The sequence below is a fragment of the Chenopodium album genome, chromosome 10 (assembly GCF_948465745.1).
Source record: "Chenopodium album chromosome 10, dcCheAlbu1.1, whole genome shotgun sequence".
Taxonomy (NCBI): Eukaryota; Viridiplantae; Streptophyta; class Magnoliopsida; order Caryophyllales; family Amaranthaceae; genus Chenopodium; species Chenopodium album.
The window spans coordinates 16,308,565-16,380,653 of NC_137843.1; the positions used below are offsets into that span (position 1 = coordinate 16,308,565).

The window sequence follows — 72,089 nt, forward strand, 5'->3', positions numbered from 1 at the left end:
GATCTCAGCTATGCAGAAAGAACTTACTGCTCTTGAACAGAACAACACTTGGGATATTGTTCAACTTCCCAAAGGAAAGAAAGCTATTGGCTGTAAATGGGTATACAGAATTAAGAAAAATGCAGATGGCAGTATTGAGAGATACAAGGCTAGACTGGTTGCTAAGGGTTTTACTCATAAGTATGGTGTTGATAATGAGGAGACTTTCTCCCCAGTTGTCAAAATGTCAACCATTAGATGCTTAATTTCTGTTGCAGCAAGGAACAATTGGAATTTGTTCCAACTTGACATTAACAATGCCTTTCTCCATGGCTCTCTAAATGAAGAAGTCTATATGAAAGTTCCAGAGGGAATTTTTGCTCCTAAGGGTTCTGTTTGCAAACTCAAGAAATCATTATATGGTCTAAAGCAAGCTTCAAGACAGTGGTTTGCAAGATTGGTTGAAGAGCTCAAAGTTCAAGGGTTTTGTCAATCAAAAAATGACTATTCTATCTTCTTAAGGAAGACTGATTCTGATATCACCATTATTGTTGTTTATGTTGATGATATCATCATCACAGGAACAAATGAAACTTTCATTTCTGCCTTGAAATCTCAATTACACAAGGTCTTTAGCATCAAGGATCTTGGTTTGCTTCATTACTTCTTTGGCATTGAAGTTAGTAAATGTGCCAATGGTTATGTTCTGTCTCAAAATAAGTTCACAAAAGAGTTGTTAGAGGAATGTGATTTTGATCTCTCAAAGCCTGCTAATGCCCCTTTTGCTTCAACAGTAAAGCTGCACTTAGATCAGGGTGACGTTTATGATAATCCAGCTCTTTACAGAAGTTTAGTTGGCAAGCTAAATTTCCTGACCAATACAAGGCCTGATATAGCTTTTGCAGTTCAAACATTAAGTCAGTTCATGCATTCTCCAAGGGTACCTCATGTGATTGCTCTGCAGCATACTCTAAGGTATATTGCAAGTACTGTTGGTCAATTCTTCTAAGGGCTACTGATGAGCTGATTCTTCAAGCTTACAGTGATTCAGATTGAATTACATGTCCTTTCTCAAGGAAATCTATTACTGGCTATGTCATGCTCCTTGGAAGATCTCCTATTTCTTGGAAATCGAAGAAACAAAGTACAACTTCCAAGAGCTCTACAGAGGCTGAGTACAGGGTTGTTTCTCATGCAACAAGTGAAGTTTGTTGGCTGGTCAGACTACTTGAGGAAATTGGTGTTTAGAATCTCAAGCCTGTAACTTTGTACTGTGATAATCAGTTAGCTATACACCTTGCTAAAAATCCAGTATTCCATGAAAGGACCAAGCACATAGAAGTGGATTGTCACTTCACAAGGGACAAGGTTTTAGAAGGTTTAATAGAGCTTTGTTATGTTCCTACATCAGACCAACTAGCTAATGTTTTAACTAAGCAACTTTCTATCCAGCAGCAGCAATTCTTGTTACCTAAACTTGGTTTGGTTCAATCACCAACCCCAAGTTTGAAGGGGGGTGTTGGAATACCAAGTCAGCAGCTTATGCAACCTCACGCAATCAGCATGATTAACAAATTCTGTTAGAGAATAATCAACTCTAACAAACTCTTATATATTCTATTTTTTTGCTTTGCTGTAATTTCTAGATTTGCATAATAAAAAATTATCTTCTCTTCTTCTCCAAGTTTCCTCTCTCTCTTTCTCTCTCTAGAATTCTCTGCAAATTATGCAGAATTGAATTATGCAGAAATGAAGTTCATATTATGAACTTCAACATCATGAGTTAATATAAAAACTGGGTATTCAACTTTCAACAAAGTTGCAAATTGGGTACTCAGGTTTGCAATGTTGCAGATTGAGTACTGAACTTTGGTACTGCCGGATTGTTCACCTGTAAGAACCGGTTACCATCATAGAAGAACTAAATTTAAAAAAAAAAAAAAACTTTAATTTCAGCAATGTCATAGCTTTGAAAAAGTAGTCGTTACACAATTAAGCAGCCGTGCATAAATATAAGAAATCTTGTAATGATTTTGATCTTCCAAAATTTTTCAAGATTTCTGGCATAGCTAAAGAAGATCGAAGCCAATTTGTGAATTTCTCTGTAAATAGTCTGCTCACCTAAAAAAAAAAATTGTTATCATCTCTAGATTGCATCTTTTTTTTGTCTTTGTAAAGTTTCTCTCTCTAATCTTAATTTACATGTATCCATATATCTTAGACCTTCTGACCTTGTTATTTCAGATTTTCAGATTGGTGGTAGTTTTGATTCTTCAATTGCTAGATGCTCACCAGACTGCCAGAATTACAGATTGGACAGAGGAGAGGAGAGATGAGGTGAGGATAGGAGACGAGAAACTAAAATCAGTAGATACAGAACATCAATATGAGATGGAGAGGAAAATGAAAAAAAAAAAGAAAAAAGATATCTATAGTTCTAGGATTTGATCTTGGCCAACAGTATAGCTAGCTCTGCCGCTGTACAACCCGCTGGGCCGCTGGACTGTCAAACAACCAAAGATTACTTGCTATCCTTCAGCAAATTTGCAGTTAAGCCACATTTAATTAATGGCGACCTTTGTTTCTTCTCTTTACTCTTTAGTGATGAAGTACAATTGATGAAGTACAATCGATGAAGTAGCTTTCCTTATTCGTTTACCCGCGCTATTAGCTCTGTTTGGGGAGAAGTGAAGCCTCGGGTGTTGTTATGCAGAATATTTCTTTTTTTTTTCAATTTAACTTGCTATTTACCTCTTGTAGCAAGTAAACCACCGGAAAAGTAGTCTCAAACCGGTTACAATACCCAATTTGCCACAAGCCAAACATGAGTACCCAATTTGCAGCATTGATGAAAGTTAACATGAGTATCCAATTTGCAACATTGATGAAAATTTACTACCCACTTTTTATATTAACTCGCATCATCATTTTTGTTACATCAGGAATCAATTGATTTTTAGTTTTGAGGACGTATTACTTCCTCCGTTTCTTATTACTGTAGTTTACATTACTTACGGCTCTTATAAAAAAATAAAATAAAATAAAATAAAATAAAATAAATTACATCACTTTCCTTAAATGAAAGTTTTAAATTAATTACATTACTTTCCTTTTTAGTTAATCTATTTTTCTCCTTCCAGAGGTTCAATTTTATTTTATTTTATTTTTTAATAAATCCAGAGGTTCAATTTATATTCTCTTTATCTCTCTTATTTCCAAAAATAGCTTCTGAGTTCGCAATTTGCAAAGTAATGCAATTAAAAAAACACGGAGAAAATATTATTTATTTAAAGTTCAATATGTTAGTATTATACAGAGTATTGTTTATTAAAAAAGAAAAAAAAAATATTAGACCTAAGTTGAGACTTCTAGATTGAAGAGAGATCTTGAATGTCTTATATATTCATAAAGTCCTAAGGCATATTAGTTGTTAAGCACTCTATCATTTAGAGTGTGTTTTATACACAATACATTCCACAAAAATTATTGATAGAACAATTTGTGAGCTCCGATCCTAATCCGATCAATTTGCAGTAATTAAGCTTAACATCACAATTTAGAAAGGTAAAGATTTAGCCAATGTTGATTTGTCAACAATTACTTCACAGGAATTCTTTTAATACCCACCGGTAGTCACCTAATGATGAAAAATAAAAAGTGAGTCCCCAAATGATGAAAAGTATGAAAGATGAGTCTCCATAAACGTATTTTAAAGCCTACTGTTTGTTAAAATGTATACTCTATAATTCCTTTATTTCAACACCTAGTTTTTGATAGCTCAAACCAAAATGCAAGCATCATAAATAAAATAAATTTCACTTTTTCTTTTATATCATCCTAGTTTTAAGACCTCCTAGTGCAGTGGTCCAAGGATCGCTTTGCATCCTCGGGGTGTGATGATCAAGCGTCACAATGAACATATCCGCTCCCCTTATCCCCCATACATTACCAGTCGGGTATTTTGTGATAGGAGCCTACAATTGGGGAAAAACTTTCATATACACCCGCTTTACACTAATATTATATATTGTACACCGAGCGGTATAAGGGTAACTTTTAGCTAATTTTAGGGTAATTTTTTTTCGTTTTTTAGATAATTTTAAGCATAATGCAATTTTTATATAAACAGACAACAAGAAAAGTTTTATAAAGATAATTTAATTACATTCAATCACTAATAATTGATTTTTAGTCATTTAAAATGTGATTTTTTATTAATAAAGCATACATAATATAATTTTTATTTATATTGGGTTACTTTTATGCATATTAAAGGTAACTTTTATTCATTTTAGGGATAATTTTTGATCAGTTTAGGCCATCTTTAAAATGGATGTACAATAATGATTGTACACCCGATTTTTTTAAAAGTTTGTGACGAATAAGGCTCAATAACCTTGTCATCCTAAAAAAATGTAAGTGATGTAACTAACAATTCTCCCAAACTAATAATTATTATTCCAATAAGAAAAACATACTTATGACGGATTATATTATACACGGTCCAAAAAGCTGAGTTGTCCTAATGACAAATCTTCTCCCCAATAAAATCCTACGGAAAACTCTTAACGCATAAGCCCTATGTATTAAAGATGCAAATAAGATGTCATTTTTGTAAATAATGGGAATCTGAGGGTGAAAAACATGATGGCAAAAAATATCATTACATGCATAATGGTACATAAAAAGTACTATTTAAACAACTTATACTTTAATGAAACATTATACATGTATACTATTATACAAAAATGTACTATTGTACCAAAACAAGAGAGAAAATGTACCACCAAATCCCAGAATGCATCCTATGTACATGTCAAATACATAGGCCCTATGCGCCTAGATGCACTCAAATCCTACACTATGACCTTAATTTCAACATTTATTACCTTACTAACCCAAATCTAATCCAACGTACAAGTAGTTGAAGTGTATTATGTGATGTAAGATCTTTTCCCAGCTTTTCAACTCTTGCAAAAGTTAAAAAGGGAGCAGGTAAACAATCTAACCTCCAATTAAAAATAGTACTACCAGTTTGTTTGCATAAAATCATCCAAAAGCAAAAGGATTGATCGATTTCTAAGTTTACACGTAAAATAGTGCAACTTTTTCCTAAGATTGTGAGATTTGATACTTCTACTATTCTACAGTACATAAAGTTCACTCTCATTTTTCAATTTTTAGTCTGCAAAAATATCAATACCAAATCTTGTTCATCAATGACACTAACAAATTCAATGTAGATAGAGAAACTTTAGAGAGAGAAGTAATATGCACATGCAACTGCAATAATTCAGTACAAAAAACAAAAAATTTAGCTTCTATACAAAAAACACCAAGATTTTTTTGTTTTATAATTTTGTCTATTTTTCTTGATGATCTTTGAGATCCAACAATTACATGTTTTTCATCTTCGGACCAAAATACCCTCGGTTTTCTCAAATAGAGTACCAAGAAAAACGTGGGTGTTTTGGATATTTCACCGTCGTCCATGTCCAAAAAATATACTAAAATTAAAATTACTCCCACCCTAAAAAAAAATCAGCAGGTCTATATACAACGAGTGTATTGCATACAACAACAATTATATTCACCCTTAGTTATAGATCGTGATTTAGGGTGACTGAACCTGTTGTATACAATAAACCCGTTGAATACAAGTTATCGAAAATATAAAAATCATGAGAACTAATAAATTTACTAATTAATTTACTTGTTGTGGAGAGGATCCGGGCAGCTTGGCACTTTTCTCTTGTACTCATCTAATGTACTCGAACTAGTATTGAATTGTAATGAAGTCATATTAAGCTTCACATATTTAGCAAACAAATCAGCGTTACTCTCCTCCTTAACATCGTTAGTGTTTACATTGTCGTCGTTGTTGTTGTTGTCGTCGTTGCCGGGAAATGAGCGTATACCTCGAACAGACTGAAGAACAAGCGTAAATACGATGAGAACCATAATTCCGGCCGCCATTGGTGGTGGTGATATTAACGGTCTTTTCTTGCCGCCGGCAAACCACATTTCCGGTTGACCCACATAAAGTTTAGCAGACTAAATTGGATATTCCTGCAAAAACATAGTTTATTTTATTTTATAAAAATTTGAGGGTTTTGATTTAGAGGAGACAAGTTAACTGTGGTCTGACTTATAGGAAGGGAAATGAAGGTGAAGGTGAAGGAGAAGGTGAGTTTGGAGGTTATAACGTGAAATTTAGGAGAGAGAAAGAGAAGAGGTGAAGGAGGGACGGATAAATGGGGTTTTCAACTTACATGCTATTGGGCCCACGTGATGAGGAGACAACCGTATCATTCATTCACTGGCTTTTTTCCATTCTATATTATGCTATTTTTGTTATTATTATCCTATCATTCATTAATTTAAGTTTTCCTAATTTGACTAACTAATTTTGTCATACTTTATTTGTAATATGATTATATTTTGTAATATGATTATATGTTACTATGTTAGAGATTGTTATGTCATATTGATCATACGTAACATTATTATCGATGCAAGTTATCATGACTAATGATTTATTATCACCATCTATATATTGTATGGATCATTCAGTATTCAAGTTGAATTTACCCCTATGGTGGTGCATGGACAACTTATATAATTATTTAAATTAAGCTATTTTGTAGACATGTAAAGGAAATACTACTGAGTTTATGTTTCATTGATAAATTAAACTATCAATCCCTCTCCTTTTCATTGGCAAATCATTAGTGATGAATTACAACCCCGGATCTTATAGGCCTTTTCGAAACTTTTTTCTTTCAATAATGATCATGTATTTACTCTGCTGACGACTCAAATCATCACTGTGTTCTAGCTTTTTTTTTAACCTAAGCTAATCTCTATTATGTACTAGTGACCACCTTAAGTGGATGATCCGATGATGTAAGAAAACAAATCATAACAAACACTTCATTCGTAATAAAACAATCCTTTAATTAAAGTTTAATATATAGATGTGACACTCAAGCTAATAAGCTAATTTGCTTAGGAATTCTTTGTCTACTACCTTATAAAGCATGCAAATTCAACTACATCCTGTTAAATTGGTCCTTTTTATCAAAATCCCGAGCTCCTCTCTTTTTTTAGAACAACCCTTACCAAAAGGGCTCGAGACAATTTATCATGGTTTGAATTGATAAAGACAACTCTAATCATGTTGATGTCTTACTCAAAAATATTACTCGTTCCGTCTCCAATTTAATTATATGTTAATTTTTGATTTTTTTTTTTTTTTTTTTTTGTAAGACAATCAGCTTTCAAATAAACGTCAAAACATTTAGAGATAAATGGAACATATACCGCCAAGGCACCAACACTTTAGGAGTACATGCATGAGTTGATGTTATTCTTCTAAAATACCACTATTTAACATGAATACATGATAGAGGAGGTATTATATAGGAAGGGTCCAAATAAATGGCATCCTTTGGTAAAGTATATTTCTGTATTATGGACCTGCAGAATACTGGACATTCATAGCTACAATGTCGCTGACTACATTTTCAGATCATATGCTTCGTTTTAAAATGTCGGTGGTCTTACTAACGAAATCCAGCATTTAACAGACATTCCAATCTCTCCTCTCCCAACAATTTTTCAGTTGCTCCACCTTTTTTAAGTGGAGTGACAGCTTGTATGTGTATTTCCACCTGATTCTACCGTACCGTCTACACAATATCCTATACTCCAATATACTTGTAGGAGTATTTACTAGAAAATAAATAAGGAGGACTAGTATGAATATCTTGAAGTTTTAATTGATTATTTTCTTAAATTAGTTGCATCTTTAAAAAATATTTAAATAATCCACGAAATTAACTGACATACTCTCATAATCTATAGTGATTTTGTGTAGGGTAACATTTAATAAAATCACATTAAAGATTGAGAGAAGAAGCAAATTAATACAAGTATAGATGCACCTAAGCTACATAGAAGAGTTTATAAAATGTCCTACATTTGCTATCAAATTTTTGCTTTATTTGCTTTTCTATAGAAATATATATGGAGTATATGATTAATATCCCACCAATCCAACTTTTATACTGTCTAGCTTTGAGATTGAGCTTTGAATTGAATCTTCCACAATAATAATATTCCATTTATTACTCATTATCAAGTTTACCACCAGTTATCACATTCTATTACCACCAAATGAGTGAATAAACTACCTTATAAGATAGAGGAATTACATTATATACAATTCTACTATCACCAATAATAGATTTTAATATAAGACCTATTTTAGACTTGTGATCGGACTTTCCTCCTTATTAACTTCTCTACATCCATTTTCTAATATTTCTAAGATAACATGTTGCATGAGACCGGACTCCCCGTGAGTCCAATGTATCTTACATTAATAATCTAATACTCTGTATAATAGTCTAATATTTGACATTAATCTAATACTTAACATGAATAATCTAACATCTGACATTAATAATCTAATCATCTAATGTCATGTATTAGATTATTAAGTATGATTTATTGGACTTATCGTGAGTCTGACTCACCCATTTTTTTGTATCTCTAAATTTAACATTAGGATATTAAATTCAATTACTAATTGGTCAACTATAATACAAGATACTCCTAGAAAATCGGCATCCCATATTACTCTTAAAATAAAGAACTACATTCCACTTGGTAAAGATATAAAGCATGCATAGCATGAACCTTGCAATTAGAGAATGTATAGGTCCAATGTCCATGATTCTTGTTACCCCAATGGTTAAAAGTATGGTACCTTTTAAGGATTATAGTAATCCCCAACTCTTTGTTTAATAATAATATGATAATTTGACATCCCCATATTAATAAAAACCACGAAAAATTGAAAGAAAACCACTCAAGCAATCACTTTTAGTAGGTGAGATTAGTGAAGATAATTGGTTAAGAAAACTAGAGGCGGTGAAGAAGTATAGGGGGCAAAAATGACCGGGAATCTCGCCGTGGTGCTAATAACTTTGGGTATGTAATAGGGTACGTGTGTCCTAAATCTATCATTTCGTACACTCCCGTGTTTCACACTTTCACCAATTTTAGAGCTTGTGAACCTAAATATTTCTAGAATTGAGTAATTTTTGTTTTAATGGAGGATGAATCAATTTGGTAAAGTCCTAGGTTTGTAATCACTCGACTCCAATGAGGCAATGATATATTTCCCCTTGTTATTCTATTGGTTTGTCATTCTTAATTTTTCTAAGAATAAGAAAAAGGCAATCGATCTAATTCAACTCCGATTTCTAATCAAATTTTGAGGACATGCGTTCTACTCGCTGATACTATCGAGCTTCATAAAAATACAACTAATGAAGAAAATTTTGTGTTGGCAGGATTGAGTTATTGTTTTCTGTCTGGCTTCTCCTTGAAATATTACCTAGAGACTGAATTCAATGCGTCTAAGCTACATACAAGAAAGAAACATGATGCTTAGTTTTTGTGTTGTTGTGCACCATTCTTCTTTTACTAAAAATGTTCTAACACCCATGGGCTAAGAGTTTGCTTCATATCTTTGCTTGCATGTTATTTTCGTGGTTACTCTGGTTAGCAAGTAGCTAATTAAAGTCTAATGAGCTTAATTGACTGAGCTTAACATGCATCATGTTGTGCATGCAAATCAATTAGACAAGTTTAAGGTTTCTTTGTTGTAGAAGCTAGCTAGGTCACTTGTTACTCAACTCACGAAAATATTACACCCGGAGAAAGCTAAGTACGTATCAAGTCTTATAAGAAAAAAAATTCTTGCAAAAGTATATTAATTATGTGAGATCAAAAGGTACTAACTTAAAAACCCATCTTTTATATTTGAATGGAACTTTCTCTCAATATTTTGCCATAGTGATATGATGTATGTCTAACTGCCTATATAATAACTAAAAATATAAAGGTAACAATCAAGTGAATTGTTTAGACAAGATTTTAATCACCGAATCAATTAAGGTCGATTTAATATGAGGTTGGGCAGAATTATATTAAAAGTCAATTAATTAATGATTATGTTATAAATATATCTCTTTAAATTCGCAAAAGGATTAGTTCGAGTCTATTATGATGATAATATGATTGATTTTCACTTCGAGTGTTTTAAATAAAGTAATACGGTATAACAAGCAATTTTTTTTTATTTTTATTTTATTTTATTTTTTTTAGGTTTTAGTAATTAAGTCCCTGTTCTTTTGAGTTTTTGGATAAGCAGAGTAAAGCATAAAAGATCAGATTTTAGGTGAGTAGGTATTAGTAGAGCAGAATAAATCAGCAGAGTAAAACAAATTTTAACAAATAAAATGAATTTTAACAGAATATAGCAGAGCAACTCAAAAAAACAGGCCTAAGCGTTGCTAAAAAACAGGCCTAAGCGTTGCTGTCATCGCAGTTTGCTAAGTTAACTCTACTTACCTAGAGCTGGGCATGGGCCGGGCCAGCACGCGGGCGGCCCGGGCACGGCACGAGGATGGCCCGGCACGGCCCGGCCCGACGGCAGGCCCGGCCCGGCACGATGGCACGCCCCTCGTGCCTCGTGCGGGCTGCGGTGAAAAAAACCCAAAAAGTGGCCCGGCACGGCACGAGCCCGGCCAATAGCCCGCAGGCACGGCCCGCAGGCACGGCCCGCGGGCTAACGGCTAACTGGCGCTGCTCTTGTTTTTTCCCTCCAACGGCCATAAACGGCTATAAACGGCTATAAACGGCTCTATTTTCACCTATAAATACCACCCTCAACTTCCAATTCTTTCCACAACTCAATACTCATCTTCTCATCTCATTCTCTTACTCTCTTACTCTCTTATTCTCATATATTATAATTTATAAATTATAATCTCTTAATATTTCTTAATCTCTTATTCTATTATAAATTTTACATTTTTAATATTATTAGTCTACTACCAAAAAAAAAAAAAAATTGTTATATTTACATTCGGGAGATTATAATTTCGGGAAATTATAAATTCGAGAAATTATAAATTTGGGAAAGCATTGAAGCGTCATTGTAAGATCTAACTCAACTTTATTTTAATTTGTTATTGTTATTGTTATTGTTATTATTATTGTTATTATTATTATTATTATTATTATTATTATTATTATTATTATTATTATTATTATTATTATTGTTGTTGTTGTATACTTGGAACTACTTAATTACATAAAAACTACTTTCTATTTTAATTGTGGGTTATTTGGATTGTTGAAATCTGTCTAAGGCGGGATTTGGGCTCTGGACAACGTCGATCCTAACCATAACCTACCTGGGATCTCATTGATTTAGATAATCTACTATTATTATAATTATTTTTGAAAATTTATTAACTTACTAATTAAGTAATAATTAAGAAAAAAAACTTACTTATACTTGTTAATTGTTATAATTTGTTATAATTTGTTACTTTGTTAGTGTTATAAACTTATAATTGTTAATTTGTTATAATTGTTAATATTGTTGTTAATTATTATTTATTAGTTAATAATCTTAATTAATCATGGCATCAAACCCGAACCAATCCTCCTCTAAAAAAGCCAAATCTAAACGACCATTGGAAGGCTCTTCTATGCCCCCCTACAATGCAAATCCCTACTATGCAAATCCCTACAATGGCCAATCCCACCCACCCCGGGTTTTCTACCGGTTTTCCCACCGGATTAGATCAACAAGGGACATTCCAACCATGGCAAAGCACCCAATCTCCACCTTATTATGCCTCCGCACATGATATGCCTTTTGAATTTAACTATCAGACAACTCAAGCAAGCAACACACAACCTGCCGGCTCTAGTGACCCATCCGTCCAAAATACTATTCCCCCATCTGATAACCCATTCATTGAATGGTACACCGAAGAAGAAATGACCCTTTTGAAAAACCGAAAGAGTAAATGTTGGCAATATTTCTTGTTAAGTAGAGATGGTGAAAAAGCCAAGTGTAAAACTTGTGGTAATATTTATTCGGCTCCAGCCAAAGGCGGTACGGGGCACCTAAACCGACACAGTGAAAAATGTGGTGCCCCTAGTACTGACCCAACTCAACCAAAAATTTCTCAATTCCATCCTTATGGCTTCACTTACAATTATGAGAGGGATAGGGATGAACTTGGGAGAATGATAGTCCAAGCCGAACAACCTTTTCTTTTTGCTGAAAGTGATCCGTTTAACAATTACATTAAACGAGCACTACAACCCCAACACAAAAAAATCTCCCGAAAAACCGTTAAAACAGCTGCCATGAAAACTTACTTAGAATACAAAATGAAATTAATTGAAGAACTTAAAACTCTTACTTCAAGAGTTTCTATAACTTCTGATGCATGGGATGGTGGTTATGGTTTACATTATTTGTGTGTTACTTGTCATTGGGTTGATAGTGAATGGTTATTGCAAAAACGTATTATTTATTTCAAATTGCTTGAATACCCCCATACGGCCTTTAATATTTCTAATTGTATTATGAGTGCTCTTGATGAATATTGTCTTAGGGACAAAATCATGTCCATGACGTTTGATAATGCAACATCCATGACAGCTAGTGCTAATCTAATTAAACCAAACTTGCATAATGTCATAATGGATGGAGATGCATTACATATTAGATGCATTTGTCATGTTTTAAACTTGTGTGTTAAGGATGGACAAGAAGCAATTGGTCCATACTATTCCAAAATTCGAAATGCTGTTTTGTCTATTATGTCTTCTAGCAGTAGGTATCAGGAATGGAGGCGATATCTTAAGCAAAATAAGATAAAGCCTATTAGAATTAAAACGGATTGTCCAACTAGGTGGAACTCCACCTATGACATGTTGAGTCAGGCACTTTCGTATAGAGTTCCATTTTCATTGTTTTACAATAATAAGTATCCACAATTCATGATAGCAGACTCCGATTGGGATAATTGTGAAAAATATATGCAATTTTTACAATTATTATATAGTATGACTCACTGTTTTTCTTCTGTTTATGTTCCTTGCATTCATTCTTTCCTTCAAAATGCATGTTTATTTGCTCAACTTCTTTATGAACATCGATCACAACAAGATTACAATGATTATGTTCCACAAATGGAGGCTAAATGGCGTAAATATTACACTAAGCTTCCTATGGTTTATATGTTTGCTTCTATTTTAGATCCTAGATCAAAGTATGATGGCACATTTATGCTAATTGATATTTACTATGAATGCATGCAACTCGGTGATGGTGTCGAACAATATAAAAATCATGTGAAAGATAAATTTTTTGAGTTATATAGAGTTTATGAATCTAAATATGGAACCGTCACTCATTTTGCCCCTTCTCAAACATCCAAAAGCGTAAGTAAAACGGGCAAAAGTTTGGCGGCCCAAGCTGCTAACATGTTATCTAAGTTTTCAGGTAGTGGATCATCATCAAGGCGAACACAAAGCGATGTTTCGGAGTTGCAAATGTACTTAAACTACGACTTCATGAAAGGCTTGGACGAAGATTCGAGGTTGGGGATGGACATCCTAGATTGGTGGAAATCCCAAAGCACAAAGCATCCAATTTTGGCGGCAATGGCACGTGATATTTTCAGCATCCAAGCCTCCTCCGTTGCCTCGGAACGAGCTTTTAGTGCTTCGGGAAGGGTTCTAGACGATAGAAGAACAAGTTTGAAGCCCGAAACACTAGAAATGTGTGTTTGCTTGAAGGATTGGATGGATGCCCAAGAACGCATCCAAGATCGTACTTTTACGGCCAACGACAACATCGATGGTTCCGATCGTTCTGGTTCAACTAGCTCCTCCGCATTAGCTAGTGAACATGAAGCCGAAGATGAAGACGAAGAAGATAATGAAGACCTTGATTGAAGATTACCAACAACTCGAGAATTAATATTAATTAGCGAAAATTCTAGTATTTCCTATGTACTCTATTAATTAGTGAAAATGTTAGTATTTCCTATGTTGGCTATGTACTCTATTAACATTAGCCGTATAATAAAATAACAAAATAAGTTATTCATCAATTATTGTTAGTTGTACCCTTGTACTTCATATTATCTTTTACTTAATAAATTTTTATGAATGAATTTTTTCAACTTTTAATTTTATGGAATATGTTATATTGTTATTTAATTTTTGTCTAATACTTATATAGTTATATGAATAATATGATATATAGTAAATTATGAATGAACAATAAATATTAATATAATTTAAACAATATTTAATATAACTTAACTCCATAAAAAATTTAATAATTATTAAATTCAAATATTAAATTGTATAATTATTCAATTCAATTTTTTCTTTCATAAAAAAAATTCAAGTTTTTTTAAAGTTTTTTTTAATTTTTTTTTTTTTAAAAAAAAAAGAAAAAAGGGTAAGCCGTGGCCCGTGGGCCGGCACGGCCCGCCTCCACCGTGGGCCGGCACGGTGGCCGGCACGACGGGCGGCCCGGCACGGCACGACCGGCACAGTGGGCCGTGCCGTGCCGTGGACAGGGAAACCTTGAAGGCCGGCACGGCACGGCACGGCCCGCCTCCACCGTGGGCCGGCACGGCCCGGCACGACACTGTTCATGGCCCGCCTAGGCACGGCCCACGGCAGGCCCGGCACGGCCCATGCCCACCACTAACTTACCTATTAATGGGAAATGCTAAGTAATTTGGTGCAAGTTTCGATACAAGAATATCTTTTTAATTTAAAAAAAAGTCCACCATGACGTACGTATTAAAGTTGTATAGGGCTTCACACGTCAACTTCTATGCTGGTATTTGCAAAAATTAAGATTTGTCGTATCTTTTTGGCACCATATATACTGCTAAATGCTTACTAATTTAATGTACTTTTTATTTATAATAATTCTTAATTATTGGCACGTTAAGCGGCTACCACTGTCAGAATTTGAAAATTGGGTTGACGATTTACGTTTATATATACAACGGTCAAAAATAATATCTACAGAACCTGATTTGTTTTATTGTTTAATACAGTTACAGAATATATAACTAAGAAAAAAAAAATGAATTAAAGTAGATTACGGTTCCATAATAAGAAATACTATTTATATATCTCCGTTAAATGTTAAATGTTATGTGCAAGTTAAGAATACTTTATATCTCATAAATAATACCCTAAAATTGTACATAATATATAATATTTAACGGAGCTAGTAACTTTTATCACAATATATATTTTAGCCATAGTATCTTTTATGAACCGTTATATTAATTTCTACTTTTAGTTTTCTAAAGTTATTAGCCATTATCTACACTTATGTTTTTCTGTGATACTAATTTCTTCAAAAAAAAAAAAAAAAAAAAAATTTATTAGCTCGTATCTAAGGTTTTTTTTCCTAAACTAAGTGAAAATAAGTAAACAAAACAATGCTCTGAATAAAATACTTCTAATCTTAAGCTATTAATTAAGTGAAAAACAAGCTCTAAAAAACAAAAAAGAAAAAGTAATAATGAAAACATACACATTTCTACAACTAAATCAACTTAATTAAGCATTAACCCAAATTATTCAACTCATTATACTAAATTCGTCGGTTCTCATTGTTTAGATCATTTTGATTAGATTTACCTTATATTTCTAATCTCTAACTTAAACGGCGTATTGAGAGGATACGTTGAGATCAGAACATTATGAAACAAATGACATGTAATACGTACAATAACAAATTTCATACTGTAAATCAAGAATAAATATTCAATATATAGCCCTTAGGGCTGCTAAGAATTAACATTTAATATATTTTCTAATTTTATATTGAATTTAGGAATGCATCAGAACGCAAATCTGTAAAATTAGGGCCTGTTCTGATTGACTGAACATAGCTGAACTGAACTGAATATTTTATGAGAGAAGGAAATTAAGAACTGAACTGAAAATAATTTGAAGAGAACAAGTCCTTAATATTATATATTATTTATTTATTTATTTATTTCATTATTTTTAGCTTCTTATAAATACCATAAGGGCTATGTATTGCATTTTATGAAGTTTATATATATGCTAACCTAACAAGACTCACATAAATATAATTTTTAGGATAGTTGAAGAAGAATATGTGAAAATGCAAATAGTGCTAAATTTAATTTAAAACGCATCAACTATCATTCTTCATAATAAAAACAAGTTGGGAAAATATACACATGATAATTATTGTTGCTGTAATTTCCTTAAAAAGAGTATACATTGAGGAGAATAAGGGTGAAAACTTGGCGCCAAACCGTCATAAATAACGCATTTTAATAGATAGATAATTCATGGACCATATATATGGCATGGACTTTGAATAGTTTATTTTTGGACATCAAAGAAAGTTAAGTTTAGAGTATAAAGTTTTGTAGAAAGAAAGAGAAGAGAATATGAAAAGTGTGTTTTGTTCCTGAAATAGATTGTCATATTGTGGTAAGGTTACAAACTTCTTTTAGCAACTTCTACGATCAGTAGTAACTTTTGCATTTGTCGTTGAGGCTTTCTAATTATTTTATTTTGCCCTTTTCTTCTTGCAATCTACTATATTTTGGGCTTATCTTCCCATTACTTTTTCTGTTTTCCCAATTAATAGAATTTGCCACTTCTTTCTTGGGTCTTTATCTCTATGTTTTATCAATGTATAACTCCAACGCATGCACATCCAACTTCCCATTATTGAAACATACAAAATATTCAGGTGTTTAAATTACTGAATTTAATTAGCTAATACGGACTATTAATTAATGAGACGTTGGTAAGGTGAAACACAGGGCAGTTATTTACCTTAAAGAATTAAGGTAATGTGTCCTGTGTAGACTTGGTCCTTGTTTGGCAACGAGTTGACTAGTCGATGAGAGGTTAGTTTTTTGTATAAGCTAGTTTGATTAGCTGATTGTCATGTGTAGACTTCCTCTTCCTCTTCTTGCTCCTCCCACCTATCCGTTTCCTGTACTTCCTTTAACGGCAGTTGGAAGCAACTCCATAGTTTGGGTGGTGGTGTTAAACAAATTAAGGTTTTGCTCGACAATGGTTGGTTGATATGAGACAATAGCGGTGTTTCTCCTAATGAATCGTAGATGCAATATTTTTTTTGTTTATAATTTAGCGTTTTCAATGTTATTTTTTGCCTTAGATATGTTGTTTCCCTTTAAACATTGTTATTCAATCGGGTTGTAGGCACAGTTAATTTTTTTTGTTATGACTTAGTAAACGTTTGTGTGTATTGTTTGTTGGTATTCCTTTTCTCCTTTCAACCAATTTTATTCAATTTATTTGCTAATATTTTAATTGTCAATCTAACTAACTAAAATATAGTTAGGTTATCTATAGAGTTGTTTGTTTTGTATTGTGATTTTATTTTTTTAAATAGAAATTAGGTCTTTCTTATTATTTTTTTCTCTTTGTAATCAATTTTGTTGATTAACAAGGTGAATTTACAATGCTTTAATAAATGGTAAATATAATGGAGTATCATGGTACGTGGCCGAGTGAATCGGCTAATAACAAGCTTATAAACTGCATGCAACAACACATTCTTGTAAACTATCCATCCCAATAGGTCTAAGCTGCATCCTTGTGCAGCCATCTTAGCTGCAACAGGCCCAAAACGTGTGTCCAACTCAGCCTAGTAATATTTCGCCCCAATAAAATGCAACTCACCCCACAAGCCAACTTTGTTCCGCTACCATATTAATATTAAAAAAATAAAACTAAAAACATCACTTCACATTCAAACTTCTGAAAATTATTTCTACACTCAAACACAATTGATTCTCTTTCCTCTCTATGATTTTCTTTTACTAAAAATCAGAAAAAATCACCATGGATGTTTGAGAAGAATTGGAAAATCAAACGAATTCTCCCAATAAAAGGTAAATTTATGTGAATATTACTTACTTTTGAATTGTTAGTTATATACTTTGTTTTATTGAAATTTCTTGAATATCCATGAATAAAATCTATCCTAAAGAAGATGAAATTATGAAAATTCTTTAGGTTAGTTTAAATTTACAAGTAGTCAAATTAATTTGTTTAATTTTTGTGGTTGTATTCATAATTTGACACACACATTTCAAAACACCCCCCCCCTTTATAGGAAAAAAAATACTTCAACAACTACAGAAAATCAAGCTGAAATGTAAGTATAAATGATAATTGTTACATTGTTGATGTTATAAAATTAAAATTTTAAATTTATTGTTACATTGTTGATCAACATTTTTGTTATGTTCATAATCTTTGAAATTCTTTTTGTTCATTCTTTTTTATCTGTAAGTTTTATTTTATTAAGTATTAGAAAAATTTGCAAATTGCAGCCATTTAAAGTTCATATTTTGCAAATTGCAACCATTTAAAAAAATTGCAAATTGCAGCCCAAAAGTTCGTATAAATTGTAAATTGCAGCCCGATTCAACTTTTTCATCGGTTTACAAGTCGAAAAATCTTTTATTAAGGTTTTAGGGGCCATTTTAGCCCTTAAGTGTCTGAATTGAGCTCGGAATTAGCAAAAAAATGACGCAAGTGCCTCATTTTGCGTAACAAAAATGTATCGATTTGTGGGAAATTGTAAAAATGAGACACGTACGTTATTTTTTTGCTAATTCAGAGCTCAATTCGGGCCCTTAAGAGCTAAAATGACCCCTAAAACCTTAAACGAAAATTCTTCGACATGTAAACCGATGAAAAGTTGAATCGGGCTGCAATTTACAATTTATACGAACTTTTGGGCTGCAATTTACAATTTTTTTTAAATGGCTGCAATTTGCAAAGTACGAACTTTAAATGGCTGCAATTTGCAAATTTTCCTAAGTATTATAACAAGTATCACGTCCATTCATTTTTTTAATGCGTATTATTCATTTTTAAAACATCTTAGTATATTAACAAGTATTTAGTCTATTCATTTTTTAATGCGTATTATCCATTTTTAAAACTTCCTATGTTCATTTTTTTAAATGTTTAAGTTCATTTTTAAAACATCCGTCCTATGTTCATATTTTTTTTTACAAGTATAGTAACAAGTATGTTCAATTTTTAAGGCTTATATGTTCTTTTTATTAATGCATATAGATTTGTTTTCTGTATACTTGATGTGCTTAATCACTTAACTTTATGTTCATACTTATTTAGCTTTAGGTTAGTAGATCTTTTAATTAATTACCTATAGCTCATAAAAATTATGGTATTTATTTGATGAAGCATATGAAAACATACACTTTAGATTCTTTGCAATAGTGAGTTTGTGACTTAAAAGCTAATGATGCAAGTTTTTTAAATTTTAAATATTCATTTATAAACGTGTGGTTAATTTTGAAACTTATATGTTCAAATAATTTATTCACTTGTTCATTTTTTTTAGGTAGATCAAATTTGGAAGCTAAGGGTGAATTTTGTGCTAAAATTATACAAAGTAACACAAACGAACGACGTAAAGTAAAGATGACTACAAAAATTATACTAAGTAACGCAATCAAAGAAGGACGTAGAGTAAAGATGGCTACAAGAAGAAGGAATGATCGAGATTGCTTTTATATATGCTATAATTGAAATATTAATTACATTGCAAAACAAGTGTGGTTTATGATTTTTTTTTAATATATATAAATTTGGGATTGAAGTAGGACAAGTGTGGTTTTTATCTTTTTATAAACTAAGTGTGGTTTGCAAGCGGCTACCTTAATATATTTGGGGAGTTTGTTCATTTATATCTTACTAGTTGGTCATTTTTTTCTCGTCTATTATGTTCATATATTACATGTTTTTTTTCATAGTTTTTGTTAACATCTAAAAAATTTAAATTAAAACATAAATCTTAAAAACTTAAATGAATTATAAAGTGGATATCTTGTATACTTTTACATTTTTTTGCCAAATGAAAATTTATATTCAATTAAAAATGTAAATTAGTTGTCTTGTCGGACATCATTGCAATAGTAGAAAAAAGCAATTGCCAAGTGGTTCAAAACCGCTAATGGGAAGCGGGTTTGAACTGCTGGAGCTAAGGGGGTCGCCTATTGCCCCCTTGTAATGGGTAGCGGGTTTGAACCACTGGAGCTAAGGGGGTCGCCTATTGCCCCCTTGTAATGGGTAGCGGTTTTGGGAGAAAATGGGCAGCGGTTCACACTCCAAACCGTTGCACTTTAGTACAAAAAAATAACAAAAACTACTTGTCTTGTCGGACATCATTGCACTTGTAGAATACTTGTAGACACCCAAATATGTCTCCCCAAAACTAAACCCAGTGATGAATACCTTTCACGTCATTTGATTATCGAACGAAGTGAAAGTGTGGAAAGTCTAATAATGAGGATGTTTTATTAAAATATTTCTCTTTCTGTTTTCAAAAAAAAAAGTTTTTCTTCTCTTACTCTTGTTTATGAAAAGTAGCCAGTCCAATTTGGTTTGGTCCATAATAAGGGTCCAATAATAGTGTAGTTGGATTGGGTTTGAGAAGAGCTTTCCAACGACATATTATAAGCCCAATTCCGATGAATAATGAGGAGGTTATGGATTAAATTAAATTGGGTTCGAAATGATTTTTACATGTGGCCCAATGATCTAGAGGAGGGCCTATTAATTATTAATCCTAAAGTTGTTAGGATTGATTTTGATGTTCTAAGAAGGTTCTTTTTAATTCTAATGGAAGTAGGAATATTAATTATATTTTAAAGATGTTTTATTTAGAATAAAATATGTTAAATCTGATTTCGAAAACTGCTCGGACATATAATTACCTGCAACCGGTGTTAAAGGTAATTACGCGTGGAAAAGCGCATTGACTTTTGGGCCAGCGCGAGACGACAGAGTCGTCGCCAGGCGACGAGCCTGTTGTCTGGCGCTGACTCCTGTCGTTTGCGATAGGAGGTATTTTATTCCGAATATGATTTTATTTGATCCCGTGCTATTTTTTCTATAAATAGGGGTCGTATCTCCCTGTTTTCAATCATCAACAATCATCTAATTCTATTTTTTCTCTCTAAAAGCTAGTAGCTTATTCTTTCTCCCTCTTTCTAAATCTTCCCTTTTACAAAATTCCTCATTCACAAGTTCTAGAAACACCTAACCAAGTTCGAAGTTGCCTTCGCCCTAGACGTGAAAGGTTATAATTTCTGAGGGTTTGGTCCCAAATCTCTATTTCAATTATTTAATTTAATTGTTTGATTTTATATTTTCCTTGAAGTTACTAACGTGTGTATTTTGTTATTAGAAAGAGATACGAGGCATCCAAGTAAGTAATTTAATAGTTATTTTGATATAGAAATCATGCTTTAATTATTTTAATTCCTAGTATCATGTTAGGATGTTTTATTGCTTCCTAGTATCATGTTTAGGGTTAATTAAGATTTCTAATATCATGTATATATTATTATGATGCTTCCTATTTCTTTCCTAATAGCATGTTAGTATCATGTTAGGAATAAAGCTTTGATCTTTAATGTTTAGTGACATGCTAGGATTTGTTATTAATCTTGTTAGTATCATGCCTAGGATCTTGCTATTATTAAGCTTTATTGAGAGTATTATTATTATGATGATTGTTATTATGTTGCTTGATATATTATTGTTATTGCTTGATCATGCCCTCTCTTGCAGGTTTAAAGGGAATTTGTACTTGTAATCACGCTTAATAAGATAATTAATAATCTTGTTTAGGCTAATATGATTATAATTCAAGTGATCGCCAATAATAGTTTTTTTTGTGCATTAATATTCAACCAACATAGATTAAACAGGTTTAGGGTAAACCTATTGATTGTATGTTAGTCAGAAAGCGCACATGAATACGAGAAGAATAAAGTAGAGACCTTTTTAGGGCAAGTTCAATCTCTTTTAGGTTGGATTTGTACCTTCATCCCCGAACTTCCAGTCATGGTTCCAGACCTATTGGAGTTAACGATCTCCTGGATCGTTAAGGGGTGTAACCTTCACCCTATGAACGGTTTATAAGTTCCTAAAACTTGTTGGCGACTCTTTTGCTCTAGCTTCCTTCCCTTTGGACGCCACCATGCTTAAGTGTATGATCACAGTGGGGCTCAAGTGTGGGATGCTTGAAATATTCCCTACAATACTACTCCAAAATTATGGAATTGGAGATAATGTGAATAAGGAAAATTGTGGGTGATGAGATGGGCATCACAAAATGTTGTTAAATTGTACAAGAAACATGTCAAATGATTGGAAGAAAGAATTATATATTATTTATTACAATAAAAGTAATTTCCGTCGAAATTAATCGTGAAGATTAGATAGTCATTGTGAACCAATTTGAATCAAGGGGATGTGTTGGAATATTTGCTTCAAATTGTTATTAGTGGTTAATTAACTCCTAAGGAATATACCTCGAAAGAGTTTAGTGGGTCATAATAGTAGTAGGTTAAGTCAAGCATGATCTAATAATCATGGGATCATATTCTTTACTTTTAGCTTAATTTTACACTATATATATGCTGCAATGTAATTTATATTTCAATGGATCAAATACATTACATAAAAGTTCTTTCCCCTAAAGACGGCTTTGGGTCAGGCTGGCTGTGGGCTAAGCCCATGAGCTTTAGAATTGAATAGGCCCAACCCATCACCAATCCTAGAGTGGGTGGGGCCCAAATTTTGAAAACTAAGGCTCAAGCATGGCCTAAGTCCATGGACTGGGATAGTCCAGGACAAGGGTTGACCCGTAGGCTTCTTTTTTTTAAAAAAAGGAAAAACCATTATTGATCTCGTGTTATTTACTAAGCTAATTTATCAGACCAAATAAAATTCATATTAGTTGTTAGCATGTTACCAATAATTATACAAGTATAAAACAAAATACAAACTAAATATTAAAGAGTGATCAGGAACTAAAAAAAATTGAGTAAAAATGGACACTAGTGACCAAAGGAAAAAAAAAATGTGTAACTAAAAATAGTAGAATGTTAACAAAATGGAAAATTTTAGTACAAAAGGCAAGGACAAGGTTGTGTAGCTCAAGTAAGCATATAACGGGCGGAAGGCTGAGCCAACGGGTCTTAGCTGCACACTGTTGTAACTAAAATAATTGTACGCACCCTATAAAATGAATATTTAGTAAAAAAAAAATATGAACACTTAAAAAATGAACATTCAGTAACCAAAAAATGAACACGTAAAAAAACGAGCATTTAGTAATAAAAAGCGAACATGTTAAAGAAAAATGATCATTTAGTATATTAAAAATAAGCATGATTACTATATATATAATCATAAAATTGCCGGACCATGACCTTCATAATGAATATTTACTCCCTCCGTTTCATATTAATCGCAACACTGTCCTTTTACATCCATTTCATATTAATTGCAACACTTCTATGTTTGGAAAGCACCCACCATTATTATATAATTTCTCTCTCCCACTAACCGCGCTTTCACAAATATTTTATTATTTCTCTCTTCTGTCAACCTCAATTATGCTACTTTGTTTTTATTATTATTTCTCTCTCCTACTAATAATACTTTATATTATAAAAAATTATCTTTTGGGCCCCACCATATAAATTTTCTTAAACATTGTGAACACTCTAGAGTTGCGATTAATACCAAACGGAGGGAGTAGTAAAAAAAATTATAAGCACGTAAAAAAATGAACATTTTGTACAGTAATGAAAAGTGAACTCGTAAAAAAAAGAAACATTTAGTATATTAAAAATGAATATTCATCATACAATAATTGAATAGCTAGACCATACCTAATAGATGAACATTTCATAAAAATATATGAAAATATTAAATAAGATGAACATTTAGTATAAAAAAAATAAACACATAAATAAATGAACATGTCAACAAAATTATGAACATTTAGTAGATTAAAAATGAACATGATTTTCATAAATTCATATAGGTTCAAATTCATTGTATATAATTATTAAGGAAAAATAAAGATAAAATTAATTGTTAAAATATGTTAGTTTGTTATGTATTAAATGTTCATTTTATACAAAATGTTCAAATTTAAAGTGACGTGTCTTCATTTTTTGTTAAAAAAGAAATTATACACAAGTTCAATATAATTATTTTAACTCTAAGAATGTGAATATCCACCTTAAATCTAATCTTAGTTCATCATAGAGACAATAGTTATTGATCTATAACATGATAGATTAGGAATCATAAATGCAAAATTAATATAAATCAACAATTTTATAACATTCACATTTTTATAAACAAATTAAAAAAAAAAATCCAATTTATTACCTCAAAATTCACGATCGCGACGAAGATGATGACGATGGAGATACTACAATGGTGACGAATTGGAGAATATGCGAAGTAGAAGGGCAAAGAAGTTTTTTTTTTTTTTTTTTTTTAGGAAGCAAGATAATCAAAATTATTCCATCAAAAGATTATGCATAAGGAGATATTTTATGAGGATAGTGGTTCAACCATACTTGTTCAACACCAAAAGGAATAAGCCTAGCTAAATGGTGGGCGACAAAACTACCCACCCTCTTGGTATGAGACCAAGACACTGATTCAAAGGAAGTGCACATTGAAAGTGTTTTGGGTATTTTTGTCCCTCGGGAGAGTTACAGCTCGAAGACTGGTCCGGTACGGCCTGTACCTGCAAGACAAACGGAGATACTAGTTGGTAGGTGCTCTGCCTCCGACGATCAAGTTGGTAACTTGAAAGGAGAGAAAAAGGTGCGGAAATTTAGGTGGGGATCTGCTCAGGTTCCAAGCTCAGTTGTCTCTATCAAAGGGACAGTTTGTAATAAATGGTAGAACGTGCCCTCCAAAAGAGGGGAATCTCCCTATTTATAGGGTCCTTGGGAATTGTGCCCCTGATTAGGTCACAGAACCCTAATCAGTGGTGGGCTGCGCCGTTTTACGGCTTTCTCGGGATTTGGGCCTGAAGGCCGTCATCCTCCAAATATCTGGGATGACACGTGTCAAGCAGGGATAGGTCCACTTTGGACCACCCTGGGGCTGACACGTGTCACCCTCTGGTTGGTCCACATGGCGGGGTAAAATTACCCTAAACATTTGCCCCTCACAGAAGTCATCCGTCTGAGTCAAGCGCAAGTTTTAAGAGAACTCATTCTTCTCAACACAGGCAGACCCGTCTACCTTCAGATCTCAAATCTAAAGGTACCGTCTCTGACACTCTCAGCTCTTTTTCATTTTACCGCTTGTACATATTTCTTGCAATAAATGAATTCATCACCAACACACACGGCACAACCTAGGTTAGAATCCAGCCATTCACCAGGAATGGCTGAGTCTAGGACTGGTAGTGTCGTCTCAGGGTGTTGGGACCACCCTCATGCTTGGATTCCGACCATTTGCGCGTCTGTGCAGGACACAATGGCTTGGACTATGCAGACGTCACATGATCCGAATTATAGGAGCGAAGGCTCAGGCGGCCAAACGCCTGAAGGAGAGACGTCTGGCTCAGAACACCAGACGGCTCCGGAGAGATCCCCTCCGCATGGCCCCCCAACTCCTCCAGACTCGTTTTTGGACGAGTGCGACTAAGGCGGTGAAGAGGCCGCCTTAGCTTCTGTCTCCCAATCTGGGGAGGAGACGGGGAGCGGATTTACCGTCTCCTCTTCTGAGAGCAGTGATGATCTTCCCCCGCTTGAGGATAGCGAGGAAGAAGAGAGGAAGAAGTGGAATGAGAAGGACGATCCCTACAAGATCCACGTCTCCAACAAAGACAGGGACCTCATGGAAAGAGGCCTTGAAATTTTTTTGAAAGTGCACCCGTTAGGAGACGGGTACAAAATAAGGGTGCCTCCTGCATATGGCACCATTTCTTGGGAAGACATTGAACGAAACGCCAACGGCTACTTCGGCTGTTACGAGGCGGCGTTCAAGGCTGGTCTGCGCTTCCCCCTTCACCAGGCGGTGAAGGCAATCTTGAGAGGCTACGGCCTCGGAGTCTGGAAACTTACCCCCAATTCTTGGGCAAACATTCTGGGGTATGTTGCCGCCTGTGAGTTCCAAGGAATTCACCCCGGCTGGGAAGCTTTTGCTAAGATGCACTATCTTAGCCGCAGCCCAGGCGGGTACAGAGCGTGGTATACTTTGACCACGTTTCCTCAATATATGATGACCTTGGATAAGGTCTCCAAATTTGATGGCTGGAAGCACAGGTTCTACCTGCTGACGGCCCCAACCAGGCGGGAGAATTGCGAGCTCCGCCAATACAATAAAAAGCCCGACCTTCTGGGTCGGAAATGCCGTCTGGCCCAGATCCCGGATGAGGACTTTGATAAAATAATTGAGGCTGACTTCTTCGGCCTCACAGACACCACACTGTCAACCGGGGAGACAATAAAAGTCCCCAGAAACTGGATCCCTAAGAGCGCCTGGCTCAGGGACGAATGCTTCCTAGCCGCTTGCGGGCTAGGGCACATGTTCACCAGACGTATGCGCCTGAATCAATATCCGTCTGTAGTACTTTTGTATCGGAATCGTTTTTAATGATGTACTAACCAATTCCTTTTTGTTTTTTGCAGAAGAAGCGTTGAACATGTTGCCAGACGAGAAGACTCCCAGGCAGTCGTCTGCTCAATTCCGTAGAGACCTGGCTGAGGCTCAGGTGAGGGAACTCAGGGCCAAGGTAAACGTCTGACTCTTTTCTTGAGTTTGCTTTCAAAGTTTGCTTTCTTCGACTGCTAACATTAACTTGTTTATTTTCTTAGGGGGGAGAGGTGGATAAGACGTTTGAGAAAAAACTCAAACGGGCAAGGGAGGAGACCACCGCCTCTAACCCCAGCAAGTCCTCGAAAAAGGCAGCCTCCACCGCAACTCCCAAAGCCCCAGGCGGGAAGACTTAGATGCGGATAGGGGGAAGAACGGAGAAGGTGAGTGGCTCCCTAGGCCTCGACCTGGCCAACCCCCTATCTGCAACCGGGGGGTTCACCGCACCTGCCAGCGGCTCTCGTCTGGCCGGCTCTGCAGGTAAGAACCCTTTTGAATCCCCGCCTAAGCTGGGGTGGTCGTTGCGAGTGAAATCACACTCCCAGCAGACGTCATCCTCAGACGGTCGGAACTAGATTGGTGCTGCTTTAGTTTCACACTCTGACGTTGATTGTGGTGCAGATCAATCACCTCGCTGGCCAGACGTCCAAAAGCACGCCAAGGCCATGCTGGAGGCTGTGAACAAGCGGGATAAGGATGCTATCCCGAGGATTGAGACGTTCAATCTTGAACGTATCTTGTCCCTCCTGGCTGAGGTAAGACACTTGAATAATTTTGAATCATTTTTTCTCTAAGTTTTTCTCCGCCTGCAGTGCTAACCCTGTTTGCTTTTGCAGGCTCTTCTGCGGGTAGACGGGCTCAAGCGTCCTTACACCCGCAAGCGGGATGAGGTAAGACGGGCCAAGCAGTCCGCCTCAGACGCCAATAATGTTGCTTTATACTCGTGTATCATTGACGATCTTGAAACTAAAGCAACCCAAATGACACAGGCGGCCAAGATCCAAGAGCTGGAGGCGGACTTGCGGGCGGCCAAGCAGAAGGCGGCGGATGCAGAGACGACCAAGAAACAGGCGGAGGAGGACCTCCCCAAGCTCAGGGAGGACCTCCAAAAGGCTCAGGAGGACCTTGAGAAGCTTCAAGGTGTCTCGAAAGAGAACACTGATCTAAAGGGCAACGTTGCCAAGCTGGAGAAGGAGGCGGCCAAAGCTCAGGATAACTTCCGAGCAACTCTACAGGCGGATCAAAACTGCCTGGTAGCTGAGATGGCCGCCGACAGCGAGGCCATGATGAAGATCGCCTGGGCTGCCTTGTATCCAAACAAGGATTATGGCGTCTGGGCTCTGGCTTACAAATATGCTGAAGAGGTGATATACCTGAGAGAGAAGGGTGAGTCAGAGCCTGAGTCTTTCCTCGCCTGGGCCAACACTGAGCACCCCGAGCCTGAAGCCCCCGAGACTGAAGAAGAAGGGGAGAAGGGCCAGGAGGGACCGTCTGCGGGGCAATGAATTCAGCGGCTGTATGCCAATTTCTTTCTTTTTTTTATTTATCTGCGGCAGTATGCCACCAAACTTGCTTTTCCGGCCTGTGTGCCGAGTATATTTGTATCTTTACCGGCTGTAGGGCCTTGTTGTCAAACGATTTCCTTTACCCAGACGGGGTCCGATTAACATTTAATCCATCACAGCCGTTTGGCTGGGTGGAAATTCAATGAATGCACCGACTGAGTCGGTTTTTATTACTTTGTGCTTGTGTTTGCACTTCAATTTCATTTCAATTTTTTGCATTTTCAATATTTTCCTAACTTATCAAAAGCATGCGGCGATCTCTGCCTAACTTATCAAAAGTATACGGCTGTCCTTGCCCCTGGAAGGCTGTATGGTTGGTTTCAAGTGGAGTTGGTTGATTGACTTGGGAACGTCTGATGCTGCATAGAGCATGACACGTTTGTAAGTCAATCAATCACAGTAGTGATTTCCCCAAACCAAGTGCACAGCCGTACATTAACAGGCGTTCCAGTCACTATCTAGACGGTGTTGACCGTCTAGGTAGAGATTGTATAGCCATTGCACAACTCTTTTGCCCCAAACGAGGATGTATGCAATTTAAAACGAAAAAATGCTAAGTAAGAACTTCAGTCGGTCGCCGACTGATGTCATTGGACATCCGAGTTTCGAAACTTGGTCGTTCCTTAGACTGTTCAGGTCAGACGGCTATGGATGGCTGATTCAGTCGTCCAATCGTGGCCGCCTGCATTGGTACGTAGAGTAAGCAGGTTGGCTTCTCTCTGCGACGATTGCACCCGGAGGGGTGTCGCCGGACGCCTTTGTCCATGTTGGGATAGGCGAATTTATGGGAAAAGCAGCCATCCGGCCATTGGCCTTCTGGTCTTGTTTGAGACCGGTTGTATAGCCACTAAGCGGTTTTGTGCTTAGCTTAATTATCTGGCCATTGGCCTCTCGTCAATCAGACGTTAATTCAATTTTCAAGTGACAAACTCAGAGAAATAAACAAGTGAAAACAAAAAGCAATTTCTCATTAATTTACTTCTTGTTTACAAACATTATGAATCTCAGAAGTAGTACTTTTTCAAATTATCTATATACCAAGTTCTAGGCAGGCGCCTACCGTCTGGAGTTTCCAGGCGGTAGGTGCCGTCTCTTACTTCTTCATAAATCCGGTAGGGGCCTTCCCAATTTGGAGTTAGCTTTCCAAGCTCATTGGCCCTACCGGTTGCCTCCATTTTCCGTAACACTAGGTCGTCCACTTTCAAAGGACGCCTGTGTACTTTCTTGTTGTAGGCTCTTGTCATTCTCAGACGGTAATCTCATGACGCAAGGTGGCATTGCCCCTGCATTCTGGGAGTGAGTCCAATGTCAGGCGCATTGCCTCCCAGTTTGCCTCTTCATCATAAAGCATGACTCTAAGAGTCGGCTCATAGTGTTCAATGGGCAAGACGGCTTCAGCACCGTAAACCATGAGAAATGGGGTTTCACCGGTTGCCCCCTTTGTTGGTGTCCGGATGGCCCATAGGACATGGATTAATTCCTCAGCCCATAAGCCACCGGCTCTTTCAATTTTCTTCTTAATGCCGTCTGAGATCAGTTTGTTGAAGGCTTCAACCTGTACGTTTTCTTGGGGACGGCCGACTGATGCAAAACAACTTGAGATCCCTTGATCTCCCAACCAAGTTTTTAGCTGAGGCATCTCAAACTGAGGACCATTATCAAACACCATGGACATAGGAACCCCATACCGGGTGATGACATTCTTCCAGATGAAAGAGATGACGTCTGATGTCTTGATATTCTTTACCGCCTCAGCCTCTACCCACTTGGTAAAGTAATCCACAGCCACCAAGATGTAACGCTTTCCGCCTAGGGCAGACGTGTAAGGACCTAAGATGTCCATGCCCTATTTTGCAAACGGGATTGGGCTGTGGATGGCCGTCAGATCAATAGCCGGACGGTGAATATGTTTTCCAAATTTCTGGCACTTGTCACATTTCTTCACCAACTCCTTGGCGTCTGCCTCCAGAGTGGGCCAAAAGTAATGTCGTCTGGCTCTGACGACTAAGGATCTGCCGCCTATGTGGGAGGCGCAGAATCCTGAGTGCAAGTCTTCAAGAACTTCTTTCCCCTTTTCTGGGGTTACACACTTCAAAAGAGGCTTAAGAAACCCCGCCTTGAAGAGTTCTCCATTTCTCAACTCGAAGCTTGCGGCTCGCTTTTTCAGAACGGCTGCCTCCTGTGGCGAATCAGGAAGTGTACCGTCTGAGAGGTATGCCCGGATGTCATCCCTCCAGGTAGAGCTTCGGTCCAGGACTCCAATGGGATCTTCATAGATGCTTCTTTTTTCAAGAACTTCCCAAAATACTGACCGAGGCGTATCATGGCAGGCGGAAGATACAAGTTTTGACAGTGCATCCACCTGGTTGTTATCAGACCTGGGTACTCGATTCAAATGAAACTCCTCAAGCGACCGAGCCTCCTCTTTGACCGCCTGAAGATATTTTATCATACCCGGGTGAGTTGCCTCAAATTTTCCCTCATACTGGCTAACGATCAACTGTGAATCAAAGTAGGCGTCAATTTTTGTTGCCCCTGCCGCCTTACACATGCGGATTCCGGCTAGCAGGGCTTCATATTCCGCCTCATTGTTTGAGGCCTGAAACTTGAACCGTAGTGCATATTCATATCTGTCTCCCTCAGGGGACTCGTAGATTACGCCTGCACCACAGCCGTTCTTTGTAGAGCTCCCGTCTACATACACTTTCCAAACCTGATCAAGATTATCCGGAGCCACCGGACGGGTCATTTCAACAATGAAGTCAGCAAACGCCTGACCTTTCACTGCCTTCCTTGGTTCGTAAGTGATTTCAAGACTTTGCATTTCAATAGCCCATTTCAACATTCTGCCGGCTGACTCCAAAGTAGACATTGGCCGCTTGAGTGGCTGGTCGGTGTAAATCACCACCGGATGAGCCAGAAAGTAAGGCTTCAATTTTTTGAATGCCATGTACAAAGCAAGGCCAAAATTTTCAACCATGGGGTACCGGAATTCAGCATTTTTTAGAACATGGCTAATGAAGTAAACCGGGAGCTGAACGCCGTCTCGCTCAGCAAGGAGAACGGCACTGAGAGCATGATCTGAGACGGCCAAATACATGTACAACGTCTCCCTAGGAAGAGGACTGACCAGCCTAGGCAGAGAATGCAAGTGCTCTTTTAGCTTCTGAAATGCCGTCTCAGCATCGTCTCCCCATTCAAACCTGGTCTTCTTCCTGATTGCTTGGAAGAAGTAAAGGCATTTGTCGCCTGACCGGCTGAGGAACCTTCCCAAGGCGGCTAGGCAACCAGTTAGTCTCTGAACTTCCTTGACAGAACGGGGTGACTTCATGTCAATTACCGCCTGTATCTTTTCGGGGTTAGCCTCTATCCCCCTCTGATCAATCAGGAATCCGAGAAACTTCCAGACTCAACACCAAAGACGCATTTCTTGGGGTTTAACATGACCTTATGCCGCCTGAGGGTGGTGAACGTTTCTCGGAGATCAGCCAGATGATCCATCTGTTGCTTGGATTTGACTATCATGTCATCGATGTACGCCTCCACATTCCTCCCAATTTGATTAATGAAGACCGTATTAATCATCCGTTGGAAGGTGGCAGGCGCATTCTTCAAGCCAAACGGCATCACAGTATAGCAGAATAACCCGAAATCAGTGACGAAGGCCGTCTTCTCTTGATCTTTCTTCCAGAGGGGTATCTGATTGAAGCTAGAGTAGGCATCCATGAAGCTCATCAAGGCGTGACCGGCTGTTGAATCGACCAGACTGTCGATCTTTGGAAGCGGGTAACTGTCCTTTGGACACGCCTTGTTGAGGTTTGTGTAATCAACACACATGCGCCAGGTCCCATTCGGTTTCTTAACAAGGACCACATTGGCCACCCAGTCGAGGAAATTACAAGGCCAAATGAACCTGGCATCTAGCAGTTTTTTGACTTCGGCAGCTGCCGCCTGACTTCTTTCCTCGCCATGGTTTCTTTTCTTTTGCCGGATGGGCTTCTTTTTAGGATCCACGGCGAGTTTGTGGACAGCGAGATCCGGGCTGACGCCTGACATCTCTTCCACTTCAAAGGCAAAGATGTCTTTGAATTCTTTCAGCACAAGGTGCAAGCTTGCACCCAGAGTAGCATAAGCAACCGTACCGAACTTCACAGTACGCTCTGGATGGCTGTCGTCCAGAACGAGATCAATGTTTTCACCAGCTGGTTGGGGACGGAGCTCGTCTGATCGTTCCCCGGTCAGTGATTGCTATTTTTTCTCTTTCTTCACCTCCACCAGCAGAGGCGCTTTTCTTTTCTTACCAACGGCTAGTGGGGCAGGATTAGCATCCTTGACATCGTCAAGATCTATTGGTTCCTTCTCTTGGCCGTCTGAGGCCACAGTGTCTTTAACGGCTGAGAGGTAGCACTCCCGAGCCGTCTTCTGATCCCTGTTCAGGGAACCAACAGAGCCATCATCCCGCTCATACTTGATGAGCATGAGAGACGGGATGATTACCGCCTTGGTTTCGTTGAGGGTTGGCCTACCAAGGATGATATTGTAGGCGGTCAACTCCTCAACGACCAAGAATCTGACGACAATATGTCGTCCTTGGCCTTTTTCTCCCAGCCTGATGGGCAAGTCAATTCTTCCGGCTGGGTAGACCATCCCACCCCCAAAACCAACCAAGGGGTGGGTGACTAAATGCATGCACCTGACATTGTATTTCAGCTTCTGCAGGCACCGGAGGCTGATAATGTCCGACGAGCTGTCGGTGTCAATAAGGATCCGTCCAACCAGCTGGTTGGCAACCTTACATTCAATGACGATCGGGTCGTCATGCGGACGGCGGACGCTGCCCCTGTCCTTCTCAGTTATGAGGACGTCTGGGAAGGTGGAACTGGCAGACGCCTGCTCATCATCATCATCCTTGTCCATCTTTCGAAGATGGCTCTTGGTGCCCCGGATGGTAGGGCCACCACATGAAAATCCGCCTGCTATAGTGTAGACTGGATCCTTATCGGTATTCGAGCTACTAGTAGGCTGATGGGTAGTCTTGGGGGACTGACCCTTGTTTTTCTTCTTTGCCCCAGCTGGGGACTTAGAAATGTAGGACTTTAGAAGCCCTTTGTCAGCCAGACGGTCCAACGTCCGCTGTAGACTGAAGCAGTCGTTGGTGTCATGGCCAACCTCCTCATGGAACTGGCAAAATTTATTTTTGTTTCGCGACTGGACGGAACTCTTCATTGGATTCGTCTTCTCAATGGACAGCCGGTCCTTTACCTCCATGAGGATGGAGTTGCAGTCTTTGTTAAATTCGTACTTGGGGACGTACGGTTTAAACTCTCTCTTTTTCTTCTGGGACGGCTGGTCAGAATCACTAACCGCCCAGACTTCTTTTTTCTTTTTGCTCTATTCTTTTTTGTTGGCCGACCGAGCAGACCGGCTTTCTTTTTGTTTGTCAGACTTCTTTCTGACAAACAAAAAAGTCTGTAAAAGCCACCTCGTCAGACAGTCCCTGGATCTGAATTCTGACCAGGTTGAACTGCCTGACATATGAGCGTAGCCCTTCCTTCTCACCCTGCTTAACGGTGCTCAAATCAAGGCTCGTTTTATTAGCAAGGATGTTCATTGAGAAGTTGGTGACAAACAAGAAGGCTAGCTTCTTGAAGCAATCAATTGAGTCGGCTGGCAAGTTGCCAAACCACTGTTGGGCAATGCCCTTTAGTGTAGCCGGGAAACATCGACAGCAGGTGGCATCGTCCCAACCCTGTAAGCACATGAGGTTGGTGTATGCCATCAGGTGGTCTTCTAGGTTGGTGGTACCATCATAGGTTCCCACCAACACATTCTTAACCTTGGACGGCTGAGCCGCCTCGGTTATATTCTTGGCAAACGCAGAGGGTTGTTCACCAAGCTTGAGCAGCCGGAGCTTCCAGTCCAAAGGCTGGACGGGGGTGTATGCCGCTTGTCCTCCAAAAGGAGGAGGCTGCATGAACTGTAGGCCATATTGCCCATACTGCGCCTGAGGCGCATATGGGACAGACCCAATCATCAGCTGAGGTTCGATATTGACGGTTTTGCCGCCTGTCCGACTCTCAAGTAAGGACTGTGAGTTCCTTACAGAAGTTTCTTTGAAGCTGTCTGGAAAGCTCGAAGTAGAGGCTGACTCAGACAGCTGCTGGTTTCTCCTCCGCTCGATGATGTGTCGAGCGTCGGAGGCTGTTTTCTTGCTGGTCCCCGGCTGTTCATGTCGAGGCTGCCTCTGAGGACCAGTAGGCAGTAGAATTTTCGACCAGTCAAGTCTGGAGGCCATCCTCTCCTTCTCCCTTTCTTTGTCTTTGGGATGGGGAGTTGGACTTCTGTCCTTGACGGGCTTTTTCTTCCCAGGAGTGGGAGACTTCTTAGCCGGCGGACTCTTGCTAGAGCCTGCCTTGTTTTTGTTGATCATGGCCTTGATTTCACCTTTGAAAGAGGTCATGAATTTCATGAGCTCATCCCGGGTGATTGGGGCTTGACCTTTGGCCTTCTGGGTTTCCCCTTCTGGCCTTCCAGAGGGGCGCCTGCTTAGGCCCGCCTGATCAAGATTGCGCTCCAATTTATCTTTGGAACGCTTGTACTTAGACACGAAGGACCCATCCTTTGTGGTATAGGTCTCCACGTCATCATCATCTTCATCATCAGCTTCATCCTCAATTACAACCTCAGGCGGAGGCCGAGGGAACGACTGAGGAATTCCAGAACCTCCCGGCTGAGGTGCCGGTTGAGGGTTTTCTTGGTTCTCCGGTTGTATAACCGGTTGTAAGTTTGTAAGATCAGGAATGGGTACAGACTCTCCAACCATCTTTGAGGTACTCTCCCCACAGACAGCGCCAAATGTTTTGGGTATTTTTGTCCCTCGGGAGAGTTACAGCTCGAAGACTGGTCCGGTGCGACCTGTACCTGCAAGACAAACGGAGACACCAGTTGGTAGGTGCTCCGCCTCCGACGATCAAGTTAGTAACTTGAAAGGAGAGAAAAAGGTGCGGAAATTTAGGTGGGGATCTGCTCGGGCTCCAAGCTCAGTTGTCTCTATCAAAGGGACAGTTTGTAATAAATGGTAGAACGTGCCCTCCAAAAGAGGGGAATCTCCCTATTTATAGGGTCCTTGGGAATTGTGCCCCTGATTAGGTCACAGAACCCTAATCAGTGGTGGGCTGCGCCGTTTTACGGCTTTCTCGGGATTTGGGCCTGAAGGCCGTCATCCTCCAAATATCTGGGATGACACGTGTCAAGCAGGGATAGGTCCACTTTGGACCACCCTGGGGCTGACACGTGTCACCCTTTGGTTGGTCCACATGGCGGGGTAAAATTACCCTAAACAGAAAGGATATCATCAAGCAACATATCCAGCTCAGTCAGGAAGATTTCCCCCGTTACCAAGCGATTAATAACCATTTGGCAATCAGACTCCAGAATTATATTACCATACCCTTGTTGTCTTCCTAACCAAATTGGCATAGCTAGAGCTTTCCCCTCAGCAATCTCAATGGACCACCATGCTTTAACGTTACTCTTCTTGTAGCTGCAAACAGGACATTCCCATCATGATCTCTCGCCACAACACCTAATCCCACCCACTCTTCTTCATCTAGAGTTGCATTTGTATTTATCTTGATGCAATTGGGGGGGGGGGGGGGGGGAGGAGACCAATGCCTCGGGCTGGGATGTTGTTTCTTGTAAGTGTGTTCATAGATTTGCTTGCTATATTTATCATGCTCCTCTACTAATCTGAATACTCGTTGCGCAAGAATGTAGTGTGGGGTGCTAGAATTCTCAAAGAGTCTGTAGTTTTGCTCTCCCCAAATTCACCAAGATAGAATTGCAGCCTTTTGAGCTAACTTCCCATGCGAACTCTAGCTTTCGATTAAGTCACACATGTTCATAATAAAATCTGCATTCTGAACAAGAGTAGCGCAACCATATTTGCCCATAAATCTTTTACCCTGCTACAAAAGAAGATAGCGTGGCTTGAAGTCTCCTCTTCAATACACCATTGACATGTTGCAACATTTGCAATGTGTCTTCTGTGAAGTAGTGCTCTGACTGGCACAGTATCAGTGCACAATCGCAAAAAAAAAATGGCAAACCTTCGAAGATGCTTCCATTCCCCAAATCACCACCCATGCCTTATGGAAAGCATCTAAATTGCAGCCTTTACCAAGAAGATATGCTGTTTTTGTGGAATATATGTCATCCTTCGAAAACACCCAAAAGAGTGAATCCTCATGATCTCTTGAAATTAAAGGAACAAGAATGCATTTCTGATCATAAGCACTAAAGTTATGTACAATAACATCCTCCCTCCATTCTATGCGTTGCTCATTAATTACATTACGTACATTGACAAGCCCATCACAAATGGGGCTGGTGATGAACCTACCAGCAAAACCTTCAATCCAAGGATCATCCCAAATTCGCACCTGCGTGCCTCTTCTAATTCTCCATAAGATGCCTTCCTTAAGAAGTGTCTTCGAACTCCATACACTTCTCCTGAGTAGCTCCCTCCAAAACCAAGAGACTAGTCTAGGAAAGATTTTTGGGGTAATATCTAGTCTTCATAACCTTGCAAAGCAAAGTATTTTCACCCTTTATCAACCTCCACTACCACAAAATAGAGAATAAGCATCACATAATACATAACATTCAAGTTGCATAGGCAATCTCTAGAATTATATAGAGCGCCTATGTAAGATAGGCGTTTTGTATATTGAAACCTATAGAGCGCCTGTCTATGTTAACAGCTCTATATGATATATCCTAAATTTACACTACACAATATAGATCGCCTCTCTTTGTCAACTGTTCTATAAGCATTATAATTTAAAAAAATAAAAATCATAACCCGATTGAAGCCCATCACCTAACCCTAAAACATAAAGCCGCCCACCCTACTCTTTAGATAAGATCATAGTGTCTTCTCTTTCTCTCTCCATTTCTCTAATCTGTTTATCCTTCTCTCTCCTGTTTCTCCTTCTTTTGATTTTAATGGAGCTTGATGATTGGTAATATCCTTCTCTCTTTCGACCCAACTTCTCAAGCTAACCAGACCACAACCTCGCAAGCTTAATTTCCACACCCATCCACCACCGAACAACCATCCCACGCTCACCACCGAACAACTTTCTCACGCCACCACCGACCCACTTTCTCACTAACAATCCACCCACCACCGAGTCACGAGTTGTCAAGCGCCTAACAAGGAGTCACTGTTGAGCCTCCACGGAAGCCCACCGCCGTCGCAAGCCAAACCCCTTTCAAGGTTTAATATTTCAATTTTAGATTTGATTTTAATGTAGGTTTGAATATTCTTCAAAAAAAAATGTAGGTTTGAATATAAATCTAGTTTTCTTGTTTTTGTTTTTTATTCAAAATTCCGAGAAAAATTAATTTGTTGATTTAATTGTAATTTTAAAGTCTGCATTAATACTAAAACATCCCAAATTACGCTTGAAGTAGCAAGTACATACAAGCTACTGATTGATTTTCTTAGTTTTCAATAATATCAGGTGGGCTCATGGCTTTGAGTTCAATTTTTGTAGTCTCCAATGCTCTGCTACTGCTACTCCATGGTTCCGACAAAGAGAGGGAAGAACTTGCCTAAGGACTTCTGTAACAAGTCTGAAATTAATCTTAGGGACATTTTTTTTGAGATCATTGTATTTTTTTCGAAATTTTAGATGTTTATAGTTTATACAGACATTACAGAGTATTCTACTTGGACATTTTTTAGTGTTTCTGTTGTTTTTGCTATTCTTCGTATGATTTTATCAATTGTTATTTTTTAGACAATGATTTGTGTTAATTTTTGTTTAATTTTGTTAATATTTGGGTGTGGGGGCCTGGTGGGTCGTAGTGGGTTGGTTTTGTTAATTTTTGTTTAATTATTATTATTTTTTTTATAACAAAATTAGGAAAAGAGATATGTTATTTAAGATAGACGCTCTCTATTTTTACGGATATAGAGCGCCTATCCTAAGATAACAGTTCTCTTTTCCTTGTTTTTTAATTATTTCATACATAGAATAGAGAGCTATTATCTCAGATAGGCTATCTATATTCTAGTATATATAGAGCGCCTATAAGAGGCGATCTGTAGACTTTATAGGGCACCCCCTCAGAAGAGCGCCTCTGAGGCGATCTCTATTCCCTATTTTAGGCGATCTATAATCCCTATTTTGTGGTAGTGCTCTATGCTTTCCGCCCCAAAAGAGCGTCATTAAAGACGCTAAGATCCCTTAACCCCATCCCACCAAGGCAGTTTAGAGTGCACATGTCACTCCAACTTCTCCAATGAACTCTTCGCCTATCATCAACCAAAAAATCGACTTATGGCAAATTAAGTATGTGGGAATTGCTTGTATGACTGAATTGGGGATAATCTCTTTTCCGGCCCGAGATATTAACTTCTCTTTCCACCCAAGCAACTTCTTCCAAATTATACCAAGAACTGCTCTAAAAATTGCTTTCTTCGATCTCCTTACCACCATCGGAATCCTCAAATACTTCTCATGAATATCAACCCGTTTCATGTTCAATAGCCTTTACAACTCTTCTTGCCGATTCGCTTCAACACCCTTACTAAAAGACACCTCCGACTTGTCATGATTAATTTTTTATCCGGATGCCGCTACATATTTGTTGAGTATATCAACTATCATATGGAATTCCTGTCGGGTTGCTCTAGTAAAAAGCAAGCTATTGTTTGCAAACTAGAGATGTGAAATTTCCGAGCTCCTTCCTCACTTTTGCACCATGTAAATATTTCCTTCTAACACTCTCTAGTAACATCTTAGAAAAAGCATCGGCCACCAAGATAAATAAATAAATAAGGGGATAAAGGGTCCCCTTGTCGTATCCCTCGGGATGGTATTACATCCCCACATGTTTTACCGTTCACCATAAAAAAGTAACTCACCGAGGATACGCAGCTTATTACTAAATTCACCCACCTCCCATCAAAATCCATTGTTAAAAGCAACTTATTCAGGAAGCCCAACTCTACTCTGTCATACGCCTTCATCATATCGAGTTTCATAGCCACCGTACCTTTCTTCCCTTTTGATTTCTTCATCGAACAAAAACTTCCAAAGCAATAAGGGCATTGTCAGATATTTGTCCTCCTGGTGCAACGACACTCTGATTCTCTAACACAATCTACAGCAAAATTGATTTGAGGCGCATCACAAGAGCCTTTGAGGCTATTTTATAGAGAACATTGCAAAGGCTAATAGGATGAAACTCAGACATCTTCTTTGGCTCTTTAACTTTCGGAATCAAAATAATAGTCTTATTTATATGATCAGGGATAAATTTCCTCTTAGAATGTTACGAAAAAAACTTGAGACAGCATCCCCCACAATATGCCAAAAACGTTGATAAAAACTAGCTTGCGTACCATCCGGACCAGGAGCTTTACAAGGGTGCATTTGTTGTAGAGCGGGCAAAAATTTTCTCCTTCGTGTATGGTCTCAATAACATGGCATTATCGTTGTTCGCAATCACCTTATCTACATGTTTAACAACCCCAACAAGATCCCCATCTGATAGTCTAGATGACTCAAAAAGATTTGAGTAAAAAGCAACCACTATTTTCTCAATCATCTTCCATCATCTCGCCAAACATCATTGCAATCATACAAGCCCTTGATGGTGTTTCTTTTGCACGGAGATTCTTTATGATGAAAGTAACTAGTATTCCAGTCACCATCCCTCACCTCGACTACTCGTGAACGGATACACCAATAAGCTTGGTACTTGTCATTTAAATCATCAACCTTACTCTCTAGTCTATTGCATTCTTCAACATATGCTGGAGTAAGCCGCTAATTTTGCACATATTTTAAGGCTTGCTCTGTCTCGTCTATGCTTCCCAAGGCTGTCATATTTATTAAAGCTCCACTTCAATAAACCATGAGCTACTACTATGATTTGCCCAGTAATGTCCATACTATAGTTACTCTCCATGCAAACCTAACTACCTCTTTACAAGTGTCGTTTAGTAGTCAAGGCGTCTTGAACTTAAAGCTTTTCCTCCTCTTTTTATTCTTCTTGCGAGCTTTATTTAGCCATAGTACAATCGGGTAGTGATCCGATTTTTACCTTACTAAATGTTCAACCATGGATTGCGAAAATAATTCATACCAAGCAGGGGAAGCGACGAAGCGATCCAATCTTTCTCTGATTCAGGTAGAGCTAGTTCTTCCTTTTTCCCAAGTCCACCACTTGCCACTATATTCTTAGTCATGCAAATTGTAATCATCCAACACATCACGAAAAGGCTGCATCTCCCTCTTATCCCTACCAGTCCTCTACCCTCTCTTCATAAGATAGGATCTCATTGAAATCCCCCCCTAAAACAATTGACACAGTGGTGTTTTCACACAAATTGCAAATAAGAGACCAAGTGTTGTATTTGTTTTCCGATTCAAGCCACTCGTAAGTCCCAACAAAACGCAATGTACTACTACTCCCCTTTACAAAGTCCCCACATATATGATTTTGTGAGTAAGAGATTAAGGAGAAATCCACTCTGTCATCATTCCACAAGACTCCAAGACCTCCTGATAAGCCTCTACGGTCGACCCCAAAAATATTTGAAAAACCCAACCTTTCTTTCAGACCTTCCAAAGCATTTTTATTGATTTTTGTTTCCGACAAGAAGACCAAGTCGGGGGCAATTTTATTATTCCACTTTGGGAGTTTACAAACTAAACATGAGCTGTCTATCCCACGACAGTTCCAACAGAGAAGACTCATAATCTTAGGCGGGGTTGGGGTGCCCCAACCTCCGCCAAACATTTCTCAAAAGATTTTTCTACAGCCATCTTCTTTGTACTACTTTCCCCATTAAGCTTACCTTCCTCCTGCCTTCCCCTTTTGCCTCCCTGAACCTCTCCCCTCCCCTCTTGTCTTACTCCCTCCTATCTGAAGTTCCTTTGTCAGGTGCCTCATCTGCCCTCACTAACCTTCATGTTATTAGAAACACTTCCTTCCCCTGATTGATTCTCCATCCCTTCTTTAGCAGGCGAAATCACACCATCTCTCATAATTGTCAATTCCGCATTCTTCTCGTCTAAATTTGTCACAAGAGCTTGGTTTTTTGCCTGAATTTATGAGGGTTCTTCCATAGTCTCAGGGGTTAAGTTTATGACCCTTATTTTCTTCAAAACATACGAGACAACCTCCCTTATATTATTTGTTTTTGGAGGAGATTTTGTCACAAAAAGTTTACAAGCACAACTTGTCTCACTATCCCCTTGTTCCGGACTCCCTCCTTTGTTTGCTTTACATGGAGATGCATGCATGCAGCCCCTCTCTAAATAATCTCTTTGGAGTAGCAGTACCTCCATCAAGATTGCAGTCCCTTTCTTCATGTCCCAGCGTACCACAAAAGTAGCAAAAAACAGAAATTTCTTCATATTTAATGTCAATTTCCTCCCCTCACTTTCAACCTCGCCTTCTTGACTAAAGGTTTTCTTGCATCAATTAACACTCTATTACTCATCGACTCATTGATCTCAACTATATCTAATTTGTCTATCCCCATGAAAATTCCAACCTTATCTCTAAGGGTGAGCAACCGGGTACCTAGTCAAAAAATTTTGGACTTGGACCCGGAATTAGTTGGGACCGGGTTTTAAAATTCGGAACCGAAATTGAAATTGGTTCAACCGGGTCCTAAAATTTAGGATTTGGAATTGGAACCACCAGGTACCGATTCCGGTTTCGGGTACCCAATTATGAATAAAATTATTATAATATAATATAAATTATAATACTAATTTTAGTCTATTTTCATTTTTATCGTTTAACACTTGTATTTATATATGCATTGAGCAATTTTGTTTATGTTAGGTATTAATAATATATATTTTTTTTTATTTTACGAACTAGATACATTTAACATAAATTTATTTTTAAAAACTTATTTAGTGTAACATATGTTGGGTAACCAGATACACAACCGGTTCCGGGTCCAAAAAATTGAGAATTGGAATTGGAATCGGTCGCAACTGATTTCTTAATTCATTATTCGGAATTTGAACCATTGGGTCCTATTCCTGTTCCAAACCCGCCGGTTCATAACCGATTTCGATTCCAATTCCGGGTACCCAAAATTATTGCTCACCCTCTACTTATCTCTAATCATTTTAGCATTATTTTCAATCGTTCGACCCTGGATTGGTAAGTCATAAACACGAACCCAAAAAGGAGCATAATGCAACTGCATATCCGAGATTCGAGTATTACCTTCCACATTGCTGAGTACTAACACATGGTGATTAAAGTACCACGGTTGAGAGTCCATCACGAACGCCTTGTCCTTCCAATGATGAAATTGGAAAAAGAACATATTCTTGCCTACACAATTTACCTCCATGCCATGCTTAGGATTCCAAATTTTCTGCATCGGGTTAATCAGAGCATTTACATTAATGTTTTGGTCAGTCTAGACTTTGCCAACTATCCCTAATTCAAGTTTTATGGCCTCGTCGTCCTTCCCTTCATTTATCGATTCAATTTTTTGATTCTATTCTTCTTGTTCTTTATTGTCCAAAGACTCACTGTTATTCGAACTTACCATTGAAACAATCTCGGAATTCGAGAAAAAACCTTCGAAAAGGATGAAACTAGGAAGCCTAGAGCGAAAACCTCCCAAGAGCGTTAAACCTTAGAGGAACTTTTTAACAAGAGTGGATAAAGAAGTTTAAAGATTGAAGGAAAGTGAGATAAGAAAGAAAATTAATTTATAAAGAAAGGAAAACAGAAGAGGAGAGAGAAAATTAATAAAGGTACGAAAGCAAGAAGAAGGGAGTAAGGCCTTATTTAGTTCATCTTATTCTTACTTATTTCACGAAAAAATAAGTTCAGATCAGATCTAATCAGAAAAAATAAGCTAAGTTCAAATCAGATCAGATAAAAAAAAATAAGTTCAGATCCGATCATCGTTTTATGTGCAGTTTTTTATCGCTGAATATCTTTAATTTCGTAATGAAAAAAATTATGAAGATCACATATTAATAAAATACATATTATTACGAATCTAACAAGACCCTACTTGATACATTTTTTCCGCATAGATTATCGTATATTTAAGGTCAAAGTTTGGTCAAATTTGATATTCAGATCAGATCAGACCAGATCAGATTAGTTCAGATAAGCAAAAATAAGGTGAACCAAACAAGCCCTTAAGATATAAGAAAGGAAAAAAATATGTATCTTCTTTTTTCAAGTATTATATGTTCATATACTACCTCCGTTAAATGTTTTTTGCAACTTTTGCCAAAACGGGATTATTAGTGTTATTTGCAAATTTCTGTTTTCTTTCTATTTTTAGTAAACAAAAAACCTAGAAATTACAGATTTACCCTTACTTAAAAAGTCCAAATTTTTTAACTTTGCCCTTACTTTATTTTAATCCCATTTCTTTAAACCTAATCTGATCACACTAATTTAATGACTCCCTCCCTATTACTTCACATTCTCCCCCTCCCCCAACTACTTTCATTTATTGATCTTCCCAACCACCCAAAATTAATTTTGATGGATGGGTTTCCTAATTTCTTCCGGAGAATTCTCCAGAAGAACCCTAGTTCTTGTTCTTCGTCTGTCTCTCTTCTCCTCTTCCTTCGTATACTCCTATCTTTCTCTCCAGATCTGTCCTTCCTTTCTAAAATCTTAAACTCATCGAGTCCCCCCACAACATGGTGAACTTTGAACCCCTCCACGTATCTTACATGGCCACTGACGATGAAGGTGAAGGAAAATTGATCCTCTCCCTGATTCAATCCATTAAGATAAACTCCCCTTTTCCTCGTCAATTCTATGAATCCAGTGAGTTTGGCCCATATTGTACTTCCACCACCTACAAAGCTCTAGGTAAGGTTCTTGAAAGCGTCGATGAGGACGAACGTTTAAAGAGGGCTGAGGTCTGGGTGAGTCAAAGGGCAAGAAATCCTTTAATTTCATGAGGTAGGTGTAGATCTGATGGATGAAAGTGGTGAGGGGAGTTTCGTACCAACCAAAAAGCCCAGATCTAAGTGCGCTAGGCCTCCGACCAAGATCTGAGCTCAAAGGAAGGCGGTGCTGGTGGCTTTAAGGCGGATTCGTGGGCTGCCTGATCAGGAGGTGGTCCTTCTTTCATCTGATGATGAGAAGGACAAAGAGGGGGACTCATCTCCTCTTTCAAAGAGCTCTACCACATGTGTCCCTCCCCTTGAAGTTTCTGACATTTCGGCCCCTGATTACAAGCACTATGTGAGGAGGATGAACCCTAAGGTTCAACCCTCTGAGTGACACCTTGTGTAACGATCACTAACCCTTACTTCGCTATCATATTCTTTGATTTTTTTCTGTGATTGTTGGTTATTGCCTTTGATTCACTGCTGGTATACTTCGTTGTATGTTGTGGTGATTAAGAGTCCATTTCCTTTGATTATTATGCATGATTGTTGGTTATTGGCTTTGATCAAGAGTCCCCCTCCCTTAAATATTTGGTTGGTTCATGGATCTGTATTTTTTATTCCTATGTGATTGTTGGATAAATTATTCTGATTATGGTTTTTGTTGGATATTGTTGGATATTAATGAATCAATTGGTGTTATTGATGTTGGCTTGTTGGTTATTGTTGGATATAGTTGGATAATGGATCATTATTTCAGAGTTGTGGTGTTGTTGGATCTGTCATGTTGATTATGTTGGCTTGTTGGATATATCATGTTGAAATTGTTGTTCTTTTTTTATTGGTTACTTAATGGAATTGCTAATTTGGTTATTGTTGGACTATTATGTGCCTTCATGCTGCATTTCTTGGTTATATTGGCTTCTATTTATCTGTTGATGTTGGATTAAGGCTGGTTAAGGAACAAGGGACTATGATTGATGAATGATGAGGCTGGTGTATGCTTTGGTGTGAAAGATTGGTTGTTTGTACTTAATAATGTTCTCAATGATCATGTGGTGTAGAGAACTTTGCCAATCCTTAGAAGTTTGTTATAATGTTCATGTAGGACCCCAATTTCTTGTTTTGTGATACACTCAAGTTGTAAGTCCCCCTTCTTGTTTTGAAATTACTTGAGTGTTATTTTGTTGGTCTATATGATAAACGGACTCCATTAAATTTCACTTGACACATGAGTATTGATCCAACAATTTCTTTTTTGAAATTGTTGATGAGGTAACCTTGTTGTGAAGTGTTGTATTAAAAAATCTTTAAAAATTTCTGATTGATTTATTTCTCACACCCAAAAAAACTTTTCCATATTCATTGCATTCATAATGTGAGTGCAAAAGGTCATGAACTAGATCAAAAGAAGTTACATTTGACTGCCTTACATGTTTGCATCATCTAAATCAACAAAATACACCTAACCACTTATTCAAGAACAGAAATCTTGAAAAGAAAAACTAAGATAAAGAGTTAAGTGGTTATGTGTGGCAGTCCATGTTATTCTTGTGACTTTGGTTTGGTTACTGGAGTCCCCTAGTTTGCATCAACCTCCATATATCTTCTCCTGCTTCTTGAGTGCCCTGATCTGCTAGCCTAAACATGGTGTTTAGATACTCCACACTTTCCATGACTATTTCCTTCTGCAACCCTAACTTGTCTGGCAAAATTCCCAAATTTTCAAGCTTCTTTTTGTTCATGTGTGGAATTTTGTACTTGTTTCCTCCTCCTACTTGCAGAATTTTAATCATACATTTTTGCAAAGTGACCCAAATGTACTTATTCACCTCAGGTTTGAATGTGTCATAAGGCTCAATGACCTTGTCAACTAGCTCATCTAGGTAGCTAGGAAAAGATTAATACTGTAATGACTGAATAAAACTAAATAAGCCTAAATCCAACACATTCAAAGCAGGTGACTGTGCTGGTTGGAAAACAAGTTGAATGTTAAAGCCATTTGTTATTGTTGCTGCAATGAACTTTTCATCTTTAGGGATCTGATGTGGTCTTGAATTTTCCCATTGAATTGTGACATTTTTTGCTAGACTTTCTAGCCATTTAGACATAATTGATGGTATGACCTTTGTGAGCAACATCTCCCTAATCACCTCTCTGTTCACATTTTGGAGTGCCTTGGTCTCCAAGGTTCCTGCTGGTCTGTTTTTGCTTGATTTCTTGGCTCTCTCTTTCACTGTGAATGGAAATATGCTATACTTCCCATTATGAAGTAATGCCCCATTTGTGTCATACAATGGCTTCCCAATCATTGCCATAAACATTGCCTTAAGTTTGAATCTTCTTAATTGTTGTGCCCTGTATGGATCTTCTTCACTTGGAAGGAGATAAAATCTCCTCTTATCAGGGTTGAGATAGAACCATTTCTCATCTATGTGTATGACATGGTTCATGTCAACAAAAGTGGGGTCCTCATTTGCTATGATTGGATTTATATGTGAAAGAACCCATTTCAGTCTAGCAACTTTGTGGTCTGATGTGAGTGTTGGCTTATTACTGCTTGTGTGTGTTCTTAGCTTTCCTTTTTTCTTTAAATTGTGAAGAGTAACATGAGAAATCTTCAGAGCAGCTGCATACTTCTTTCTGTCTGCCTAACATACAGAGGCATTGACTGTAGGAATTCATCTGAAATTTCCTTTGGTTTTGGACCAGTTCTAGCATACTTCTTAGTCCTGACATCAATCATATTACCTTGTTCCAACTGTTTCTTAATGTCAGTGAAAACCCTTGTGATTGTTGACTTGTGAACACTGAATTGGAGGGACAATTGTTGCTGTAACCTCTTGGTAAGTTGCCTTTTTGCATTTTAAGAAACATTGCATCAACAATTTCCCTTTTCTTTTGCAAAGTCAACTGTTTTCGATTTGAAACTTGAATCTCAACTTCATTTTCTTGCATTGCTTGATTATGTTCTTTGCTGCCCATTATCTTCAACTTCATTTTCTTGCATTGCTTCATTTTCTGAATCATATTTGGTCCATGCCTTGATCTTGCATGTCTTCTTGTTGATCATAGTAAATTTATGCCAATTCTTCCTCAGTTAACAATCAATCAACATCTAAAAACACACCTTCATCAAATTCTGCCATGTGCTCTGTCTTTTTTTTTTCAGATTAAGGATGATGAAACAAGGTTGGTTGTTGCTTGATTTTGTGGAGACGAAGCTACCTTGTGGGATTTTATGGATGATAAAGGTCTCAAGTCGATGAAGCTTATGAATTGTGAAGCTGTGCAGCAGTAATTGTAGTTAGGGGATTTTTCTGGGTAATTATGGGTTAATCATGTGTATTTAATGCTAACTTTTGGTAAACTTTGTTATCTTTTGAAATAACTCATGGGTCTGTGATTTGATGGTGAACATTGAATGCTTGTAGTTAATGGAGGCTGGTTTTTTATATGCCTCATAGATGAAGAATGGTTGATGTATAAACAGACGAGAGAAACCAAAACTAGCTGTTAAAAAAAAAAAAAAAAAAAAAAAAATAGGTGGGAATTTTAAAAACTCCAAAAAATTCAAACAATTTGAAATTTTGGTGAAAATTTGAAAGGGAAAATATACTCCCTCCTTTCTTGACAGATTTCCTCACCAAATTAAAGTTACATATGGGGGGGGGGTCTTACATTCTCTCTCCTACACATTTAATCACTTTCCTTAACTTTTGCATTGGTAACCGCAAACCCTTTCAAAGTTGCATAAAATATTTAACGGAGTTAGTATAATTGTTGCAGCTAACTGTACAAGTGTGTAAATAAGAATTTGTGAGGCTAAACTCGACATACATCAGAAAAAACTAGGCATGCAACTTAGCCCTAACAATAATGGACCGGTGTGGGCTTACTATTTGCCTGAGCTGGGCTAGGTGGTATACCGGCCCAAGCCAAAGCCATTTTCACTTCCCTTTCTGTCATCTCTCCATTTACTTAGTTTATTTATTATGTTTAAGACATTAACCCCCTCTAAAGCGCTAAAAAGTAAAGTAGGATTAGGAATCTGAAGAAGAATTAGAATAATTAATCCGACAAACATTACTAGAGCTACTCCTGCCTCGCTCTAGTGCTCTGCTCTCTAAGTAAGTATTCACACTTCACTTCACTTCACTTCACTTGACACCAAAAAGCACATGCATTAAAGCACCTTTACTCTCCACTTTCACACTCCTTAATCTCACTCTCTCTCTTTACAAAATCGAATTTCTCAAAAAAAAAAAATCCAAAATGAGAGAAGGAAGAGGTTCGAGCTTGGTGTATCTACTGGTGGTTGTTCTCTGTTTAGTTGCCTTTACTTTCGCCATTGCCGCCGAACGCCGCCGCAGCCGTGTACTTTCTCTCTCCTCTTTTTCTTTCCTTTTTATATTTAGTTTTTTTTTTTTATTCAATTCATCATACTGTGCTTGCTAATTGTATTAATTGAAGCATTGTTTGTGCAATTATTACACTTATTTTGATGTGAATTTGTAATATTCAGTATTTTGATTGCGGTTAATTGCTTAATTGTTTTCAGTTTTGATTGAATTTCAGGGTTTAAGGTGAATTAGTAATGGATCAGTATCAAATGTTTGTTTTTATTGTAGTAATTTTCAGATTTTAGGTGATTTAATTGTTAACAAGGGAAATTAATGTAGTGTTGATTAGGTAGAAGATAGAGGGTAAAATTATGTAGGGTGGGAAATTTGGGATAATTATAGGCAATTTACTGAGTAAGTACAATGGATTAGTAAATGAACCATTTGCACGAATCGAAGGTGAAAACTGTGAAGAAATTCAACTCTCCTTGGCCAGTCGAGCTGTGAGTTACTTGGAAACAATTCAGAGAAAAATAAGATTATAAGTTTTAAGTCATTCGCCACCGGCCCACCACTGATGAAGGATAAAGTTCAGTATAAGTACTTTTTTTTAGAAATCGAACAGATTAGTCGATGATTAGGCTTGGGAGAAGGTAGTGTCCGGGGTGTAGCAAGTTGTGACTTGATAAGCTGCTCTACCGGATTATCAGTTTCATCTTTTGCAAACATGGCTCATTTGGTTCATCGGTGATGTTGTGATGAATATTAAATATAAGCTTCTAAGGTAATGCATCTTTATTTGCAAACATGTGGTTTTCTCTCTAGGTGGTAGGTAGATGGTAAAGATAACGAGTGTGATTTAAGTTTGTGAAGAGTGTGTTTGGAAATGGATGTACGCGTTTTGGGTATCCATGTGGGACATCTTTATCAAGTTGCACACAAAATTTCATTATTATTCCCTTACTTTTATCATATTCTAATTAGGTTCTTTCTAGCGTGCCATTAATGATTTCATCCCTCTTCCTGTACATAGCTTGAGGGTTCGATACCAAACCCGTGTCCTAAAGAAAATCTCTTTAATATTCCTCTTATTGAAGTAAAGAGCTTTGCCAGCTAGCCAATTCCATTATAGAAAATGGTTGTTGAGATATAACTTGGTCAATTTGAGTATTGTAACCAAGACATTGAAATTTGAGAATTGCTGCTTTTTATTTTGTTTCCAAGACCCCCTAAAAAGCGCTAATCTCTACCATTTCCTTAACGTTGGTGGATTAATTACATGTTCGAATTTTTCCCACTAAACAAAGAAATTGAGTGTGCATTGTACTCTCTCCATTTCCAAATGATTGCCTATGATCAAATTGTTCACTATCTCATCAGAAGACGTCGTGATTACATTAGCAACCAAAATTAATGGCAAAATTTAAGTAGGGTTTATGCTGACATGTTATAGTGGATTGAGAACTAATTGAAAATGGATTAAGAACTTAGTGACAAATTATATGGAATAATAGAAGTTAGTAAAGTTGACGCTAATTTTAGACTGGAGTGAGTGCCACAAAGTACGTTTGCAATAATAGAATGTCTTTAATGATTTATACTCATGAACCATTAATCAATGTAAATCCCTTTGCCATCAATGGAAATCTGTTGTGCATTTTTGATGAACAGCACTAATTATTCTTTGCAGATCGTTGGTGATTTTTCTGATACAAAATTCTCCAAAATTATACTTCACGTGTTTTTCTTATATTGTTATTGAAACTAGTGTGAGGTTTTGATAAAATTTACTAGGAAAAATGATTTTCATTTCTTGTTTTACCTTACATGATGAACTTTTGTCTCTAAAATCTGAATAAAGTATTTTAAGGCCCATAATGTAGGATGTTTTGATAAATAAAAATTCCTGTGTACAGAAAGTGAATTTGATTATGAGCATTAAATAAATGGCAGCTGACGTAATTTTTTTTATTGCACTTTCCTTTCTGAGTATAATAACTTCAGAGTCAAATGGAGTTTCTGGATAATTTGGTTTTTAAACAATGTTAACATGGAGGACCTGGGAAGGAGAGTTAATAGAAGGGACATAAAGGTATATCTGAGGATAGGTAGAGACAAAAACGATGCATATAACTTTTTAGTTTATTCTAATTGGTAAATTTGGCGCTGTGATTATCTGGATAAGATTAAAGTTTGTTTAAATAATCGAAGAGTAACCTTATCAATTTCTTTGACAATTGTATTTTCATTGAGATGCAATGCCTGTTGTCTATAAGATAATGAGCCTGTAGACATCTATGAGATTGGTAGCCTGTTTGAGATATCCCCCATTTTTCTTATATCCAATATATATGCTTCTGTCATCTACTCATCTGATCCCTGTTGCACTCCGCTTGCTTGACTTGGTTATGATGTAAAATTTTTAATTATGTTACCTTATGTTCTTTATGATATTAACTTAATGTAACGAGGCTTCAATGTTGAAGCAATATCATGGTTTCCTTTCTCTATCTAGATTATAAGACATGTTAAGTGATGTTCTCTCTTAACTGTCACGTTGGTTCGGGGGATTCTAATGTAGTCATATGACTACGGACTACCACAATGGATGGTTGAGATTAAGTCTCTTTTTGTTTTAGTAAAAAAAATTTACTTTTTTATAAAAAAACTGACTACTCTAGTTTTGAAAAGAAAAAAAAAAAAAAAATCAAACGTAAATAAACTCAAAAGGTAATTTAGTCACAATACTATGAGCCTCATCTACCACTTGGAATTTGCAATACACAAAATTCGTCTTTTCAGGAAGTTCATGAGGATATGTCCCTGCTCCCATAACTGGTGCATCTATCTATAGGTTTTACTGTGCCCTCAGGTTTTTACTTCTCCTCCACATCCTGCATATGTTGCACCATTTGCTAGCCCTATGAATTCCCATTCATTTCATCCTAATGCAATCCTTTTTCTCTGTTGAAGATAGTTATGGTGATGGAATCTTTAGAACGATGGAGAGGGTGGAGAGTGGTTTGATTTTTTTTTTTTTTTTTTTTTTTGTCAAAACTAGAGTAATCAGTTTTTTTTTTTTTTTTTTTAAGAAAAAGTAATTTTTTTACTCAAAAAATAAATAAAAAGACAATTAATCTCGGTTGTCTATTCTAAAAACATTGTGGTACTCAGTAGTCATATGACTACATTAGAATTTTCATTCGTTTTAGGTTTTACTCTTTTTTTTGTGTTTTAGGGGGGCTGCTGCTATACCTGAAAAAGAGGAGTAATGACTGCAAATATAGATGGTTTAGCTGTTGAAAGATGCTGTATGATCTAGACTGCTTTATAATATCTTGTCTATACTATTTTCTTGTTGTGGATTTGTGGTTTGAGTCAAATTTGAGCAAGTTTAGCCCCAAGTCTTAAGACTTAGGGTGACATCATCATCTTGTGTCTTAAGGACTTATGTTTAAGACTTTCCCCATTTTTCTTCTTAAATCTCAAGTAAGTCTTAAGTTGATTCCAAAACTCAACTTAAGACTTGAGATTAGGACTCACATCAATTTTATTTTTATTATCCTTTTTTTTTTTACACTTTTCTACATATAATTTGAGTTTTAAGGCTAAAGTGATAAATTTGGACAAGTCTAAGTGAGTCTTAACAAGTCATATATTTGAGTCTTAGGGCTAAATTGATAAATTTGGACAAGTCTTAGTGAGTCTTAACAAGAATTTGATGACATCATTTTCAATAGGGACCATTAAAAATGATGTCACATTCAAGTCTTAAGACTTAGGGCTAAACTTGCTTTATAGTTTCATTTGATTGTACATTATTAAAAGCACTAGTGAAACTTTTAACTTTCAACATGTGTGAATGAGTATTTGTCTAATAACCTTGTTGCAATGCTTTTAATGAACTTTTGTTAACTGTGAAATTTTTAATGTCGAACTTTTCCCGTTAAATCTTCTTAAAATTATAAAACCTTCGTTGCTCCTTTTTATCTTAACGTTTCATAAAGTTATGAAGTAACACTATTACTTTATTCAATTTTTGGCAAGTCCCTTTTACTACCTTCCCTCTCACCCTACTATATTTACACATTTTCACTCACTTTCTCTTACTTATCTACCTATAGCTTTTTACACTGTCTCTCCTATTTTATACACCTCTTTCTTACACCTACTCACCACTTTATCATATTGTCTCTCCAGTTGCCTTATGTGCACATAGGAAATATTAAGAACTTTTGGGAAAGGAGGCAGTAGTTAAATAGATGAGAGAACAGAGGAGTTCTTAGCCTCTAATAATTAGAGTCATGAATGACTCTAATAACACATGTTGGTATAATATTTTTGCATTCGTTGGTATCACTGAATAAGATTGTTGGTATCATGATGATACCATCTATAGTATAATGAAATACCAACGCGTGTTATGACAATTTTTTTTCCAAGTGCGTTAAAAGTGAATGGACGGATATTCCCTTATTAAATGACTCTAACTACTAGAGTCTTAGAATTCCTCTGAATATGAGGCTATGTCCAACTACTGAAGTGGAGTGGAGTTAGGCAGTGAGCGTTTCCTGTCAACTATTGATTCTCAAAAATATGTTGGACTTAATAGATTTTCTCTTGCTCACAAACAAGTAGGATTTCCTTGTTAAACCTTATTATCTGTATGCTCTTTATTGATGCACATTCTAGATATGATGGGGTAGTATGATCTTTCAAATTATGAGAGAATGCATGAGTTTTTCTAGTAAAAAACACTTAAACTTTGCTAATGTACGCTTAAGCTTTGAACATTTTATGATGGAGGTTTAAAACTCTTGAAAGCATTGCTATACTTATGAGCAGTGTGGATATAACTACATAATAATTTAGGTCTAAGAAAACTTCACATTACATGCTTTTGCTTGCTCCATCCTGGACTTTGATTCCTTTTTTACTTCTACTTATTCTGTCCTTGACATGTAAGTTCCTTTGCATTGACTTTGGTTTTCCTTCAAACCTTGTCATGATACTTTTGCTATGGTACTCCCTCCTTTCTTTTAAGATTTCACCATTGGGGTATTGTTACTTTTTTAAGGTTTTGGTTGGGTGGCATTGATGAGAGTGATAATTGGTAAGACCAGAAGTAGTGTATGTGAGTGAATTTGTTGTCCCTCGTGGCTATTTGTGATATCGGGCGAACTTAAAGGGACAAACCAAATAGGAACCTTATCTGCTCAAGCTTCTATAAGCTCCCACCAGGTTACTTGGTTGCTTCCTGACAATATTTGTGACTGCTTCATTTGGAGAAATGGAGATTGAACCATTTTTCTGTATGCTTCTCATGTTGAGAGAATTAAGGTGCAAGCGGAGAGGTTGTTGTTAGCTATCCCTCCTTTTAATTGACATTTTCACTTGCAAGATGTTAGAAATTAGCATTGATTATGAGTAGCCTAACCTTGCTTTTGGAAAACCCAAACATCAGTCAGTTCTTGAAAAAATTGAAAATAAAGAACTCGAAGGTATGGAAAGTATATTGCAACGGCTGGAGAGATGAAATCTCTTTATCTGGAGCAGCTTTTCTTCCTATCTCTTTGCCTGCTAGTTGTTACAGAATGAATCATTATTCTTATTGAATTAATTATTGATATTAATGCTTTCTTAAGCCTGTGGACTGCCTAAAGCCAAATGAACAAAGTGTCCAAAAATGCATAGGATCGAGTAGCTTAGGCACTTCAGTAGGTTTGAGAAGCACTTAACATTATATTTTACCTGCCTGTGAAATCAAGATTTCCATGCTTTAGCTGAGTGTCCTACTAGAGCATAATGATAATGATATTTGTTTGTGAGTGCAATTAGGGCCTTGAAATCACTTGATTGACGGTAGTTTGAGGAATCTTCTCTATACTAATATGTTTTTCTGTGACAGGGTAATATAATTAAGGATGAAGTAACCAATACTACATACTGTGCTTACAGTTCTGATGTTGCTACTGGATATGGAGTAGGGGGATTCCTGTTTCTTCTTTCAAGTGAATCAGTGCTTATGGGTATGACAAGGTGCATGTGCTTTGGTAGACCCTTGGCACCTGGTAATGAACGAGCATGGACTATCATTTACTTTTTCTCGTCATGGTGAGAATCTCTCTATTCTTAAGAATATTGGTCTTGTCAACAAGAAACAGTAATGCCAGCCACCATTATTCATGCACATTATACGAATGGACGAATCGTAAATTATTGTCCATTGCGACAAATTTCTGCTAAATTTTGGAAACTAGGGAACATATTCTGCTCTTCATCAAAAACAACCCCCTATCTGTTCACCATTGGAATTTATCTGGACGCTCTTGTCATACACATCAGCTGATTTTTCCGTAGAAACCTACCTTAAGGTCCTTGTCAATGTAGCTTACTTGCTATTCTGGAAAACCGGACTGAACTTGTTACAAATACAAATAACTGCTTTTTACTTGTTTTTGAACCTCAGTTCTGAAACTCTTAAACTAATTCTTGCCTGAATTTTTGTAAAATTATTGTCTTTAATTTTTTTTATATATCAAATTTTCAAACTATTGTACTGCATCTGTTTTTTACAAGAAAGTACATTTTGTAAATTTGTACTATTTGCAAAGAATTTATCAATTTAATCATTTCCTCTGTATACTAGTAAAGTTAAAAAAAAAAAAAAAAAAAAAATCAGCTTTCATAGTTACTGTCAGTTGTACTGTAATTGTGTGAAATGCATTTGATGCAAAGTGAAAGCTTTATTTCATGCATATATAGAAATGGAATGGATTTATTTTTCTTCATATTAACACTCACCTTTCATGCTCCCAACTTACTAGTAAAAAAGGGCATAGCTTAACAGTTTTCATTTGCCTAACAAGGATTCAGTATGAAACTCCAAACCTCCTATAATTTTTCTTTGTTTATCTTGCGGCTTTGCATTATTGCTCAGATGTTTGATCTTTCACTTTCTTGATTGATGACACTCAAACCTGCCTGAAAAATTCTGGCCCGATTTATTACTGTTAAGATGGCAGCTGATATTTTATTTATGTGTCTATGTGCAGGCTAACATTTCTGGTTGCGGAGGCATGTCTACTTGCCGGTGCAACTAAGAATGCTTACCATACCAAGTACCGTCATGTACTCTATGCACAGAACTTCTCATGTGAGACTCTGCGCAAAGGTGTTTTTATTGCTGGAGCTGTATTTGTGATTTTCAACATGGTCTTAAATGTGTACTACTACTTATACTTTTCCAAAGCTACAAGCTCACAGACAGCATCTCACAAGACAAATCGCTCCAGTTCTACTGTCGGAATGACCGGTTACAAGTAGTTATGTTATAGATTTGAAGCAACTAAAAGTCACTTTGAAGAGTTGTGCATTTCCTCCATTCTTGAAGTGAAAACTATATAGATCATTTCGGTGAACGATGGCATGTCTATAATATGGGGTAAGATACAAATCAGTTTTAGGACTTAGATAACAAAACTAGTAAGTTCGAGCTTTTTGGCTGCTCTTGTTTCTCGTGTTTATCATGTTTTTTTGTTTTTGTGAAAAAAAGAAGTAAAGAAAAGCAGGGCGACTGGTTCAATCATTTTCTGTATTTCTTTTTGCTGAGGTTGTAGTGGTCTTCTCTTTATGCTATTATGTTATGCACGAAAAAAGTAAAACCTTCAAAAAATAATAATAATAATTATAATTTGAGTTTAATATTGAAGAGAATAAAATTGAAAACTACATATATAGATTATAGATACTCCATAATCCCGTATCCATAATCTTATTAACACTTTTTATTGGGTGCACCTAAAGTTAGGTACACTTAAGGGTGGTTTTTGTTCATTTGATATTAATGACCAAAAATGTTCAACGAGCAGAAAAGACCAAGAATAGAGCTTTTTTTTTTTCCTTTTACGGAATAGAGCTCAAAACAGAGAAAAATAAAAGGGAAATCAAAATGTACTCCTTTGAGTCCTTTCTACTTTGAACATTTTTTTTTTTTTTTTTTTTCCTTTTTGATGATTTCATATTAAGAAGACTATTATGTACGGAGTACTTTTTATAATCTTGTTAAATTTGTTTATTTATATGAAGTATATATTTTTACATCAAAATTTTTTAATACTACAAAGTGAAATATAATACAAAGTGAGCTAAAAAACAAAAGTAAAATTATGAAATGAAATATTTTAATGGTCAAATTTGATTTTCAGTTTCAAGACTTGTAATTAAGTTATAAAAATAACTTTTTTTTTTCTTTTTTTTTTTTTGGTGTTCCACCCGGTTCACCCTTTAGGCTAATCCGGATTCGGGGATCAGTTTCGGGTGATTAAGTTTCAATCCCCTCTCAATTGTTGTTGTAGGGGATTGAATATGGATTCTCCCTACCAAGTGTAGTCCCAATCACCACTACACTAACATCCTATTGGTTAAGTCCATACTTTATGAGTGTGGTTAGTTTGTTCATGTTAAACCATGTTCTCTTTACATTAAGAAATACAGTAATACTTTTAATACTCAATGGATGATTGGTTTGACTCTTTACCTTATACATTAACTTTGGACATTAATATCTTTTATTATATGAAAAGGTAGATGTGTAAAAATGAACTGAACATGGTCTTAGTTGATACGAGTTTTGATTACATTTTTTTTTATTACTACTTATTTGACTTTTTAATTGAGATTTATGTAATTTCCGACTAGATGGTAGTTTTTTCTGTATCATTAATTGAATCTAATCATACAAAAAATAAGTCTGTAGAAGGCTGAATAGTGAAAAAAAAAAAATCAGTTATTTTTTAATCTCATCAAAGGGGCATTAAGATTGAAGATGTGTCAAATTTCACCCGTAACCTTAGCAATGTAGATTTTCTAATAGGGATTTTTATTTTATCCAATCTGAAGCAAGTAATTTTTTTCGTTTTGATTTTTACTATAGATGTAAGATGTTACTCCTATAATCTTCCACTAAATTAATTAATTTTTTGTCACACAAGTATATATTAATTCGCTTTTACCTTCTTAATACTCCGTACATAAGATCCATAAATGTCACTCCGTAATTACTAAGAAAGAATTCTTGGATACAACGTAAAGGAATTGAATATAAAATACAAATTCTTCGAAAATGAAACAACATACAAATGGTATCTAATATCATCATCTCAGAGTAGTTGTTAAACAAGTAGCTAGGGATATGGGAAGAATTGGGATACCATACTTGCCCCAACCGGCCAGAAATGAACAAACATGGTAATATGGTAAGAATTGGGATGATAAACAACAAGTCAATTCTATATACACAACAACACACGCATACCTTATATAGTTATACCATACTTGCCCCAACCGGCCAGAAATGAACAAACATGGTAATATGGTAAAATAATCGTAATATTACTTTAATTTGTACCATATGCAACGCCCAAACATCTTTTCACATACTTGTAAGCGTACAGAGAGTTGCAAGGACAATACTTTTCACATGCTTGACAGGCGTAGAGAGAGTCGCAAGGACAATGGTTGATGAATCTATCATTTGACTTCATATCCCATATTATATATAAGTTGTCAAAGCTATAAAAACAGAGGAAATAATCCAATCCGACCTACTAGTATATATAACATAAATCAAGATCTTCTCATTGAGGAGTATGTTTGATACTTCTCAAATCCCAGAGATCATCTTCCATAACATCACTATAAAATGCATCACTATTACAATTAGCATCAACATCCCAAAATGAAAACCAAATTGAACCCCATGACATTTGTTCATCCACCAACATCCCTGGCTTCAACCACATCCTCCAATCTTCACTATCTTGTTGATCATCACAACCTATAATGTTTGCTTCTATGTTATTACAATTGTTATAATTACTAGCATCATACCTTCTCTTCTCCTCTGTCGCCGCCACCACGGCCGCCTCTCCTACCGTGTTCTTATTATTGATCTCACCTTCCTTCTTCGGCTTCTTTTTCCTTGACACACTCATTTTATGATGTTCCATCATCATCTTCTTTTGGCACTCCATTTTCATAGAACAAACAAGTTTGCTCTTTTTAAGCTTTTTTTGTTGGTATGTTAGGCATTTATTTGCAACTAACCTTATGTGCGATATTCCTTTATATATAGTACTCCTTGTTACAAAAGAAAAGTATTACCCTTTTCGCCTCTATATTTATTCTTTCTATTATTCTAACTATTTTAAATATAATTTTGAGATCAAAAAAGGTCAAAACGGGAAGAACAAATAGAAACGAAGGAAGTAATAAACCCGAGAGATCTTATCCATGAATCAATCTGGGATATCGGAGGGATAGAATTTAGGGGTTTGGACAGCGTAGGGCTGACTACTACTGCCTTATTTTTGGTTGGATCACATGGCATGACTTTACTTTGTTCTTTAATGGGTTTAAATCTCAATGTTATCCTTGAAATGGGTGATAAATGCATGGGTAATTTAGTCATTTCAAATGGGGGTTAACGTGAGTCACAACACTATATACCCACTGAGCTAACTACCAAATTGACATAATACAAGTGGCTAATTAGGGTCCAATAAATTGGGCCCATACATGTCGGCTCATGACAGTTATGATACAACTATCAACCCAACTTGTCCTCTAACAAGGACAAGCCCAAGATGTCGGCAATTCTCCAACTTTTTAAAATTTTCGTCTAATTTAAATATTTGCACATTGTCTTGTATTGTATTCTCTGTATTTAGTAGGACAACTAAGTTTTAACTTTGTGATTGAAGAAGAAAAGGTCATTGAAGAATAAAAGGTCTAAATTGTAGATAGGAAAATCTGTATCTACATAAACAATAATAAATTATGAGAGTGATGTAAATGTCCATTCTCAACATGTTACACAGATTGTGGGTTATATATATTATTTTGGTTAAATCTTAATCAATATACTCAATCAGATTAATTACCAGTGAAACGATGAGATTACTTTTTTCTAGTATCAATCTCGTCAATCTTAAATCGCCTATAATTTCACTATTCCAGGTATCGGCTTACAATCATACCAACCTTGCAAAACAAAACAACTAAATTCATTATACTTTGAGTCTTTTTTTTCTCTAGAAAGAGAAGTATTCACTTGTCATTCAAAAATACATTCACAAAATCAGTCAGATTTAATTCTCTCCCAGTCTCCCTTCATATCTAGCTACTTGAGAATTTCACCTCATTGCTCAATGGCATATTCTTAGATGCATATTTGTGCACCTAGAATAGCTATAACACCCGTTAAACGCAGCTTCTAGTGTATGAAACACAATTTACCTCTTTCTTCTTAGTTAATTGTTCATACTGTAATTCTTCTTTCCTTTTTAATTTTTTTTCCTTTTCTTTAAAAAAAATTCTCTCTATCACTTTTTATTCCTATAATAATTTTGATCAAAATTTCTCTGATTTCTATAATTTCATTTTCATAAACTTTCTCTCTCCTCTGTTTTTTCTATTTTTATCTTCCATTGATTAAACTTTCTCTCTCCTCGGTTTTTTCTATTTTTATCTTCCATTGATTTCGTGAAATTGAAATGATGAATTTGATTGTTATATTCCCGAAGAGATCAATGCAAGTTAGTTTCTATGAATTTGCTATGATAGATATCAATTACATTGATGAATATGAGATTAATTTGGGATGAATTTGATTATTTGAATATTAATTCAATTGTTGAATCTATGATGAATGTCATTTGATTATGTGAATATTAGGTTTAATTTGCAATCAATATTGCAGAAATTATGATCGATGAATTTGTGATGAATTATTGAATTGTTGCATCTTAAATTTGTTTGTTATTACGATTTTTGATTTTTTTTAATTAAGTGCTAATATTTGTGTATAATTTGTGGAAAAAAAAAATAAACACGATGTACTCTGAAAGTGAAAATTTAGTACACTAAATGATCATTTAGTACACTAAAAATGAACATTTAGTACATAAAAAATTAAAACATACATGTTATAAGTTAAAAATATGAACATATGCATTACAAATGTGAATATATGCATTTTAAAAAATGAACATACACATTCAAAATATGAACAAATACATTGGTTCCCTAAAAGTGAACACATGCATAAAAAATATATGAACATATGAAGAAAGCAAACATAAGCATTCAAAATAAGAACATATGCATTGTCCCTGAAAGTGAACATATGCATTTCAGAAAGTGACACATATCACATATGCATAAAAAAATTATGAACATATACATTTCAAAAAGTGAACATAAACATTCAAAATATGAACATATTTTATAAACATTACTTCGTAATACTTAAGAATATTTATCATAATGAACAACAAATATTTATATTATGAATATTTCGAAACATTCTATGAACATGTGGTATCCAAATAATGAACATGCACTAATATAGGCTAAACTGTGGCTTGCCCCTCGTCTCCACCAAAAAAAAAAAAAAAAAAAAAAACACCTAATATAGGCTAAACGGTATTTTATTTTATTTTATTTTTTTAATATGGTGGTTGAGAAGTGACGGTTTTTCTGTAAAATTTCAAAATATTTTATGAACGTAAGGTATTTAAATTACTTAGAGGAGAGAGAATGAACTTTGTTTGATTGTTAGAGAGAGAAAATCACATGGAAAAGAAATTGAATTTAGAAATTTAATTTTGAAATGATTAAACGATTTTTTTTAATTATTTTAAAAAAATTATGGCAGCTGGAAAGGGTGAAGGTTTTTGTGCAAAATTTGTGTGGGTGGGCTGCATTTTTGTTTGGGTCATGTTTGCAATTGGGTGCATTTGCAACTGGGATTCTTCAATGGGGTGGTGTTGCATCTATTGTAGCTGCACAAGGGTGCAGCTTAGACCAATTGTTGCTCAATTGGTTTAGGCCCAAATTTTTAGCCATTATATGTAAGCATTAACGTAATTTCCTTAATTAGTTAGCCCAACTTCCATTACCTTGAGCCAAAAGCGAGGTCACCTTCACAAGTTTTGATTTATATATGAGACTTATATGGTCAATTAGTAAGACGACTGGTAACCTATTATATGCCCGATCTACTTTTAAATGTAGACGATGGCTAAAGCACTTAAACAATTTAAACAGACACCCTTACCCACTTTTCACCAGGTTGTATAATTTACGAATTATACTGATCTTATTACAATTGGAATGGTAATTAGACCTTTCGTAGCTTTCTAGCAGTGTGTTATGCTTTATTTAAAGTTTGGAATGAAAAAATTTAGTTGCGGACTTTAGTCCGTAAATATTAAAGAAGTTGGAATTCAAATACCTAACCTTTCACTCTGAACTAATCACTAAGGCCAAACATTTTATAAGTAAAATGGGGTCATTTAAATTTCACGAGGGTAATTCTACATGGTAACCTTTAGATTTGGATTTTCTATTTGGTGGATTTTTTTTATTTTTTTTTTATTTTTACCATAGTTTTTAATGGCCCCCTACATTTGATTAAATCTATATTGTGCACCAATTTATATTAAATTGGCTAGTCAATGCTTCAATGGCTCATTACCTAACCTTAACGATTAAAAGTCTAATCTATATGTGAACAAAAAATCGGGCCGGACCTTAACATCAAATGTTATGCTCAAACTTGCAAGAAAGTACCAGGCTTGTCGAGTTAAAGTAAGCTTTTCGGACTTTTTTGGGTCGGGTTCCAGTTTCTAACTAAAAATAGTGTTTTTTTACATGCTTAAACCCGCTCTATTATCAGGCCGGGACAATGTGATCACCTCTAGTCTAATCTACCCTAAAAATAAAATAAAAAATAAAAAATCAATTTCTCCTCCTTCAAACCACCACCCTAGTCCTTTCTCTCTGCTCCCCCCTAAGTGGCCACCAACCCCTCTTTCTCTCTCTCTCCTCCACTTTCACCACGACACTATTCCCTCATACCCTCTTACGTACAGCCCTTTTTCTTTCTCTTCCCTTCCATCAGCCCGTTACATCTCTCACCACATGCCAGCTCTCCCCATCGCCCTTTCCACTAAACTCTTTCTGTACAGTGGTTTTGATTTGGTGGGGATGGTTTTCGAGTGACAAAGGTGATTTTACGCGTGGTGAGGTGGGTTTTCAAAGTGGTGTAGGTGGTTTTTGGGGATGAGGGTGAGCGAATTAGGTTGTTAGGGTGGGATTTTGGGTACCAGAGTTTTTTGGGGTGAAGGGGGTGGGACGGTTTGGGTTGTTGGGCTGGGTTTTTGGGTGGTGTGGTTGGTTTCGGGAGAAGGGGTGGGATAGTTTAGGTGGTTGGAGTGGGTTTTCAGGTGGTGGGTTTGGTTTCGGGTGAAGGGGTGGGCTAAGGCAGTGGGGGTGGCCGGCTTTTTGGGGTGGTGGGCTTTTGTTTCGGGTGAAATCAGGTGGTGGGGCTAGGTTGTGGCTAAATGGGGTGGTAGCTTAGTGGAGATGGTGGTGTCTGCAAGGGAATGGTGGATCTAGTGGCTTAGGTGCTAGGGCTCGATGGTGTTGTGATGTTACTAAAGGGTAAGTTAGTAATTTAATTTGTTTAAGTTAAAAAAATTAGGAAATTTTGTCAGAAAAAACCATTTATAACAACTATTTTGTTGGGGAAAACCTTATAAAATTTTTTTGGCAAGAATAAACCAGATTGTAAAATATTTTTGTTGAAGACAACCAGATATCTCTAATCACTCTATTAATCACTAATTTACACTTAATTATTCTAATTAGTCATAACTTTCAATAATTATTTAATAATTAGATTCATTTATAAATTAAAAAAAAAAAACCAAAAACCACCCTTACCACCACCAGTCAACCACCCTCTCCTTCTCCCCCTCCCATGGCAGCACCCCTCCTCCCGGCCTCCCCCATCCCAAACCACCGCCTGGAACCCCTCACCCCCTCCGAACCGACCCCCTCCCTTTCCCATTCACCCTCGTCGCCGACCACACCCTCCTCCAGAACCCAATTCACCATTTTTCTAATTACTCTTTCTCTTTGGTGATACTTGATGATAACAACAAATCCTTGACTATTGGTTGGCTAATAGCTATCACGGCGTCCAACATCTCCAAGAACTTATCACCATCGCGAGGATGATCCTCCATAACCCAATTCACCATTTTTCTAATTACCATTTTTCTAACCCACACCCTCCTTTTCTTCCCCAATTCACCATTTTTACTCTCCTCTTCTTCCCCAATTCAACATTGTTCAATTTTTGAAGCTATTATCACGATTATGTTCATCTCATTTTCTTTCTCCTTCACTTCTTCCTATTTTTCTTCCGTTATCGCATTCAGCGACACTTTTCCAGCAGATTTTCTCTCTCCTCGGGTTGGAGTTGGGGTAGTTTCTGGGTTGTGATATGGAAGAAGGTGGTATTGGTGGGTGGTTTTTCGGATGAGGGTGGTCGGCGAGGGTAAAGGGTAAAGGGGAAAGGGAGGGGGTCAGTTCGGTAGGGGTGAGGGATTTCAGGCGGCGGCTAGGGATGGTGGAGGCTGGGCGGGAGGGGTTGCTGGCTTGCTGCCATGGGAGGGGAGAAGGAGGGGGGGTTGAGTGGTGGTGGTGAGGGTGGTTTTTGATTTATTTTACAAATCAATTTAATATTAATTAGTTAGTGAAAGTTATGACTAATTAGAAGAATTAAGGGTAAATTAGTGATTAATTACGTGATTAGAGATCTTTGGTTGTCTTCAACAAAAATATTTTACAATCTGGTTTCTCCTTGCCAAAAAATTTTTAAAAGGTTTTTTCCAACAAAATTGTTGTTATAAATGGTTTTTTCTGACAAAATTTCCAAAAAATTAACCATTAACCAATGGGTTAGCTAATTTAAGTGAATCAAATGTATGAGGCCACTAAAAACTTTATAGAGTTAACCAAATGTAAATATAGAGAGGGTAATCATATAGAATTTCCCATTTAATAAGGGTGTGTTCTATTTATCATATTTAACTTATCTAAATTTAATTAATTTAACTAGACTTATCTGAACTTAACTTAACTTATCTAAATTTATTAAAACTTATTTTAAACTTGGATAACGCTTATCGGAGCTTATTTTTCCTGAACTAAACTTACCTCAATTTAATCAAACTTAACTAAATTTATTAGACCTAAAATAAATGAAAATAAGTTGAAAAGAATAAGCCCTAACTAACTAATCTAAATAATTTACAGGAGGACGCGCCCCGAATGGCCTTGGTGGAACTTTGGAAGTCCCACTCTAAAAAATTAAAAAGTTATAGCACTATCTTCGGTGTACTGCAATAATTTTTTTTATTTTTTTATTTTTTGACATTGACATTGTAAAAAAATAAATAAATAAAATAAATAAAAAAAAAAAAACCTAGCTCTAGTTCGTGCTAGTTTATTTCCTATAAAAAAAATTTTCGCCCCTATTTTTTTACAAAAAACGGACACTCTAACACTCTTTTGCCCCTATTTGTAATATTATTAAAACTGAAAAGGAAAACATGCTCCCACCATGTGTCACCGTTCCTTTTATATGACTTGGCGCCATATGATCACTATCTATCACCTTATGTGTCAATCATTTATTACCCTAAAACACTTTCCATATGTGTAATCATTTTACAAAATTTTACCATAGAATGTAAATCCTACATAATTGTACATAAGACATTAATCACACACCAATGGTATTAATCACACACTAATGGTTGTTGATTCCTTGGATGCTAAGTTTCTATATTTAATACCAGTCAAGCAATTATACAAAGTACTCCGAAATATTTATATAAGTTATTCCCTTCGATATTTATTTTTTTATTTGCACCACTTTTCTTTTATGGTTGTTTTTTTTATTTGCATCACTTCCATATATGGTAACTTTATAATATATTTTATTATTTCTTTCGCTTACTTAAAACCTCACTCAAATTAATTTATCATTTTTCTCTCTTATGGTCCCTACTACTCTCTTTCATATACTTTCCCTTTCATGATTCCCACATTACTTTACCATAATAAATTATTTATCCACTTACAATATTATATTATACCAAATTCATTCTTCTAAAACTCTGCGCATTTACAAGTGATGCAAATAAAAAAAAAAAACGGAGGGAGTATTAGATTTTTTTTGACAAAGTTTAATTATGTAAAGTAAAATGGATTTATATGGGTACAACCTGTAACACCCTAGAAATTCCTTTCCTTAAAATACACACTTTACTCATTTAAAAATACGATTTAGGAATATCTAAGACATTACCGCCACCGTGAAAACGGCTAAGGCAATTATCAAAGACACACAGCGGAAGACTTAACTCAAAACCATTCAAAACGAGTCAACTTAAAAGTCAACCAAACGAAAGTAAAGATTAAAACCAAAGTCAAACAAAGTCAAATAAAATCAACCTACAACTTGGAACCATTGAAGGCCCTTATCAAAACCAATTAAATTACGAAAACTTTTGCGTTAGTCTCATAAGCATAACATAATATAATATAATATTTGAATGCAATAAACCACATCTCAACTAATAGAAACTAGCATGATTCGCTCTTCACTCATGCCCCATCATGAATATGCCTCAATACCTGAAAAGAGTATCTCTACTTGCCCCCACTACTCTCCATTAAAATGGATCATCGTAGGGCCAAGATAAAGACATAGCCAGACACAAACAATACACACAATCAGCAAAGCTGAGTACATAAGCGTAATTAAACACACTAACATGCATTCTCCTATCATCACACAGACTTACCTCTTTGCACCTGTTTACAAGCACACACAACAAACAACAAGACTCTTTGACTGGACACTAAATATTTCATTTAGCGTTGATTACGCATCGAACGGGTTTCCAACCAAACCTGCCTCAATAAATTGAGGACCACTGACACGGGAGCTAACCGTGCCAGCATCACCTATGCCACACATTGGTGGCGGATTTCCAGCGCATAATAATAATAATAATAATAATAATAATAATAATAATAATAAAAGGGAATATACAACGTCCTGTACTCCATTAGAAGTTATGGTTAAATATAAAACCCCATAACTCCCCCCATATGTTCATACTCAAGGTATATACGTTCCAAGAGTTTTGGTGCGTAATCTCTTTCACTTTACGTTATTTACATATTATTAGACTTGGTGATGACTCTCAAAGCATAACAATTCAATCATCAATAATAATTCAATCACTCAACACATACCAATTTAATTCTTGAATATTTAGTGACCACGTAATATTTAATGTTGAACCCTTTTTAATTCTACCTCAGTGTCAAAGACACCTTAAACGCATAAAGCGCCAACAATCCTATCCCTCGGTGTTAAAAACACCTTAAGTGCACAAAGGCACCAACATACAATTTATTCCTTGTGTACATAGACACTTATATAGCTCCTTCCTCATGCTTAAAGCATCAATAAAAATTATATGAACCATAATAAAATTCCTTTTCAATAATCCAAACATAATTAAACAATTAGTTTAATTAAACATGTTCTCTATCATGCCATAAATAAATATGTAGTCCATATAATCATGCCAAAATATAATCTTCCAATCCATAGATCATCACAAATAATTCATTCTTCACAATTCAATCACCAATACCAATAATTCACAATTCAATACATGAACCTTAGCATGATACTACTTGTAATTGATTGAAATTAAGCCTAGCATGATTCTACATCATCAAAATATGCTAAGTACGCGAACGTACCTCAATTAAGCCCATAAAGTGGCCGAGAATGCTACAACAATTCCCGAATCAAGTCTCCTACAATAAGGGACAATAATACTAAATTAATTACTCTTGTATACACAATTTCCAGCAACTTAAACTCACTTTAAACTATTTAGAAAAATCTGAAAATTATTTAAAAACCCCTAATTAAACTCCTTTTTAATAGGTTATCACACCCTTTTATTAAAATCACAATTATAGTACTTTAAATAAAATTCCAGCATTTTAAACTAATCATAAACCACTTCAAAAACCTCATCAAAATACATCTTCATACTTAAATTATCCATAGAAAAATTAAATTATCTCTTACCCTTTTAAACTCAAGGATAAAATTAAAAATAACTTCGTTAAAAATCAAAAACTGCCCGAAAATCATACTTAGAGGCTGAATTTGGCCACGAGAGGGTGGTGCTCACTACCAATGGTAGTGAATCTTTCTTAAAACGTTGTTTCCACATGGAAAACACTATTTTTTTTGTCAAAATTGGATGAGTTTAGAACCTGATCGGGATTAAAACGGGATTAATATTAACGAACGGGAATCTATAAATTAAAACACGAATTTATGTGTTCAAAATAATTTGGAATTAAGTTAAACTAATTAGTAGTTATAATCACCAAAATTTCCAAAATATCATTACTATAAAAGCCCTAAATCAATTGTTCATAAAAACCCTAAAAATCAAGTCTTTAATAATTTTAAAACCCTAACTTATAATTTTATGAAATCTGAAAATAAAACAATTTATTATTTAAAATTTACAATCTTTAATCATCAAAACATAATTATGATACTAATCAAACATACTTTGAATAATTAAAACCAAAACCCATAAATAAAATCATCAAAATAGCTAGAATGAAAAGAGGAGAGAAAAAGGGAAGAAAATAAGACTAACCTTTTTGTGTGGGAAATTTTGGGGATCTAGTAGATATATATAGTGTAGGGTAATTAGTGTAGGTTTGGGCTTCATATAGTCATGGACTTTAAATGTTGAAATAGGTGGCCCAAAAGTAAAAATAGGGTGATTGGGTATGGGTTATATTTGGATTAAATACTTGTTGACCCAAAATATAAACACTTGCTTTATTAATAATTAAATAATTAAAATAGTTTGACCCAAAATATATTTTATAATTAAATAAATAAAATATAAAATACGTTAAAAATACGGGGTATTACACAACCACCCACACTATATTAGTTAATTAAAAAATTCTCTCTCCTCTCTCTCCTCCTTTCTCTCTCCAAAACCCTAGCCTCCATTGTTGAATTTTGAAGGGGCTTCCATCGATTTTAATCGGTGGAAAGCCCCAATCCTTGTTTCTCTATTGCTTTTTTTAGGTTTATAATAATGCTTCCTCCTTTTGGGAGGAACTTTTCTCCCTCGAAAGAAAGGGTTTCCGATCTCCTTCGAAAGACAAGGGTTTTTCGACCTCCTTCGAAAGACAAGGTTTATCTCCTCTTTTCGAGGGAGAAATTTCTTAGGTTTGAATCCATGGTAGCAGATCTAATGGATTGTCGTGAAATTATTTCGTTGGTGAAAAAGTTATCAAGTTTTCGAATACGGACAGATGAATCAGAAGGAAAACATCCTCACGGCTAAAAAGGATCGTTAGATTGTCTCTCCAACAAGGCTGTAATTTTCAGCGATATAAGCGGGAGATGCTCCGCAGTGCAAGATCTATTCGACGATCGTAGTTTTTATGAAGGAAAATTCTATTTGATTCAATATCTTATGTATTTATTAACGTCGAATCTCTATTGTAGATGTCGTATGACTTTTAATTAATGAAATATTTTTGCTATTCAAAAAAAAAAAAAAAGTAAAATGGATAAAAAGTTTAAAACTAATACCCATTAATCTTAAATTTATTATTACTTATACATGTTTTATATTGGTTTTTCTATCAATATTTGCAAGTCAGACACTTTGAGAGTAGGGTGGAGAAAGGTAGGGGATCCTTACCATTTAAGTGTGTCTAGTGGGATTTGAACCTGGCCTCAACCTTAAAGGTTGAAAGGTGTAATTTTTTCCACTAAACTAAACTTAGTTTGATGTGCGTTTTAACATGGGCATCGTGTCGTGTCGGGCCGTCGCAAGTTGTGCCTGGGTGGGGCTCGTGCCGGGCCGTGCCAAATTTTGGCACACCCCAACCCACGTGCATAGCGGGCCGTGCCATGCCGGGCAGCGGTCCAACCCGATTTTTTTTTTTTAAAAAAAAATATTATGTTTATATAATTTTTTTTTACAAACTTAAGTTTATATAAATAATTTTATTAATTTATGTTTATGTTAATGTTAATATATATAGTTTTTTAACAACTTTAATTTAATTAAGTTTATATAAATAATTTATGTTTAAGTTTATATAAATAATTTTATTAATTTAGCAAAAATCAACAATGCATATAATTAAAAAAACTTACGAGTGTAATAAGCCGATAACACAAAAAATTGACGAATAACTTATTTTATTATATGCCGGTACGATAAATCGATAATACAAAAAATTAATGATAACTAAAAATCGTGCCGCGTGCCGGGCTGGTGGACCGTGCTGGCGTGCCAACCCACGGGCCGACGACCGTGCCGCCCGCCGTACCCGTGCCGGATTTCAATATTTTTGTTCACGGCACGGCCCACGGCCCATAAATGGGCTGCCGTGCCGGGCACGACCCATTCCCATCTTTATGTGCATTTGACAAATATGTTGTATACAGAGTGTGCCGTAAAACTTTGAGTTAATGAAATAAACTACTCCGTATATTTTTTTTCTAAAAATAGGTCATGAGTCCTTGTGAGTTTGCAAAGTGAAGAACTCAATTGTATAATTTTTCATTTGTTATTTTTAACTCTAAAACTGTGTTTGATGGAACATTAGACGATATTCTTGGGCCCAAAAAATACCAATACACCGTAAAAATTAGCAAAGTCAAGCCCACAAAATTCAACAGTTACAATTCTACTACTCTTAATTGGAATGTTTTGGATTTGATTGACTCTATTCTTGAATTACTTTTAGCCCAACAAAAAAATCTTCATAAACAGTAACACGGTGTGGTCAGTTACATATAAGAATTTGTGATCCACAAACTATATTAAAACTTTAATTTTCTCTGTTATGTAAGTGAAGAAACAAAAATCATAATCTAAATTCACTCCTAAATCTAATTTTCGATTTTAAAACGAAAAGTTCAACTAGGGATGGCAATGGGTCGGATCTGGACCGGGTCTGGATGGACCCGGATCCAGATCCGTTTTTCTAGCTTGGATCCAGATCCAACCCGGATCCGCCGGGTCTGAAAAATGAAGACCCGGATCCATATCCAACAAGTCCACCGGGTGCGGGTCCGGATCCAAGTCTAAAACGGGTCCAATACATTTTGCCTAATTTTTTACAATAAATGTAGTGTTTGGGTCAAAAATCTTCTACCAGAGGTTTATTAGTTCAATCTAAATTAAAGTTATACAACTAATCTAAAAATACAAAGCAACCAACTTATACACTTGTCTTTTGAAACAAAAATTATAAACAATGAAAAAGTACGATGTTACAAATGAGCAAGCAAAAAAACAACGATAATGTATCCGATGTGAGCATCAAAAATCCATCTTTTAAAAGGGCTAATCTTCATCACTAATATCATAAACATGTTTAATAAAGAAACAAATAATTTTAGTTTTTTTTAATAGGAAAATTATAAAACGGGTAAATGGATCTGGGTCCGGGTCTGGGGGTTGGACCCGGATCCAGATCCTTTTTTTTCAACAGGACCTGGATCCAACCCGGATCCGTCGGGTCCAAAATTTGAAGACCCATATCCGTGGAAAACAGATCTGGATCCACAGATTCGGGTCAGGTTCAGATCCGCTGCCATCCCTAAGTTCAACACGCAAAAGTTTAACTCAAAATTGTGTTGTTTTCAAATGGTTTGGATCTCTTTAATTATAACTAATACTATACTTGCTCCTTACTCCAACTATAATTAAGAAACAACTATATTTAGGAAATTAGCTCAACTTGGAGCCCTTTAACCGATTTGCTTTACAAATTAGAATCCTAAAGGCCTGCAAACGAAAGTATCAGCTCACTAAAACCTGCTAATACTATTATTAGTAACAAGTGCGTTCATTTGATCCTTCATGACACGTAAAATAAACTTGTCATTAGCATTAAACCAAATTCCAAAGCATTTTTTGTTATTCAAAGGTTCATATCGTTAAAGGATTAATTCAACCAAAAATTTAAGCTAATGGTTGAAATTCATGATCAATTTTTATATTTTATCACGTCCTCCTCACCTTTGTGTCACGCTAGTTCCTGATGCTATGTTGAAGCCACCAACTCAATCGAAAGATTAAGCTGACGGTTGAAGCCCTAATCGATTTATATACTCTTATCACATACTCCGTATGATAATACTACATCAACCACCATAATCACATACTCTTAAACCTATGTAGTCTTTGTTAAAGACTCGTCAATTGAACGCCCTATCAAGAAATTTCATCATTTCATGTACTTAAGCGAATACAAGCTTGATCAAAGAATATGCTGCACAAAAGTTGAATTTCTTTAGGGTGTTTAGGTTGCAATCTAATTAAATTGTTGCACCAAACCATCATGCAAATTATTATTTTTCAACAGTTTTGGTTTGATTGGTGATTTGCTTTAAGATAAATATTACTAAAAGTTGAGCTTATTGCTAGATTTTGTTTCACACACATTTAAAACCGATTCAAATCTTAGAGTTTTAGAATTTTGTTTGATGCCAAAATTGTAATAATATATTTTCTAGAAAATTAAATGTTTGACAATTGGAATAATTAGCCTTTTTGACATAATTTAGTTCATACTTAGGGCCCATTTTGATTTATTGAATTGAGTTAAATTGAATTGAACTGAATTGGAGTTGAACTGAACTGAATTAAACTGAATATTTTATGAGAGAAGGAAATTAAGAATTAAACTAAACTGAGCTAAACTGAACTGAACTTATTGGAGCTGAACTGAACTGAACTTATTGAAACTGAAATAAAGTAAATTGAAAATAAGCTGAAGAGAACAGACCCTTAATATATATTTTTTTTAAAAACGAACATGTCAATGAACTTAAAACTTTTAAATGTGGATAA

The 72,089-nt window shown here is 36.2% G+C and overlaps 3 protein-coding genes and 1 long non-coding RNA gene across 4 annotated transcripts in view; 3 read left to right on the forward strand and 1 right to left on the reverse strand.

Annotated features, from left to right (window-relative positions):
• LOC145563710 (uncharacterized) overlaps window positions 1-2,357 on the forward strand; it is a 4,760-nt gene extending 2,403 nt beyond the window's left edge. Inside the window, exon 2 of the mRNA XM_081624146.1 lies at window positions 2,224-2,357. Coding sequence (XP_081480272.1) covers window positions 2,224-2,315 — 92 coding nt within the window. The 3' untranslated portion in view covers window positions 2,316-2,357. The remainder of the gene's footprint in view (window positions 1-2,223) is intronic.
• A 34,512-nt stretch (window positions 2,358-36,869) lies between these two features.
• On the forward strand, window positions 36,870-37,763 carry LOC145563712 (uncharacterized). The gene is made up of 2 exons (XR_014094583.1): window positions 36,870-37,233; window positions 37,481-37,763. It is a non-coding gene; the product is annotated as an uncharacterized LOC145563712 (long non-coding RNA).
• Window positions 37,764-45,444: 7,681 nt separating this feature from the next.
• Window positions 45,445-46,894, reverse strand: LOC145564942 (uncharacterized). The gene is made up of 3 exons (XM_081625088.1): window positions 46,628-46,894; window positions 45,824-46,527; window positions 45,445-45,766 (listed from the first exon to the last, which is right to left on the reverse strand). The coding sequence occupies exons 1-3, from the start codon at window positions 46,892-46,894 to the stop codon at window positions 45,445-45,447; spliced, it is 1,293 nt and encodes a 430-aa protein (XP_081481214.1).
• Window positions 46,895-48,095: 1,201 nt separating this feature from the next.
• Window positions 48,096-55,721, forward strand: LOC145563713 (uncharacterized). The gene is made up of 3 exons (XM_081624147.1): window positions 48,096-48,253; window positions 54,128-54,333; window positions 55,275-55,721. Exons 1-3 carry the CDS (start codon window positions 48,152-48,154, stop codon window positions 55,543-55,545), a joined length of 579 nt encoding a protein of 192 aa, XP_081480273.1. The 5' UTR covers window positions 48,096-48,151; the 3' UTR covers window positions 55,546-55,721.
• The last annotated feature ends 16,368 nt before the right edge of the window (window positions 55,722-72,089 follow it).

Bases quoted from the DNA above. Each gene is read 5' to 3' on its own strand.
- LOC145564942 (XM_081625088.1), bottom strand. From the start codon at position 46,894: ATGAAGCAATGCAAGAAAATGAAGTTGAAGATAATGGGCAGCAAAGAA. The intron at 46,528-46,627 runs GTAATATGATTG...TCTGTATGTTAG, and splicing joins TAAGAAACAGTTGGAACAAG to GCAGACAGAAAGAAGTATGC. The intron at 45,767-45,823 runs GTTGGATTTAGG...ATCTTTTCCTAG, and splicing joins CAGTCACCTGCTTTGAATGT to CTACCTAGATGAGCTAGTTG.
- LOC145563713 (XM_081624147.1), top strand. From the start codon at position 48,152: ATGAGAGAAGGAAGAGGTTCGAGCTTGGTGTATCTACTGGTGGTTGTT. The intron at 48,254-54,127 runs GTACTTTCTCTC...TTTCTGTGACAG, and splicing joins CCGAACGCCGCCGCAGCCGT to GGTAATATAATTAAGGATGA. The intron at 54,334-55,274 runs GTGAGAATCTCT...GTCTATGTGCAG, and splicing joins ATTTACTTTTTCTCGTCATG to GCTAACATTTCTGGTTGCGG.